The 72,089-nt window shown below is 29.0% G+C and overlaps 7 protein-coding genes and 1 non-coding gene across 10 annotated transcripts; 7 read left to right on the top strand and 1 right to left on the bottom strand.

Annotated features, from left to right (window-relative positions):
• Window positions 1-13,774: 13,774 nt before the first annotated feature.
• Window positions 13,775-16,415, top strand: LOC115711222 (ADP,ATP carrier protein 1, mitochondrial). The gene is made up of 4 exons (XM_030639551.2): window positions 13,775-14,021; window positions 14,739-15,241; window positions 15,331-15,702; window positions 15,815-16,415. Exons 2-4 carry the CDS (start codon window positions 14,750-14,752, stop codon window positions 16,109-16,111), a joined length of 1,161 nt encoding a protein of 386 aa, XP_030495411.1. The 5' UTR covers window positions 13,775-14,021; window positions 14,739-14,749; the 3' UTR covers window positions 16,112-16,415.
• Window positions 16,416-18,523: 2,108 nt separating this feature from the next.
• Window positions 18,524-21,309, top strand: LOC115711611 (ADP,ATP carrier protein 1, mitochondrial). Its single transcript, XM_030639982.2, has 4 exons — window positions 18,524-18,705; window positions 19,566-20,053; window positions 20,143-20,514; window positions 20,707-21,309. The coding sequence occupies exons 2-4, from the start codon at window positions 19,577-19,579 to the stop codon at window positions 21,001-21,003; spliced, it is 1,146 nt and encodes a 381-aa protein (XP_030495842.1). The 5' UTR covers window positions 18,524-18,705; window positions 19,566-19,576; the 3' UTR covers window positions 21,004-21,309.
• A 2,786-nt stretch (window positions 21,310-24,095) lies between these two features.
• LOC115708875 (E3 ubiquitin-protein ligase BIG BROTHER) lies at window positions 24,096-27,784 on the top strand. 3 transcript variants are annotated; one of them, XM_061112903.1, is made up of 9 exons: window positions 24,096-24,219; window positions 24,578-24,629; window positions 24,737-24,965; window positions 26,110-26,374; window positions 26,640-26,680; window positions 26,823-26,867; window positions 27,065-27,192; window positions 27,264-27,372; window positions 27,463-27,784. In XM_061112903.1, the coding sequence occupies exons 3-9, from the start codon at window positions 24,822-24,824 to the stop codon at window positions 27,508-27,510; spliced, it is 780 nt and encodes a 259-aa protein (XP_060968886.1). In that variant the 5' UTR covers window positions 24,096-24,219; window positions 24,578-24,629; window positions 24,737-24,821; the 3' UTR covers window positions 27,511-27,784. The 3 variants fall into 3 exon arrangements, with proteins under 3 accessions (XP_060968886.1, XP_060968887.1, XP_060968888.1); XM_061112904.1 differs by having other exon boundaries at window positions 24,103-24,219; window positions 24,836-24,965; XM_061112905.1 differs by having other exon boundaries at window positions 24,104-24,219; window positions 24,880-24,965.
• An 861-nt stretch (window positions 27,785-28,645) lies between these two features.
• On the top strand, window positions 28,646-32,994 carry LOC115711576 (uncharacterized). The gene is made up of 6 exons (XM_030639934.2): window positions 28,646-29,154; window positions 29,255-29,307; window positions 29,556-29,611; window positions 29,701-30,255; window positions 30,826-31,039; window positions 31,138-32,994. Exons 1-6 carry the CDS (start codon window positions 29,004-29,006, stop codon window positions 31,300-31,302), a joined length of 1,194 nt encoding a protein of 397 aa, XP_030495794.2. The 5' UTR covers window positions 28,646-29,003; the 3' UTR covers window positions 31,303-32,994.
• A 1,381-nt stretch (window positions 32,995-34,375) lies between these two features.
• Window positions 34,376-38,565, top strand: LOC115709744 (ATP synthase subunit O, mitochondrial). The gene is made up of 6 exons (XM_030637932.2): window positions 34,376-34,607; window positions 35,686-35,736; window positions 36,268-36,511; window positions 37,152-37,264; window positions 37,927-38,013; window positions 38,106-38,565. Exons 1-6 carry the CDS (start codon window positions 34,476-34,478, stop codon window positions 38,232-38,234), a joined length of 756 nt encoding a protein of 251 aa, XP_030493792.2. The 5' UTR covers window positions 34,376-34,475; the 3' UTR covers window positions 38,235-38,565.
• A 5,230-nt stretch (window positions 38,566-43,795) lies between these two features.
• On the top strand, window positions 43,796-49,143 carry LOC115709116 (transcription factor MYB83). Its single transcript, XM_030637150.2, has 2 exons — window positions 43,796-44,391; window positions 47,779-49,143. Exons 1-2 carry the CDS (start codon window positions 43,895-43,897, stop codon window positions 48,560-48,562), a joined length of 1,281 nt encoding a protein of 426 aa, XP_030493010.2. The 5' UTR covers window positions 43,796-43,894; the 3' UTR covers window positions 48,563-49,143.
• A 191-nt stretch (window positions 49,144-49,334) lies between these two features.
• Window positions 49,335-49,416, bottom strand: TRNAS-GCU (transfer RNA serine (anticodon GCU)). Its single transcript has one exon. It is a non-coding gene; the product is annotated as a tRNA-Ser (tRNA).
• A 6,611-nt stretch (window positions 49,417-56,027) lies between these two features.
• Window positions 56,028-58,453, top strand: LOC115708776 (uncharacterized). The gene is made up of 3 exons (XM_030636788.2): window positions 56,028-56,700; window positions 57,717-57,902; window positions 58,070-58,453. Exons 1-3 carry the CDS (start codon window positions 56,110-56,112, stop codon window positions 58,358-58,360), a joined length of 1,068 nt encoding a protein of 355 aa, XP_030492648.2. The 5' UTR covers window positions 56,028-56,109; the 3' UTR covers window positions 58,361-58,453.
• Window positions 58,454-72,089: the final 13,636 nt, after the last annotated feature.

The raw sequence follows: 72,089 nt of genomic DNA, 5'->3' as shown, positions 1-72,089 counted from the left end.
TAAAATAAAGAAACTGACGAGACTGCTTTTAGTGTAAAATAAACAATTGAAACATTGGGTTTTTTTAGTTAAAGAGAAAAAAAAAACTATTTTATAATTCAATTTTTTATATAACGGTGTATAATTAATATATATATATAGAGTTATTATGTACCAGTAGTGTCTAGCACCTTCTTGACATGTCGCGTTGCGATTGGTTAGCGATACTCCCTAAAAGCTATTATATTAAATTATATAGGACCTGATATTTAGTTAGATCAATAGCAATATTAACACATAGAAATGTGCTAAGCACTATTGGTACCCTACTTATCAAAAAAAAAAGCACCACTAGTACCTTCTAGCACTTCTCATATATAATATAGAGATATGATTTTGTCCTGTGATGTACTTTCACGGAATGTATTCCGTGGTACATTAGATGGGTCTCAGGGTACATTAAATGAGTGTCAAGGTACGTTTTTACTTTTTAACCCTAATTACCCCTAGATCAATCTCAGCCGTCAGATCAAATAACTTCCTCATCTGACGGCTGCCGTACATCACATATTACAATCCGTGAAAGTACAGTAACAGGACAAAATCATATCCCTATATATAGTGTACGATGGACTCTCCTAGAGATAACCAGCTTTTAGATTTATTCATTTTGATTTTAGGTGAAGAAAACAGTGTTTAAATTTTTCTTGGGAGGAGCTAACATTGACCGTTTGCCATGCATGCATGAGTTGAAAAAGTAGTGCACTTTTATTTTTGAATAATATATCTCAAATAAAACACTAATTATTAATTAATAATGTTTATTTACTTTTCGAAGGGTAATTAAGATTTTTATCCTTTTAACTATTAAAATTATTGAATTTAAAATTTTTCATTTATTTTTATTAACAAATACCTATATGAAAAAAGTTAAGGACATATAATTTGCTATTACTATTATAAAATTAGCTTTTCTTAATAGTTTATAACTATCATTTATATTATTTTCTAACGGTCTTTAAAATTCTTAGTAATGTGAGTATCATAGACAATCATCACGTTAGTAAAATTGAACAAAATATTAGACAAAAGTTATTGATCTAATAATCTTAATAGTTTAAAGGAAATTTTTAATGACTTAAAAAATTTAAAAAATACAATTTGATACATATTAAAATTTATGAGTAAAAACTATAATATTTAAAATTAGCCTAAAATATATAAATAATATTTTATATATTAAGTAATTATTTAGAGAGAGAGAGAGAGCATGTACATAGATATAGTATTTGCTTTGACCAAAATAATCAAAACATCGATATATGGTGGTGTTATATGATATAATATAAATTAATTATATAATATACTTAATTAATTAATTATTATTATTATTAATTAGTGTCTCCAAGAATGCACGAGTGTGTGTAGTTGAGTTTTTTTAGTTCCCAATGCATCTCTGTCTATGACTCATGTTGTTTCAAAGTTTTCCAAAACAATTATTATAAATATAAAATATTATAATAATATATAAACCAAATTCAAAATTTAAATTAATTACTATACTCTTTTTGTTTCTTTCCAAAACATATTTTGTTCTTTTTGTACCCTTATCATCAATTGATGTGATAAGAAGAAAAAATACATAATATTTAAATGGTAATTTGCGTCAAATTCTTTATACTTTTATATTTGTTATAGTTTAACTTTCTTACTCGAAAATTTATAGTTAAATTTTTTGAACTCGACAATCATTTTGTTGTGTAATTCTTCCATTTATTTTGGTCTATTAATTAAGTGTTAAAGTGGACTGTCACAGTGTATACATGTACACGTGGCAAAATTTTATTAGTCCAACTAATATTAATAATATAAATATTAAAAAAATAATTTAAAATATAAAAAATTAAATCAGAAAAAAAAAATAATAATTTTTTTTCACTTTTTTGCTGCCCATAAAACCAAACCCCCCACCACCCACCAACCCCCACCCCAAAACCCAGAACCACCCCGGCGAGATCCCAATCCCGACGAAACCACCACATTGACTCCTGGCTTTGTCAACCAGCCACCACATTAACACGTAAGAAGGTACTAACACCACTGGTGCCTTTTAGCATTTTTCCTTAAAATATATATTATCATTTACTATGTGTATGGTTAAAAGTTTCATGTGTAACTTAATTAAAAAATGAAAAAAAAAAAAAAAACTTATTTTTAAAAAAATAATGTCCCTTTCATTTGATCGATAATTGTGTTGTAACTTTTAGAGATTGTACATTATGTAATAAATGAAATTATAAATTTTATTAGTTTTTATATTTTTTTTTTTTTGCAAAAATATAATTTTTATTTTCAAAATAATTATTTTATAAGAATAGTAAACAAAAAGATAACCATTTACCATGAGGCATGGACCCACTACACTAATAAAAATATTGTCTTTTAAAAAATTAAATATAATATTTTTTAATTTGATAATTATAGACTAAAATAGTAGAAAAGCTTCCACAAAATTAAAAAAATCTAGTAATAATAGTGATTATAATATAAGTATAAATATTTTTTAATAATAAATAAGCCCTCACAAAATAAAAAATTTAAATCTGTCACTAGTTACCATAAGAGAATAATCAGATACTTTACGTTATTTTTTTTTAAATAAATTCTATAAAATAATTTTTTAAAAAACAATTATATTTTTACAATATTATACTTTAAAAACTATAAAAATTTAAAATTCCATACAATAAGATAAAAGAGAGTCGTGTGAATATTCGTGTTGCTAGCCACTTTATATGTACACTAAAACTATATGTCAAAGTTTAAAATTATTTGTTACAAAATTATAATTTTGTTTTAATTTACAAAAATTATAATTTATTACAATGAATAGAATTTTTCTATGTTTCAAAAAAAAAAAAAGAATATAATTTTTCTTTTTTATTGACTATAGATGTTAGTTCTATTTATCCATATTGTAACCAAATACTTATTACTTACAAAAAAATCTTTATTTATATATCATTAACTTATTTCATAGTTCTTCAATAATTTGCTATCCATAACAAATTAACTCCCATGATAATTTTATTTTTAGCATTGTAAACTATTAAAAAAAATTATCAAAATTTATAAGTGACCCTACAAAATTATAACGTACGTGATTATTATATATACATATAATTCTCCTAAATACTGAAACACTTTGGATTGTTTTAGTATATATACCCTTTATCTGTTTTGGTATTCAACCGAATTTTTTAATTTATTTTTTTCATATGAATATGTATGTTATAGTTATTTAAAATTATTTGTGAAAAAAATTCAAAAAAATTTCAGTAATTTTCAATGTTAAAAATAAGATTTATATATTTTATTACGCGTACATGATTATTTTTCTTACATACATGATAAGCAACGGTTAAAATTTTATTTTCATCATTATAAATTATTTAAAAAGTTTTACAAATTTATAAATAATTCTAAATATATAACTATAACGTACGCGATTATTAAACGAAACATAAAGAATTTACTATAAATTTACCCTTTATCTAAACAAGAACATCCATATATACTATATAGTGAGTCGGTAGAGAGATGATGATGAACATTATGAATTAATATATAAAGATATTATAGGTAGTGATGAGTAAATAAATAGTACAACAAACATGTGAGGTTGACAGGCAAAGAACCTGCATGAGATGTTAACAGCACCATGATTGAGACTCACTGTTCACTCTCATATATGTCGTCAATATTTATATATATATATATAGAAAATTAATATGTCGTTTTTTGCTTAATGGCATGAAAGAGACACTCTTATCTTCTCTTAATAATAACACTTTTCTTATATATATATATACATACATTATTTGCTTTAGCAGTATAGCTACCAGGCTCTGCATGCAATTCAATTCACTACCACTTTATCATCAAATTTACTACTTTTTTTCAAATTTTTAACCTCTGCTTTTCACTTGTTTCTATCATTTTTTTAGCAAGTAATATGTATGCATAATTAAAAATAATTTATTAATAAATTTATATATAAAGTAATTTGTGAATTTTTAATTGGTTTAAGTTATTTAAAAATATACTTATAAAAAAATAATATTTAATAATAAATACTTAGTATTATTATCATTAAATTTGTATTGTAAATTACTCGTGTGTATATATATATAAACAAGTGTCGTATGTTTCACTGTGTGAACATAGTAGATTGACAGAATATAATTAATGATCGGTTATATTTTATATACACACTATTCTCATATGACACAATCCTAAAATGTTAACTCTGTTCATCATTATTACATATATACATATAAGAGTATTTATGCACTTACATATATTCAATCTATATTAGTAGTTATAGACATAGTTTAAAAGTTTCACATGTAACGTTCCCGTTTTAAGTTTTTATTGGGTCTTTACACCCATAAAATAAATAGTTCTTATACACGAGTACGTCACTCTGGCTATTTCATAGACTGACGACTGACCCTACAAACCAACATGAATGTTTCTAGCGTGCTTTGTCCTCACTCGCACGCTTCTTGGGAAAACTTTTCAGGAGGTCACCCATCCTGAAATTGTCCCATGTCAAGCACGCTTAATCTTGTTTTTCGGTAGCCCATCACGAAAGAACTCCATGGTTAATCGTGCTTAACCTGGGAGTAATTTTAGGATGCAAGGTGACCTTCTGGGAAGTTTTCTCAGGAAGCGTGCGAGCGAGGACAAAGCACGTTGGAAATACTCGTGTTGGTTTGTAGGGTCAATCATTAGTCCATGAAGCAGCCAGAGTGATGTACTCGTGTATAAGAGCCATTATTCCGTGGGTATAAGGACCCAATAGAAGCTTGAAGCAGGAACGTTACATCACACTTCTCGTCACAAAGAAGATGTTTCAAATTCAAACTCCCCTTCCACGTGTCAAAAACAAAATATTCAATCTATGTATATTTTACTCGCATTTTATTAATATTATTTTGCTAATTATATATTTAATATAATTTAGATCTAATTAATTTAATCCATACTCAGTGTTTATTTTAAAATAATTACAATCAAATTTCTATAAAAGTGTGTAGATTAGTTTAGATCAATTATTTTTTCTCCATCTAATAATTTCAAAGTACTATAAACTAATTGTGATATTTTCTTACCATATAATTTATAATCTTAATTTTTGTAAAACAAGTTTAATATTTAATTGTATAAATAAAAAAAAAATTTAAAGTGTTACGGGCATTTAATTTGATATAAAAAAATTAACTTATTAGTTCGCAAGAGAAAAATTATACAAGCATTATATAAATAACAATTTATTGTGATTAAATATATTTTTAGTTACAAGATAAAAATTATTATTTATAATTAGTCATAACTTTTTATTTTTAATCATTAGAATTTTTTGTACAATAGTTTTGAGTTTTGAATGGTTATATATTTTTCTAGTTATTATATATATATAGTAACCACATGTACAACTATATGGGGTCCTAGCTATTAGTGCACTCTCTGTCTCAAAAAATAATAATAATAATTATTATTATTATAATTATACATGGTTATAATTATGTTGTAACTTTTCCATATATATAATTTGAAATTGGAAAGAGACTTGTCAAATAGTATTGGCCATATCAAGTTTATCATACTCCATACTTTCATATATTATAACTCTAAAATCAAACCCCTTATTGTGTGTTGTTTTGTGGTTCAATTCAACTATTGCAATTATTATTATTATTATTTGTCTTTTTTTTCTCTTCTGAATTTCATAATAATAAAAACACACCAAAACTATCAATTCCACCCCATTCTTCTGAAAACTGTCAGCCAGGCCCCTCTCTCTGCATGAAAATATTTCAACAAAAAAACAATAAATAAATAATCAATATTTTCTCTTTTGTTTTTGTCATATTCAATAATATTTTCTCTTTGCCCCCCAACCCTAGCTACCTATTAACACAAATAAACAAAAAAGTACTACATCTCCTCTCAATAATGCCATACCTATATATTTAGGTTAATTGATCATCATCTACTTACTAAATTGACTGAGAGGAATACTAATTACAACCTCTTATTAAAATTTTTTAGTCAATTTTCACGTTTGAAATCACATGCCGAAATATTTTTTTTCAAATTTTTTTTCATAACGGTATTCGTTATAGTTACAGTATCATTTCTGTAAATTTTTGAAAAATTCTAAATAGTTTAAAGTACCGAAAACAGAGTTCCTAATATTCCAATTTACTATGCGTGTTCAAAAAACTTCAAACATATTTTCGGCACTGTAAACTATTCGAAATTTTTCAAAAATATACAGGGAAGATGTTGTAAGCATAACGAACACCACGTAAAAAAAATTGAAAAAAAATATTCCGATATGTGTTTTCGGGCGTGAGGTTGACTAAGAAATTGTTACAGGAAATTGACGGTAACACTCCTCATTAACTAATACTATTAATTATATATGAATAAATTTAATCTTGTCCCCTTTAATTATGTATTTTTTTCTTAATTTTCTTTGAAAGTAGCTACTCCAATTTTAATCACTCAAATTTTTCATATATATTTTTTTTTTAATTAACATGATATTAGAGAATCTTATTTTTTATTTACTCTTACAATTATTATATCAATAATTAAGTTGATATTTTTATTAATTTTAATTTAGAGGCCAAATTTATTACATCAAACTTTGATTAAAATTAATGCATTAAACAAAAGTTGAATTCATGATAGGGGTCCTCCCTTCTAGGGAAATTGATAGTTTATAAATAATAATTAATTTTTTAATAAATTTATAAAGAGTCATATTATGGATATATATTTATATATATGGGACCATCACCATGCAATGTATATATATCTATGAGAACTCATAATGCAGATTTATTTGGTTGTCGGGCAAATCCACCATATTCATCATCATGTGCTAAAAAATTTAGTACTCAATTCTAACTTAAGATAGTAGTACATGCATGAGACAAAATATATGTATATATATACGTACCTATATAATTGTTTATTTTATGTATATATATAATATAGATTAGAGCATTGATATAGTACCAATTTGTCACTTTAAAAAAATTTACTTTTCGTTACAACAAAACTTGTGACTAAAAGTGAAAAAATTGTGACTAATTATAAATTATGATTTCTATGTTGTGACTAAAAAGTTCGTGGCTAAAAGTATTAGTCACAAAAATTACAATTAGTTGTGACTAAATGTATTTTTAGTCACAATATTTGTTGTGACTAAAACTAAATTAGTGACTACTTGTAACTAAATACTATGTTTTAGTCATAAGTAACATTTTGTTGTGACTAAAAGTCACATTTATTCATAACAAAATTATGCTGTGACTAAAAAATTGTCACTAAAAGTAGCAATTTTTTGTAGTGATTACCTTCTATAAGTGACGCCTTACAATTAATTTGCGATATTATTTAAAAACTATTTCTTAAGCTATATAAAATAATAGAGCTTGATACTTAATTATACCAATAGTAATAGTACTTACCTTGAAAGAGTATCTTGCTCCTTTCAACTCTTTAATCTCATTATACTATAGGAAGCATTGCTAAAATTATTTCCTATAAACGTTCTAAAACTCTTGGAAATTGTTGAAGAATTCACTACTACATAAATATACCTAATTTTGTTAGTCAACATATACTATATGTAATACCAACATTAAAATAGTATTTAATTTTTTGGGGATATTAATGGTGTGAGGATAATTATCTCATTTATTTGTATTGTTAGTGAGTAGAGACTATTGCTTAGAGTAGTTGAACCAATTTTCTAAAGAGAGTTAAAGTTGTATTAACTACGAAAGTAAAATATTATGGTATTTTCATAAGTACGTAATCGTTTAATTAAAGCCCGATATGAAAGTCCATTAGGTTTTCTTTATAATATATTTATTTGATTTAAATAATGGTATAAGTGGTATTAAATAATATTATTATTTAATTAATGTGAGAAAATTCGTAAATTTAGAGAAATTCGCAGGTTTAGAAACTGTTTTACTAAAACGATCATATCTCGAGTTTTATAACTCCGATTGAGGTGATTCCAGTGGCGTTGGAAAGATAATTCAAAGATCTATAAATTTTTTAGAAATAGCTATATCATAATTCGTAATTTTTCAAGCCCTAAAGTTACGAGATTGAGAGCCTACAATTTAAATTTAAAAGTTAGATATTTGTTTATTTAATAATTTATCATATTATTATTGTTATAATGTTAATATTATTATTATTCATAAAACTAAACCTAATAAGAGTAGATAGTATAGGTTTCCTTCCACCCTAAAATTATATCGTTCTATTCTTCCCACCCATCTAAGCAAGACTAACCCTAAAATTTTCAAGTCATCTTTCCATTACATCCTTAGCCAAATCTATACCACTCTTCACTCTCATCTATGATCACCATCATCTTATGCCTATCGATCCAAGTAGCTTGATGTATTTGAGGTAAGAAACTCTACATTTACTTATTTATTGATCACAATAGGAGAATTTTCGTAGGTCTCCTTTTCTTATTTTTCAGAATGAAACATGTCTCAGTAAAACTGTCATATCTATTTAAATACTCATCCGATTCTCGCAATCTTGGTGTCTATAGAAAGCTTATTGAATTTCCCATAATTCTTATGAAGAAAAGTTTTACTGAATCGAAATATATCTATATCAAAAATTAGAATTTCTACGCTGTTTGTTGTAAATCGTTTTTCATATTTTCTATATAAGTTGTCTCAGTAAAATCCAAATATCTCTTTGAATAATGATCCGATTCTAGCGATCTTGGTACCGTTAAAACTTTTATGTTGTATGTTGTATGATACAGTGATGTTACTGTTGAATATAGAGATACCCTATCCTATAACAATGGTAGGGCTGCATAGGCCCATGTTATTATATGGGAAAATTAGGCCCAGGATATTATAGGGTCAGGCTAAGCCCGGGTTATGTAAGTAATGACTATGATATGCCAATGTTATGATAATGACATTATTATTTATAGTATTGATATGATTATGTTATGAGTATGATACTGGAGTTATGATCTCTGTATATGTGTACGATGTGAACAAATAGTATAGACCTATATGATGAAGGTTTCCATATGTACAGTTATTTGGTTATAGTTTATAAAGAGCATGTATGATATTGCTAAAACTTAATAAATACATTAATGGTAGTATGTGTGATATTATATGGTATTGTTTGATAAGCATTTCCTTACTGAGCTTTTAGCTCACCCCCTTACTTTCCACCTACAGGTATTAGACAGGGAAGTATGTATAGTGAGCAGGGTCAGTTCTGGTACGTAACTGTGAGTGGCTATGGACGGGCAAACGATCTAGGACACCTGTGGTGCCTGTTTTATTTTTAAGCATTTGATAAATCTAAACACAATAGAAATGTATTTAAATTATTTTTTTTTCTTTTCTTTTCATCTTTTCAAATTATGCATGAAAATAGTATTTTTGTAAAATAAGGGAAAATATCGGAGCGTCACACTATAAATATTTTTATTTTTAGTCACAATAAAATTTGTGACTAAAAATAAATAAAAAAAAAATTGTGGCTAATTATAAATTATTATTCTCATGTTATGACTAAAAGTTCCGTGATTAAATGTATTAGTCATAAAAATTACAATTTATTGTGATTAAATATATTTTTAGTCACAATACTTGTTGTGACTAAAACTAAATTAGTGACAACTTATATCTAAATACTATATTTCAGTCACAAGCAAGTTTTTGTTATGACTAAAAGTAACATTTAGTCACAAAAAATTTATGTTGTGATTAAAATATTGTCACAACTGCGTCGACCACAATCTCATCATCGTCGTCGTCGTTGATACTCATAGCCCATAGCACTGCGTCGTTGTCGAGAGGGCAAGACTACCCTCTTTTGATCTCTCTCTCTCAGAAAACTCTCTCAACCGCTATCTCTCTCTTTGTTTTCATATTTTGTCTCAGTCAACCGTCGATGGTGGTGGCGCGGTGGTATCATGACTCGTCTGAGATCTTTCTCTCTATTATGGTTATTGCTGTCTCAAATTTGATTTTAGTATTGTTGTTGTAGTTAATAATTTTAAAGGCCTAGATAAAAAAATACCTTTTAAATATATATATATTTTTAATAATTTTCAAAAATACCACTTATCTTTTATAGTAAGGGCAAAAAAAAAAAAAATTTGCTAATCTTACTGAATTCTCTCTAGGGTTAAAGGAAATACTATGCTTTAGAATAAAAATGAGGCATTCCCATGTACTTTGTAACTTTTTATTAGAAGGACCAATTCCCCTGAAAAAAATCAAATAAAAATTGCCACAAGTACATAATATTAGAATGTATTCATTGCCTATGTATAGTATATAAATTTTTATTTTTTTTTTAAGGAAAAGATGTATCACATTAAATCAAATCTGTTTGTCACAGAAAGACTAATAAATTTATACCTTCATGTTGGAAGAAATATATTTACCAAATTTTCCTGCAATATATATATTTATCGAAATGAGTTACATGAAAAATTAAAGATAATTAATGAAAATTTTACACAAATTACTTAAAATCGCGGTTTTTTATATTTTTATTAAAAATTATTTTTAATACATATTTTTACTGATTTTTTTTTTATATATATTTATAGATATTTTAGTAACATTTTTACAAAAAAATAATTTTTTTTATATTGTAGTAACATAATATAATATAACAAGTAACAACAAGGTAAAAACAACTATTTGTATTTATGAAAAAAAAAATCATAAAAAAATTAAAAAACCTATAATTTCGTATTTTTGTAAACTTTTTATTATTTTTATGTATTTATAAAAACATCCAAATATTAATTAAGCATGGGTGTGAAATAAATGGCCCATACAACCCATTATCATGAGTCATGAAATTAATGGTATTATATGGCACATACTTTCTTTCTACTTTTATTAGTGGACAACAAACAATGAATATTTTTAAGAGATAATTTCAATATATTTATTTATATATATAAATACAGTTTTTACACAATTTTTAATATTTTTATAATTTTTTATATAAAATATAGTATTTTATGTATTTTTATGTTGTACTTTTATTAATTTTTTTGTTATTTATATATTATTTTTATGTTATTTTAATATTACTTTCTTGTTACTTTTATATGGCTTTCTTTTTTTTTTTTTGTATTTTTATAAAATACCGTAAACATATAAAATAAACTTTGAACGTAAAAAATTTACAAAAATTTATATTTTAGGTAATTATCCCTAATTTTAAGTCATCAACCACTCCCACCTTTTAAAAGAAGATAACATAAATGAAAAGTACCAAGTTTTAAAAATAGAGGAAATTGCACTCTATATCCTTTTTATATTGTCCTCTTTTATTTTTACCCTCTTTTTTAAAGTCTATCATTTTTACCTATTTTTTTTTAAACATTGTACCAATTTTACCTCTGTCACTTCAAGATACTCTCCATGTGACTCTCTTATGTCAGGGTATTTTGGGTACAATACATATAAAAAGAGGTATGTTTCAATTAAATATAAAATTAGAGGTAAATTTAATTAATTGATTAATAAAAGTGATATTTTTCAACTTATCCCTTAAAAGTATGGGCTAATACTGAAATGAGCCCAAATTTCTAAATTCATTGATGGGCCAGGCCTAGATTACAACCAACAAAAATATTAGATTTTGGACAAAAGTTTACAATTTTACTGTCACACGAGATTTTTTACAAAAGTACTGTCTTTTTTATAAAACAACCGCAAAATAACAAAACAGAAAACTAAAACAACAGTGGAATAACTTAAGAACAACCTTAGAACAACAGTGAAAATTTAATACAGTATACAATATAAAACTTAATATGCTATTTTTGAAAAACACACAATATTTTTTTTAAAAAAAAATTCCACCCCATAATTAAAAAGTAAAAAATTTAGAAAGTTAAGTGGTGTAAAAACCCCATAATTAATTTGTAATTTAAATAGCCCACAATTTGAAGTTTGATGGTGGTTATTTTGGAGTCCGTGGGCTATTTAAATTATCATGCATAATTTCCAATGGCTCTTAGATACCTATTAATAAATTGGGCCCATACTTAATACTTCTTAGGCCCAATAATGATATACTACAAATCTAAACTAATTATAAATATACCTTCAACCAACTTATTTACAATAATATCGGAAAGAAAATTAAAAATTTCAACATATAATGTAAATAATAGCTTCACAATTTATTTTTTTCATTTTCTAGGTAAGAAAAACTTTTTTGTTGTTTATAGTGGCGACAATGTACTAATTGCTTACTTATTCTTAAAAATATTCACTTTAACATAAAATGATTTTATATACTTTTTTTGTTATTAGTTTTGATTTGTTATTTTTAAAATCACGTGTTAATGATTAGGTTATAGGGTAAGTTACATCTTTTAAAATATGTGTTCAGGTACACCTCGTTCAGATTTTTTGTTTTTGTTTTTTTGAATAAAATCATAAGATATATTAATTAATAAATTCGTTCAAAACAATAGAACACATTTCAGAGGAACAGACTCCAACTGAAGCACACGACCTATAGAGAAACAAGAGTCTCTTGTCAAGCAATGAGCCAACATATTTGCAGACCGTTTTACAAAACACAAATTGTGAAGGCATAAAATACCGCCCTGAATCGCTTGGACACACACCAAACTATCTGTTTCCAACATGACTCTATCCCACAAATGAGTTGCAATCCAACTCAATGCTTCTTTAATGCCTATTATCTTAGTAATTTCGGGTTGAACACATCCAATATTCCCCTTCTTGAATGCTTCTACCATAACACCATGATAATTTTGAGCTACACAACCCATGCTGTCTGGTGGTCTCCTTTGCCCGTCGATGAAGGTCCAAGGTCTCGATGAAGGCTCAATTTTAGCATCACAGACTACCTCGAGTCACGACTAAGCAAGGACAGTTGCCGTCATGGGAAGTATGGGGTTGTTTTAAGCTAGGATTTTGGTAGGTGTGGTATGTGGAAGATGAAAGTGTTTGAGTGAGAAAAAGAGAAAAAGAAAGAGAAAATAAAATATTTATTTATAATTTATTTATTTTTATAATTTTAAATTATTTCTTACAATATTTTAATAATTAATATTATGTGGAATACTAAAAATTTGTCACGTGTACATTTGTGTCCACGTGGCTGTCTAAGAGATTTTTGAATGGAATAGTGAAGAGCAAAACGGAATGTGAGTTCAGTAGGTTTTATCGTCAAAATTTCAGTTTTGTGGTTAAGTGTTAAAACATGTAAAGTTCAAGTGGTTTCACTGTCAATATTCCTATTTTTCAATGGCACTACACGACACGACTTATATTTTTTGGCACGGCACGACACTACCCCTATTTTTTTTGGCCCAGCACGACATGACTTGTATTTTAAAAAGCACAAAAAATATAGGTTGGACTAACACTACATACATATTTATAGCTGTACTCCTTAATGTCATATTATTATTGGTACAATAAAGTATCGAATCCACAATCCACCTCTAGGTGATGCTAAACATAAGGGTTGCTAGTAACAAAAAAATTAGGATACTTACATAAAATACTAATTTTTGTAAATTTTTTATATTTTTATGTTCAAATTTTTTTTTATATATTTTTACGGTATTCTATAAAAACTCAAACAAATAACAACATAACCAAAACAAAATCCCTAATGCTCATTATTTTACTAGCAACCAATAAAAAAGCCCCCTCAAAAAAAAAAAAAAAAAAAAAGCCACAAATCTCTACAAAAAATAACATAATATAAAATGAAAAAGTGCCACGTCAGACCCTAATAGTGTCAGCAAAGTCAGCAAATAAAAAGCGAGTTTTGCTTCTTTCGAAGCTCGCCTCCGCCTCTCAAAATATCCCAAATTCTCTCTCTCTAACCTTCTTCTCTTCTCCGTTGGAGACCCCAAAACCCTCGGAGAATCTGAGGTATTCATCATAAATCTCTAATCTTTATGTTTAATCTATACTATATCTCTCACAATCGTTGAGAATTCTCACTTTGGATCTGTTTTTATTGTCCGAGTTTATATGATTTTTCTGTCAATTTTTGTGTTTTACTTTTAAAGGTTGGATTTTTAGTTATTTTATTCGAGATCTGGATTTGGGTTTTGCTTTTCTTTTAGTTTTACGGGTTGTGATGGCTTTGATGTGTTGAGATTTGACTTGGTAGATCGGTTGCGAAATTTGTTTAGTAAATTTAGTTTTGTCAGATCTGCTGTGTGAATGTGTTAACTATTATGTTTGGATTAGGTTTAGTTTATAAACTGTTGTTATTTTCATGTGTGTGTGGATGTGATGTGCACTTTTCTGGGCAAACTTTTTGTAATTGTAATCTAGCATAGATCTCTCATATTGATATAGGAAGAAGAACTCCCTAATTTTTGTGTCACTATATACTGATATGTAATCTTGTATATTGGTTGTTCTGAGTTAGAGTATGTCCTCAGATGGATTTTGTATGATTTTCTTAAGCTGTGCCTGTTATTTGTTTATAATTTGATCCTTATGCTTGGTTTTAGATGTAATCTTGTATGTGTTACTTCATTTGATAGATGTAGTTTAAAGTTGTAACCAGTATCTGGATGTTTTCGGTCTTTGTTATGAATCTCATCGGTGCCCTTGTTTATTTGGATATTGTTTTAGGGAAAAACACCATGGATAATAGGCATCAACATCCTACAGTCATGCAAAAGGTAGCTGGCCAATTCCTTAGCAATTCTAGCATTTCGCGGGATGCTAAGAGCTATGATGTTGGTTTCCAACGCCCTGCTGTGTATCAAAGGCCGGCTGCATATGGAAATTATCGTAATGCTGCATTGCAGTACCAGTGCAAAGCTACTACTGATCTGTCCATGGTTCCATCAGCTGCTTCCCCTATCTTTGTTCAAGCCCCGGCAGAGAAGGGACATTTTATGATTGATTTTCTTATGGGTGGAGTTTCTGCTGCTGTGTCCAAGACAGCTGCTGCCCCAATTGAGCGTGTTAAACTTCTGATTCAGAACCAGGACGAGATGATTAAATCTGGCCGTCTCTCGCAACCCTACAAGGGTATTGGTGAGTGCTTCAGCCGAACCATCAAGGAAGAGGGATTTGGTTCATTGTGGAGAGGGAACACAGCTAACGTTATTCGTTACTTCCCTACTCAGGTTTGTGTTTCTACTAATTTCCTTTTCCTATCTAATTGTGTATATATTCATAAATTCATGCTAAACATTATGCTCTTATCTTTTACCAGGCCCTGAACTTTGCCTTTAAGGATTACTTCAAGAGGCTTTTCAATTTCAAGAAAGACAGGGATGGTTATTGGAAGTGGTTTGCTGGAAACTTGGGATCTGGAGGAGCCGCTGGTGCTTCTTCCCTTCTTTTCGTCTACTCCCTGGACTATGCTCGTACTCGTCTTGCTAATGATGCCAAGGCTGCCAAGAAGGGAGGCGAAAGACAATTCAATGGTCTAGTTGATGTCTACAAGAAGACTTTGAAGACTGATGGTCTTGCTGGTCTCTACCGTGGATTCAACATTTCTTGTGTCGGTATCATTGTGTACCGTGGTCTTTACTTTGGATTGTACGACTCTCTGAAGCCAGTCCTCCTTACCGGAGACATGCAGGTATGTTTGAATAAAGTTTCAGATAATATTTATGTTTGATAGTGTTTTCATTTGATTGAGCTTTGAGTTTCATAACAATTGACATGATGTTTTGTGCTTTTGATGTTTACAGGATAGTTTCTTTGCTAGCTTTGCCCTCGGTTGGCTCATCACCAACGGTGCCGGTCTTGCTTCATACCCAATTGACACTGTTCGTAGAAGAATGATGATGACATCTGGTGAAGCCGTCAAGTACAAGAGCTCGTTCGATGCATTCACCCAAATCTTGAAGAACGAGGGTGCCAAGTCTCTGTTCAAGGGTGCTGGTGCTAACATCCTTCGTGCTATCGCTGGTGCTGGTGTGCTCTCTGGTTACGACAAATTGCAGCTGGTCGTGTTCGGAAAGAAGTACGGATCTGGCGGCGGCTAATTTTAGTTACACTCCCATTCGGTTTGAGGAGGTGAAGGGTAGATGGTGATGAAATCTTTTTCGAGTTCTGATAAACTTGTTTCGGCAAAATTTTCAGTCAATAATTACTTGGAGGGAAGGTGTACAACTCTCCCCCATCAAATTCAATAATTTTATTTTTGGATTAAAAATTTTATTAACTGCAGGTTAAGTTCTATTAGAGTGGTGGTGAAATGCCATTGACAGACAGTTTGGAGTTTTAATTATGAAATTTTTGGAATGTTTTTGATTATATTAGTTAATGTCTGAATTCATAATTCTATTACTTGAGATTGTCTTCTTTATGTTCAAAATTCCATTCTTAATAATCTGTCTAATGTCTATGCTGCAATAATATTTACCAAGATATTACTTGAAATCATAGATTGGAGTATGGTGATGACAACCTACATTATACTAGATTTTAGCTACTAATCTTCAAAGGATAGAACTAAGTTGTTAGAAATTCGAAAGCTCATTTAAGAAATTCAACTGGGATTTCTACTAAGGTATGGATTGAAAACTTGCTTTTAGCAAATTTCTCTGAGCATGAACTTGGACGATTTTATAACAAGCTAAAATGACACAAAGTATTCTTTTAAAGAAAGGGTAGGAGTGTTCGAAACACTCACATGACCCAATGCAAAGAACCAGCCACTAGAAGTAAAATTCATCTAATTGATGAGCTAAAGACGTGCACTAGTTCAAGATTATTACAAACCACCACTAGAGAAGCCTCTTGCCATTGTGAAGTCGAGACCTTAAGAAAGGCCTCCCCTCGGTCAGGAGCTCGAAACACGCTCCCAAGACTGGTGGTGGCAACCTCAAAGCCGAGAGGAAGAGAAGGATGATTGTTAAAAGAATCATTAAACTTATGCTACTTACAAAATTTGAACTTTAGATACTTACACCTTATTTACTTATAAAAAATTGAAGAATCTATTTCCCTAGAGCATGATTTAAACAAGTAAAAGTCTATTATTACTTAGTGAAAAAATGTTAAAGGGCATCAGTATCTAACACTACCACAAAATATCATATCTCTATTAATATAAAATTAAGAATTGAATTCCACGTGTTTTAGTTTAATATCCATTATAAACGTTTTTTAGTTTAATATCCATTATAAATATTATTAATTATATGCAAGATGATACCTCGTGGTTGTACTCAGTACCATTGTTGCATAATTACAATGTTTGAAGTGAATAAATATTTTATTACAAGTTTTGGCTTGGATAGATAGGGATAGTGCTGTAAATATGGACTGGACTTTTTGACACGGTATGAAATTGGCACGAGTACGATTAGACACGAAAAAAATACAAGCTTGGGTACAACACGATACGAAAAATATGTCCTTAAGCACGAGAAGCACGAAAATGCACGACACGTAAGCAAGAATAGACAAGCCTAAAAAGCACGACAAGCCCAAAAAACACGTCACGACATATTAAAAAATCTTTTAATTTATTAATATTAATAATAAGATATGAATTTATCAATTATAAATAAGTTAAAATAGTACTAAAACTTAAATATAATACTGAATATTATAATTTTATAATTAAAGTTATTAAAACATGAAAAACTAAGATTTTATATTAGTTTATTTATAGAGTGTGATATAAGAATTTGAGTATTTATTAGTAAATATTTAAATATGTTAATAATTTTTTTATATGATTATAAAAAAAATTATAATCATATTGAGTATTTATAAGTAAATATTCGAATTCAAATTCTAATAAATTTTTTACATGATTATCTGTAAAATATTGTTCAAAAGTTATTTAAATGTAACTAAAGCTTTGACACATACATATTATTCAGTAATTATTTAAAAAATATGAAAAAGTAAAATACGAATTTAAGCCCGAATGTGAAAATAGGCTGACCTATTTAAAAAATACAAGTTAGCACGAGCAAAGCACGACGAGAATCCAAGCACAACACGAAAATGTCGGGACGGACTGTGCCGGGCCAACCATTTAAAAATATTAGTACGACACGACACGACTCATATTTTTTAATAGTACGATATGACACGACCCGTTTTTTAAAAAATATAAATAAATATAGACTGAACCAACACAACACTCACGAACTACCCATATTAGATAGGGATGTGGGTAAAGTGAACACAAATTTGGTTTTACACCGTTCCCAAGAACATAAATCCTCCAACCAAACACTCTCCCTTAGTGATCTTTTTCCCTAGGATATTTTCTTCAAATATTGTCCCAAAATGGGCTTGAGTCTCTGAAATCAGATCCAAAGCCCATCAACATGGAACAAACCAAACTAAAAGCCCAAATGAAATAGATCTCAACGGTCCACAAAATTTCAATTTTAACCGCGCGATGGACTTGATTTAGTTCATTTGTACCGTAAAGCCGAGTATGATTTCACTATTAACCAATAGAAAATTGACACGTCATACCCTAATAGTGTCAGCAAAGTCAGCTATTTAAAAAGCGAGCTTTGCTTCTTTCAAAGATCGTCTCTGTAGCCTATTTTGTAGCCCTCTTCTCCTCTCAGCCGGAGACCCCCAAAAATCCCTCGATCAACAAGAGGTAACCAACTATCATAATAAATCTCTAATCTTTATGTTTAATCTCTAATACATGTGTTACAATCGTTGAGGTTTGTTACTTTGGATCTGTTTTTAAGATTTTTCTGCCAATTTTTGGGTTTTGCTTTCAAAGGTTTGATTTTTAGTTGTTATATGTATTCTAGATCTGGATCTGGATTTGGGTTTTGGTTTTCTTTTAGTTTTATGGGTTGTGATGGCTTTCTAGATCGGTTTGATATTTATTTAGTGATTTTAGTTTTGTTAGATCTGTGATCTGAATGAGTTAACTGTTATGGTTTGATTAGGTTTAGTTTATTATGTGTTGTTATTTTCATGTGTGTGTGTGGATCTGATGCGTATTCTTTAGGGCTTTATCTATGATGGGTTATCTGTTTTAGTAATGTTAGCACTGTTTTGGAATCGATTTGGATAAAGTTCATCATATTCTTTCTTTTAGGATCGATTTCTTATTGATGTAGTGGAATGTAAGCTTATATTTTGCTTGGTCTGAGCTGGAGTATGTTGTCAGATGGATTCAGTATGATTTTCTTAAGCTGTGCCTGCTATTTGTTAATAAATATTCATGCTTGTTTTTTGATTTAAGCTTGTGAAGTGATACTTCGTTTTATAGATGTAGTTGAAAGTTGTAGCAAATATCTACTTTAATTCCTGTATTATAGGAAATGAAATGGGGGATCTAAGAATCCACAGATTGATTGTGTTGTTCAAGTCTAACGTTGTTATCTAGTACATCGTTTTAAATGAAGTTTTACCATAACATAGTTTTAAAGCTGTATGTAATTAGATGTTTTCGGTCTTTGCTATGTATCTCATGCTTGTGTTTGTATGGTATTCTTTTAGGGAACGAAACCATGGATAATAGGCATCAACATCCTACAGTCATGCAAAAGGTAGCAGGGCAATTCCTTAGCAATTCTAGCATTTCTCGGGATGCTGGTTTCCAACGTCCTGCTGTGTATCAAAGGCCTGCTGCATATGGAAATTACCGTAATGCTGCATTGCAATACCAGTGCAGTGCTACTACTGATTTGTCCATGGTTCCATCAGCTGCATCGCCTATCTTTGTTCAAGCCCCAGCTGAGAAAGGACATTTTATGATTGATTTCCTTATGGGTGGAGTTTCTGCTGCTGTGTCCAAAACAGCTGCTGCCCCAATTGAGCGTGTCAAACTTCTGATTCAGAACCAGGATGAGATGATTAAAGCCGGTCGTCTTTCACAACCCTACAAGGGCATTGGTGAGTGCTTTGGCCGAACCATCAAGGATGAGGGATTTGGTTCGTTGTGGAGGGGCAACACAGCCAATGTTATTCGTTACTTCCCTACTCAGGTTTGTGTTTGTACTATTTTTACTTTGACATTGCATTGTGTATATTTCCATAAATTCATGCTAAACATTATGCTTGTATCATGTGCCAGGCCCTGAACTTTGCCTTCAAGGATTACTTCAAGAGGCTTTTCAATTTCAAGAAAGACAGGGATGGTTATTGGAAGTGGTTCGCTGGAAACTTGGGGTCTGGAGGTGCCGCTGGTGCTTCTTCCCTTCTTTTTGTCTATTCTTTGGACTATGCCCGTACTCGTTTGGCTAATGATTCAAAGGCTGCCAAGAAGGGAGGCGAAAGACAATTCAATGGTCTAGTTGATGTCTACAAGAAGACTTTGAAGAGTGATGGTATTGCTGGTCTCTACCGTGGATTCAACATCTCTTGTGTTGGTATCATTGTGTACCGTGGTCTTTACTTTGGATTGTACGATTCTTTGAAGCCAGTCCTCCTTACTGGAGACTTGCAGGTATTTCAACATTGCTCTTTTTGTTCATTATTAGTCTTTCAGCTAACATTTTTGATCCCTGTTAATGGCTTTAGACACTAAATCTGTTTGTCTCCATTTACACTAGCCAAAAGCTTTTCTATTTTGCTGGGCATTGAGTTCCTGTTCCATACCAATTGACATTATTGTATTTTGTGTTTTCGATGTTAACAGGATAGTTTCTTTGCTAGCTTTGCCCTTGGTTGGCTTATCACCAATGGTGCTGGTCTTGCTTCCTACCCAATTGACACTGTTCGTAGAAGAATGATGATGACATCTGGTGAAGCCGTCAAGTACAAGAGCTCCTTTGACGCTTTCACCCAAATCTTGAAGAACGAGGGTGCCAAGTCTCTGTTCAAGGGTGCTGGTGCTAACATCCTTCGTGCCATCGCTGGTGCTGGTGTGCTATCTGGTTACGACAAATTGCAGCTGGTTGTGTTCGGAAAGAAGTACGGATCTGGTGGCGGTTAATTTTTGAGTTACTGCTATTCAGTTTGAGGAGGTGGAGGATAGATGGTGATGAAATCTTTTGTTGAGTTCTGAGAAACTTGTTTCGGCAAAATTTTCAGTCAATAATTTACTTTTTGAGGGAAGTGTTGTTCCCATCAAACTCAATAATTTAAATTTTGGATCAAAATTGCTCAAAATTGCAGGTCAAGTTCTAGAGTGGTGGTCAAATTCCACTGACTGACACATTTTGGAGTTTCAATTATACAATTTTTTGTTGGATGTTTTTGATTATATTTACTATTTGTAATGAGTCTGATTTAAATTTTAGTACTTGAGATTTTATCTTTTATTATGTGCAACCTCCTTTCTAAACAATCCTGTCTTTGGTGCAACAATTTTAACATAGTGATTACATCAGTTGAATATTGAAAGAGACAAGGGTTGTGTGTTATTCTCTACTCTAAAAAACTTTCAATTTTGAGTCTAAACTAGTTTTTTCATCTTCTAAAGACAAGAAAAATGTTACAAAATTCCTCTCTATCGACTCACTCTTGACTTTTCATTTTTTCTCTTACCCTCTCCCTCAATCTCAACTGGTTGTGGGTTTCGGTCTTGTATGGTACCCTTCCCCTTTGTTGGATTGGGATGACCTTCGTTGCAAGTGGTCGATGGACTACATTGCATGGTTGGCCCTTGGGTTTGGAGGATGAGTTATGATGGTCTATGACGGTTGGTGGGTGGTGTGTAGGTGCGTTGTAGTCAGTGGTGTACTGCTCGAAAGAGGTCGTGGCTCGTGGGTACCTATTTGCTGTTGCTTACAATGATGGTGTGGTTATGGCGATCCAATGCCTTTTTTCCTCGAGGGGGTATTGGATCACTAGCCCTTGCAGGGTGGTGCACTCTCGTGTTGTACTGTCTCTTTTATGGGTGAATTCTGTATTTGGAAGATTATGATTTTTTTTCTGTATGTTTTTAGGATATGTTATTGTTTTTCTTATTAATATTTTCTTTTTGTTGTAATATTAGTGTTTTGTAACTTTAGCTTTAGATCATTTTGTGAGGTTTTTCTCTTTGTATCCTTTCATGTTGTGATTTGGTTTACTAGCTCGTCTTTATAATTGGCGTGAATTGTTATTGTTTAGTTATCTTCTTAAGTAATTTGTATGGTTTTATTTTCGCTTTATTTGTTGAACTTTATTCCTTTAATCCATTTGAATGATTAAAGAAAAACAAGAAAATTTATGTTTAATATGGTTCTTCTAAAGTACATAATTTACTTAAGAACTTAAAATACTTGGCAAGATTGTGATTAATGTCTTATCATCACAAAACAAAATGAATATCCAATTATGGTTAAGACTAAAGAGGAATCTCACTTTAAGAAGTTGACTCCAACAAATCTCTTTAGAATATTAACCTTCTTTTTCCATCTTCTAATTTGAAAATAACACACATAAAAAGAAAGAGAGAAAGAAAGAATTGTCTTGCTTGAGATGCAATATTCTTGACCCTTTTGTTAAAATTTTGACTAGCTTTTTTCTTTTTATTTGATAAATTTATAAACAACACAATACAAAAATGTCCCTTCTCTAGTCATGTATGTAGATATGATATGTTGCTTTATTATCAAATATAAATAATTAATTAAAAATATAAAAGATAAATTCCTTACTTGTAAACTAGGACACCTATGGTCCCATCCCTTCTTATAGGTTATTACTTGTGTTCTACCCCTAAATCTCTATTTAATCAATAATTAGTGGTCCCTATTATACATATTGTAATTAATAATAATATTGGTAATTTGGTTTATTTTTATTGAAAAATGTTCTTATTATACATTAACCATTTTGGGGTTTGAGTACACAAAAAGCTTTTATTAATTACAAACCAATTCTTTCAAAATCTACTTACCATTTACCAACATCCATTACAAATTTTCAACCAATATAACTACTATTATTATTATTATTATTATTATTATTATTATTATTATTATATTATAAAGTTGGGTTAAGCTTAAATTAATGGCTTTGTGTGTTTTTGTGTACAGTATTTACTACCACTACTACACTCCATCCACAACACAGTCAACTATGTTAGATGGTTAAATAGTATTTAATTGGACTAAAGTTTCAATCTTTACTATTTTACACTCTTTTTTTATAGGAAAAATACAATTTTTTTTAAATAATAATATTAAATATATAAAATAACAAACATGAAGAAAGAACCAATGTAATTTATTATAGTGATGAAATCTTGGTCTTCTTGGTTGGTTTGTTAGGTTTAGATTAGAAGAAGAAGATTATGAATATAATTATGAAGAGGGTAGCATTATACTTAAAAGTTAAAACTACATGTCGAAATATTTTTCTTTTATTTTTTTTTTCTTTTAGTGATATTAATTATAATTACATTTTTTTTTTATAATTTTAAATAGTAGAGTATTAAAAAAAATTAAAGTTTTTTGAACTAGTAAAATTAAAATATGAAAAACTTGTTGATACTATAAACTATTTATTATTAATTTTTTTTAAAATTTATAAATTTAATATTGTAACTATAACAAACATCATCATTGATACAAAATATTTCAATAAATATTTTTCAACACAAAAATTAAGTGGTTGAAATAAGTGGGTAACATTATTAATTTACTATTTTTTTCCTATCCCTTTGACAATCCCGATAACCACGTGTCATCTATAAAGATCTTATAGTTCAGCGCACTTTAATTAGATTATCGATAATTACCTTAACAATTTCCATCACACAGATGACACCACTTACAGAAAGCTAAACCTTTTAATCCCTTTTGAGAGGAACTATAAACAAAGAAAAATACTAATAAAAATAATTCCTACCACTACACTTCTCTCATATTTTTTTACTTTTTACTTGGACAAAAGATAAGGTTTCTGCTACTAATTGCGGCTACAAACAGTCTTTTTTTGATTTACCATTATGCTTTTTCAACTCTCAAACGACATCGTTTTCACTCTCTCTCTCTCTCATACCATTATATACATAGAAAAATGGAGGAGAGAGAAAGAGAGAAAAAAAAGGAAAACAGTCAAAATAAAAATTAAACCTTTTTTATATATACACTCTCACACACTCTCTCCCTCTCACTCTTCTCACATACAAATTACAACTATAGAGAGAGAAAGACAAGATTTTTCCCATTGATTCAGTCTCTCTCTCTCTCTCTCATCAAGCTTCATCAAAATTAATGTATGTTCTTTCTTTTAACTTTTTGAATTGAAATGTTTCATGGTTTGTGTTTATAAATATAATCTTATTATTTTTTTCATTTTTTTTTTCTGTCACTTTCTCACAGATTTTCCTTCCATAGAAAAAAAAAAAGGATGTGAGTAGAGAGATTGTGGTCATTTTTCTCCATCTTTTGTTTGGTTCCTTAGAAAAAAAAAGAAAGAAAGTTTTCATTTTTATTTTTCTTTCTTTTATGTTATTATAATTATCTTCTTAAAATGTAACTGAAGATTTAAACATACATTCTTCTTAAGCTTTAAAAATCAAAGCTTTAGCTTACATTCATATAAAATTCTGATTTTGGGTTATTATGGTGCAGAAATTACCCTTTTCATTGAGCTTTGGAATGAGACATTAGAAAACTCATAAAGGTTTGAAATTTATGAAATTGGTATATTCCTATAATGATAATCTTATACCCTTTAACCTAATAATAATAATAATAATTTGTGGGTTATTATGATTATTCTTATTGTAGTATCAAGCAGAGTGTGTTATGGGAATTGAGTGACAAGACATTATTCTTATTATTATTAATATTATTATTAATATTAATTATTGATATGAACGAGGATAGACAAATGGAAGTGCATTACATAGACACTGGCTTTCCTTACACAGCTACTGAAAGCTTCATGGATTTCTTTGAAGGCCTCACACATGTCCCTCCACTCACTTATCCTCATCCTCCCTCTGTCCATGATCAGGTATGTATATATTATATACACACATATATATAATGGGGTTTGGTTTGTGGTTATGTATGGTTGCTTGTCATGCTTTTGGGGGCAGTGTAATAGAGATTAAGTGAGGTGTTTTGATGGTGGTGGTATTAGTAATCAATGCTTTGGACATGGGTTGTTGTACTGACACATATTGATTTTTGTCTTTTGTAATTTAGTATGGTTTGTTTGTATAATATATTTAAATTGTTTGTTTCTCTTTTGTGACCAGTACTGTTTGGAATAGTTCTGTGTCTGTAGTACAACTAAATTTATTATCTTCCTTTTTTTCTTTAACTAATATTTAATGATTAAATACCTTGTACTAATTGTACCAAGAAAAGACCAACCTTTGTTAAAGTTTTGTTCTTTGTTTTTTGGTGAGGTTTTGATGTAGCTTGTTGTTAAATAAATGTGTATTTGTCCTTGTCATTAATCATTAGTTTGTTATGTAAAACAAGTTTGTGTCTTCTTTCATATGTAGAGATATTTGACTAAGAAATAGACCCTTAAGCTTTGTTGATCGAATTCATTGTCTTAGCATGGTGAGCACTCGTTTTAAATTATCTCGTGACCTCCCATTATCCAAATTTCTTGTCGGGTAAGTTCTGACCTGCACGAAAGGCGTAACGATCTAGGCACGGTCTTGGAGAGAGGCTCAGTGAAATAGACATGTCTGTGAAGATACAAACTACCTGCACTTGGACAAAAAGACCCTATGAAGCTTCACTGTTCCCTAGGATTGGCTTTGGACTTTTCCTGCGAAGCTTAGGTGGAAGGCGAAGAAGGCCTCCTTAGTGAGATACTACTCTGAAAGAGCTAGAATTCTATTTCGTATAGATTGAGATACCACTCAAATTACGCTGAACTAATTAAAATAAGATTTTAATTGGATTTGATCGGTTATTAGATGATATTGTCAAAATTCAATTAAAAACTGATCTAATCCTATCCTTAGTATGTCGGGAAGGTATATGTGTGAGTGAGTGGGGTGTAATAGTAATAGATAATGGAATTGCATTTTGATAATGGGATTTTGTTTTGGTGTGTAGTAGTGAAACTGAATAATGTTCATTTGATATATTATAATGAAAATGTTACACTTTGAATCTGCTGTGTGTTTATCCAGGAAAGTTTATACTGGTCAATGAACATGAATCCATACAAATTTGGATTCTCTGGGACAGAAACTACTACTTCTACTTCTTACTATGGTCATTATGAGGTAAATGATCATTTGCCAAGAATGGATATGAACAGGAGAGCTTGGGAATACCCTTCTATGATGACCACAGAGGAAATTCCAACCACAGATCACTCAGTACAACATTTCGAGGATGGATCGTCATCAGGAGATGCGGATGCAGCACCGGTTCATGCCACACTTGAAGAAAGTTAGTCTATCTATTCCTAAATGCTTCTCACTCACTATGCACTTCATGAACTTTATGTTCCAACAATGTACGAGATTTCGAGTCCTTTTCGAGCACCTACAATTCATTTAACTCGAGCATTGCTATTAGGCAACACTTATAAAGTGACATCCCTATCCCAATATTGAATTGCACCAGTAGCGATTACCTCACTTTCTCGTTATGTTTATTAATGCTAATTCAGAGTAAATTTGTAATAGTAAAATTATTGTTGTGCTTTTTGTAGATATCCCAAATCAACAGAACAGTAATACCAGCTCTTCCCAGGTATGAATCTCTTGGCTTCTGCACACCCACGTGGGATTTCTTGTCTGTCTTTTTGTTTAGTTGACACACATAATAAAAAGGAAAAATCTGTACAAGACAAGACCTATTTATAAGGCCTTTTTCTCTTCATGTCTTGTTGCAGACTGTGTGGCAAGATGGCATAGATCCTGACAACATGACCTACGAGGTATACTACATTTGTGTATAAAATTATAAATCCTATTCACAAACATAGTAAAGTTGTCAAACCATTACTGACAGTTCTATTGTCCTATCTATCTTTCTTTGTTACTATTCAAAAGTAATGCAATTTGAGCTAAAGTATCAATCTTTAAAGAAAGCTCTTTTAATGTTCATTGTTGTTATAATCATGCCTTTGTTTAGGAATTACTAGACTTGGGTGAAACAGTTGGTACTCAAAGTCGAGGACTTTCCGATGATCTGATCAACTTGCTTCCGACATCCAAGTATAAGTTTGGAAGTTTTTTCTCAAGAAAAAAATCCGGGGAAAGGTAAAATTGTAATTTGCTCGATTGTTTGTTTTCTGGTATCGATCGAAAAATTGATAATTTTTGGGGAACAGGTGTGTGATTTGCCAAATGAGGTACAAAAGAGGAGATAAGCTAATGAAATTACCATGCAAACATTTATATCATAGTGAATGCATTAGCAAATGGCTCAGCATTAACAAGGTTCAAACTTTATCTCAATCCTTTATAATCTTCACCATTTTACTTTATAAAATTCTCGAAAAATTCTTACTTTAGCTCGAATCTGTTTAGGTATGCCCGGTTTGTAACATGGAGGTATTTGGCGACGAGCTAAGTTGAGGGGCGAAAGCTTCAATTTATAACCGAAAAAGAGGAAGAAGAAAACTCAATTTTTCTTTTTAAAAGTTTTAGTCTTTTTTCTTTTTCTTAAATCTTTGTATACATGATACAGGGCTAGGTAATGAATTAAGGGTAGATAGTCTCTTGTCTTCTTTTTTCTTTTTCTTAGTACAATTGATGTTTAATTACAAATTCCTTTTCACTCTAACTTCTCTGTTGTTGATGATGATTATGAGCTTCATAATATGACCAAAAAATAGCAACTTTATGAGCATTCATATTTGACTTTTTTTTTTTAATTATATATAGCCAAATCTGAAATTTCATGATAAGTTGTGTCAAGTCATTTGTACGGATTCAATAGTTGATTTAATGATGAAATGGAGAAATCAAAGCTTTTTGTTTTTTTTTTTCTGAAAAAGAAATGATTTTTAATTAAGAAACCACCAAATCATAAGACCCCTAATTAGTAATTATCACTCATTTAGAGCCATGCAAAATCCAAAAGCAAAAATTGTCAAAATCATTAGTAAGGGGATAGTGAAAAAAAAGGCTTCATTGAATTCATTTGACTTTTTGAAGTACACAAACAAATAATCTATATAGTACACAATAGTTAAGGTGCTCCTTTTTTTAGAGAATCTTTCTCTCTCCTTGGATCCAATTAAAGAAGCTCCCACTTAAATTTAATAATAATAAAAAGAGACATGGTAAAGGGTATTGTGTGTAATATGATTAATGTAATTTAATATTAAATTTTATTTATTTTAATGTAATAAATATTATAAAGAATTAATAATCTAATTATATGTTGTGGTCTCATAGTAGTGTTAGAGACCTTGATGACCTATAGCAATACTCTAATAAAAAAGATAATCTTGTATTACACAGGAAATGTTTTAGTAGATACTCTTATTTTTTTCGGTATTTAAGAGAATTTTTAGTTTAATTTTTTTTATAATTATGTACGTTGTAGTTAAATAAAATTATTAATATAATTTTAATTTTTTTATATAATTATTAATAGTATCAAAAATAAAATTCAACAAAATATTTAGCTAGATCAATTAAAAGAGAGATCGAGTTAAAAAAAAAAGGTTCATTGAATTCATTTGACTTTTTGAAGTAGACAAATAAATCTCTATAATACATACAATAGTTAAGGTGCTCCTTTTTGTAGAGAACCTTTCTCTCTCCTTGGATTCACTTAAAGAAGTCCCCACTTAAATTTAATAATAATAAATAAATAATTAAAAAAACAAATAATAATAATAAAGAATTGTGGCATTTCCCAACGGTCAGAAAGAATTGGTAGTAATTAGTAAAGTAAATCAACGGCCACCTCTCACTCACTCTAGTAACCGTTACATCTTCATCTTCATCTTCATCATCATCTTCTTCTTCCTTCTTCCCTCCAAACCAAAACCCATAATCTCTCTCTCTCTCTTTCTCTCTTTCTAGCTCAATCTCTCACTCTCTTTCTCTCTCTGTAAATGGAACCAGCAAAGATTGACTGGAAAAACATTGAGTCAAAGTTTGTAGAAGATGTGTTATACGAGCACATTAACGCACCAAAATGGTTCGATTTCTTGTCCCCAAACGACCACCCTGTGGATGATGATGAGTCTTGGTTTTGCAGACCTGGTAACATTTCTCGAAAACCCAGCTCAATCTTTTCTTTACACAACTGGAAATCATTCCCAAAGTTTTGATTTTTAATTTCTCTTGAGTTACTTACTTACAGGTTGCAATCACCCAAAGACAGCTGAAGATTTTCTCAAATCTACTCCTTTTAAGGTTTGTTTTTTGCTTTGGCTTTTCTGGGTTATCTTTGTTTTCTTTTATCAAGAAGATCAAGATCTTATCTTATTATGGATTTTTTTCTCATTTGGGAAAAGTCCCATTTTGTGTTTTGAGTTTAATTTTGTGGGCTTAAGTTAATTTAGATCAATAGATTGGTTTTCTTTGTGAGTTGAATGAAATTCAACAAAGTCTATACTCCTTACTAGTCTGAAATTTTGGTTTAAATTGTTTCATTGCTGAAGCTTGCAAGCCCAGCTGGTGTTTCTCAAATATCTCTACTTGGTGATAGAAGTCAAAGGTACTTTAGAAGCATAATTGAATTGACCTTATTTCTCTTTCTTTTATAGTAACTATACCAACTTTCTAATTTGGGTTACTATTCAACAGAGAGGCCAAGTTGAAGAGAAGAGGTGTAGCTCATCAAGCTTGGATTACACCAATTGGTAACTCGAAATTCAATGATGACAGTGAAAATCATAATCCAAATTTTTCGACTCCTTTAAACAACAGCAATAACAACCATGCTAAGATCATCAAATCGGCTTTCAAATCAAGCACTGAAAAGAAAGAAGCTGTAGTAGAAGCTCCATTGCAGCAGAAGAACAATAATGAGGTGCTGCCACCGAGGCTGAAAAGCACACTTTCTGCGAGGAACTTGTTTGCAGGGCGGGATATTCTAAATCAGATTACTGAGTTTTGTAATGAGTTGAAGAGAATGGCAACAAGAACAAAGGAGAGAGAAGAGAGTGTGAAGGAAAATGTGGTGATGGATGGAAAGATTAAAGGTGAGGTGTTGGGTGAGTTGGATTGGAAAGGGAAGGAGAGGAAGCCATTGCTTGATGGAGTTAAAGAGAATCCTCAAGAGATGGAGAGATGCATTCTCAAAGAGAAGCCTCAAGAGATGGAGAGGGGCATTCTCAAGGAGAAGCCAAGAAGAAAAAAGTAAGTCCACCTTTCTATCTTTTGAGCTAAAAAAAATACTTACACCTAGTTAGTTTACTTCATATTATGCATGATTCGATACCTTCAAGCTTCTTCGCATTATCTAGTTATGTTTTACTTCATGCTGTAAAGCTAAGTGTATGCACAGTTGATTCATTAGCTCCTTTGTGCATAATGGAATTTTGGTTTAAGACTGTAACTAGACTAGATGAATGAGAGGAGTAACTCGAATGGTTTGGATGCGGTTTTCTCCCTTAAAGTCATATTGCAGGGTTAACCAGAAAACCTATTTTCAAATGAAATTAGTGTTCATTAGCTCCTTTGTGCTAAATGGAATTTCGGTTAAGACTGTAACTAGACTAAACGAATTAGAGGAGTAGCTCAAATGGTCTAGATCTGGTTTTCTCCCACAAAGTCTGAGGTTCTATTCTATATTGTAGGGTTAAGCATAGAGCCCAGTTTCGAAAACCCTGATTGTGGAACTCTAGACTGTAATGTAGTATAGATTAAATGTGTACTACTGAAAATAAAAGGCTTTAGACTAAAGTTTCATAACTGTATTTTGTGCAGAAGAAATGATGAGACAGAGAACACTCCTTTATCCAAGACTATGAACTTGGTCTTAGAGAATGTAAATCGCAAAGGCAACGATAATTTGTTGCAAATCCGAACAAATCCTCCATCTCCTCAATGCTTTTCCGCCACCAGGGGTGGAGGCGTCCTCGGAAAGAGTACTCCAACCACCACTCCGACCCCTTCAAAGCTTCCCAAATCCAAGCTCATGGTATGTGATCTTTTTCTTACTAATATCAAATTTTCATTGATATATATTGTCTATGGTTTAGCTGATTATTCTTTATTATCTGTTTCATAAACTTATAGGAGAGAGGAATCCTTCAAGAGCAGAATAAGCAATTATTAGTAGCAAAGGAAGAGTCCATAGAGAAAAACAAAAGAGCTTCTTCTATTGTTGATCCTAAAGAAGCAAAGACTTTGGATGTATTTTGGTTTCTGAAGCCTTGCACACTATCCACCTACAGTGCTTAGAAAATTACCTTACATGATCATATATCATCATTTTACAATTACAAAAATCCATTCCTTTATTTATTTCTTAATAATTTTATCTACCCCTTTACTTTTTTTTTTTTCATTCATTCATTCATTATTCTTCTTGTTGTTGATAAAAATTGTAACTAAAAATTCATTATCTATGAATAAAAATGTATTCTTTTTTATTTTGGTTCTTAATTCTTATCTCTCCATTCCAACTGTGAGTTTGGTTGTTGTTTTCAACCATAAGGGGTCACAAGTTGAACATTAATGCCAATTTCAACCATAAAAGTGATGAAGTCAGAAAAATTATCATAAAGAGTTGAACTTTTTGCTTATATAATCTGTATTGGCAATAAAAATCAAAACTTTACAGCTCAAAATTTGGTTCTACAAAATAAAGTCTGTTTTCTTTTGCTACTTTCTTCAGTCCTTTTTACAACAATTGACATTTATATAACTTAAAAATCATAACTTTACAGAGCAAGTTTTAGTTTGTAAAATCAAAACTGTAAATTCACAACAGATGATTTTTGAGTTATTCTATTTCTAAAGACCTTCATTGTGAAAACATCTGTACTTAACTACTACAATATCTATAGAGAGAGAGAGACTTATGTAATGATATCATCACCCTTTTGTCTCATCCTTTATATATCAATATCTCCATTTCAGATAAAGTTAAAATCAACTATCAACTGCATATCATAAATATCATTATTTTATTAGAAAAGAGAAGGATAGCTTAAGAAGCAACAAATAATACATATGAAAAAAAATCCAAATCTGGGAAAACTAAACCAGATAAATACACCAAAACAGCTAAGCTTTTACTAAGTTCAATGTTGGAGATTTTCATTCATCAAAGTACAAAAAAAATGCTAAAAATGTAACCTTCATAAGTAAAGTACATTAGTTCTTAATCTTTACTTTGTTTCAATTTCAAACATCTCATGATTTGATAAATAATAAAACACAGAAAAACAAACTAAAGTTTCCAACTTTACACAAACCAGATTATAAGTATTGCTCATTCATATGGGGGCAAATTTTACATTAACAAAATAAAAAGAAAGAAAAAAAAACAAACAGCTGCCGACACAAGAAGAAAACTCCATCATAGTCCACACACACCATTATTATTATTATTATCAATAATAACAAAATTAACCCAAAAAAAACTGAAACTTGAGTTGTATATACAAAAGGGTAATGATTTGAAATTGAAAATTCTGTTGTGTGTGTTTTTTCTACCTTGTTCTTCTTCTTGGTCCACAGAGAACCCAAGATAAGATCCATGACCATACACGGCGAGCTCTAGGGAAGAGTCTATCAGTGTAAGGTCTGGACTCTCTGAGAGCATCTTCCATGGTTTCAACGAAGAGGTTGAGGTTTCTTGGGGGAGGGATGTAGAGAGTCAAAGGGATTGCAGAGAAAGCTGCTGTGAAAAAGAACTGTAACATGGTTTTGTTCTTTGTTCAGAGATGAATTGAAGATTATGAGATCATGAGAGAGAGAGAGAAAGGAAAAGGGGGTTTTGTTTAGGAAGAGAAGAAGAGAAAGGAAAAGGGGTTCTCGAATGAACAAGAATCGAGAGAGAGAGAGAAATGGAAGGAAGGAATGAGGTTAGATGTGGGCATTACTGGTTGGTGGGTTTGCCTTGGGTTATGACCTTCAAATTAGCATAAATTGATCAAATTTAATGTGGATCCAATTATAATGAGAAATGCTAAAGGGTACAACTGGTGACTAGCACCGTTAGTATGGTCCAACTAAGTATTGGATTCATATAATTTAATATAATAATTTTTAGGGAGTATCGCTAACCAATTGTAACGTGACATGTCGAAAAGGTGCTAAATACCACTCGTGCCTTATAGCAATGCTCAATTATAATCGACCAGATTAGATTAGATGTTATTTTTAAGTACTCAATTTAGATCGAATGTTAAATATCCAATTTAGATTGGATTGAATGTTATTTAAAAATCCAATACATTTAATATCTAATCGAACTAATTAATATTTTGAGATAATTTAAAAAAATTGTACAAATATATAAGGTGTTTTAAGTAATTATTCATAATATTTTCATTTAGTTTGAATGAGTAATTAAATTTTATGTTCTTATACGCAGTGGCGGACTCAGGATTTAAGTTGGGGGTGACACTTTTTTTTTTATAAGTGAGGGGTGCGTTTTTTTTTTACATTGCATAACATGTTAAAAATTAATGCAAAATTATATTTTAGTATTAAATATAGTATAAAGTAAAAAAAAGTAAGAATAAAAATATTGAATTCAATAATTAAGACATTAAATATAAGTATTATTGGTAGATGTTCAAAAAGTAAAATAAAAATACTAAAATAAACATGTTTTCATTAATATTAGAACTCATGACCTCATGCTTTACCATTATACCTAAGCTTATTTTATGTTTATAAATATCACTTTTATTTATAAATACATATATATTTTTTTTCCGTTTTTTTTTTTTTCAGAGTGGGCGACTGCCCCACCTCGTCTCTATGTGAGTCTGCCCCTGCTTATACGTAAAAGAATATATGTATATATGAAAATTAGCATTAAAATTTTACTTCTTTTTTTCTTGGATTTGATGGATCCAATTCAATAAATACTAGATCTAAAATACTGGATAGATCCAATCTGATCTAATAAATACTAGATTTAAAATATTGAATAAATACGAATTAAACCAATAAATATACATGAAATACATAAAATTCAATGGATAAAAAATATAAGGTCCATTTTATATTAAAAAAAAATTATCGAAAATTAAACTCAACTCATATTTTTACCATTTTAAAAAATAGAACAGAAACCATAAAACGACACCATTATAGCGGTCTCCCTAGTGCCTATTCCTATATCACGGGACCTACCAATAAAACGACACAATTAATATCAAAACCGTAAAACGACAACAAGTTTTGTAAACGACAAGTCGTTTAATAAAATATAAGTTCTCAGGAAACGACAGCAATGTAAGGTCATCACATAAAAAACGACATGTCGTTTACTACATTCCCTTTCCCAGCTCTGTAAAGTCCAATATATAGTGCTCTCAATTCTCGTCGAGTTTTGTTTGGCTACGAAGAAACTCAAAGAGAAAAGAAAAAATTAGGGTTCTTGTTCTGACGTAATGGCGTTCGCAGGTCGTATGAGATCGACTATCCCACTCGCATCTAAGCTGGTCAGTTCAGAATCACTCGCCACTGCCAGTAGATCGAACCCTCAGAAAGCTCTACTTTCCCCTATTTTCACCGATTCTGAGGTTGGTTTAATTTGTGAGAATAATGTACAAATTAGGGTCAATGAAACATTTTCTATTGATGTGTTTGTTAATTTACTGCGATTTGGTTTATGATTTTCCTTTCAAGTTTTGTTTGTGAAACCAATTGTTGGAATGATTTGTGAAAAGGGATGTTTTTTAGGGGAAATGAAAAGAGTGGGAATTCATATTAGGGGCAAACTCTTTGAAATTGATTATCTATTGTGATGTATTCGACGAGACCGCTCTTCGATCAGAACCTTCGTACAGACCTGTTTCGAATATGGCTAATGGAACTATTGTTGAGATGGCAATGCTGTTAGATTCAAAAGCAGATACAGAACCAGAAAGCAATACTCTTCTTATGTGCTTTCACACATAAGTCTTGACTTTATTCCACTTTGTCTCTCTCAATTGAAACTCTTTTCATTCTAATAGATAATACCCGTAATCTCGGTTTTAATCTCAATGAAAATCTCCTTCTCATTCTGCCGTTTTTCTTTTTCCCTTAATGTGATTGTTTATCTCCATTCAGTGGTTTAATCTCATCTTTACAAGGCAACCCACGATGCAAGTCATAGCAGCTACATAACCCAAATGACACAGCTCTACTTTTATCATTAATCGATGAGCTCCTAAAATTACAATTCCATAGCAACCCAATTTGAGATTTGTTAAATTTATGAAATTCCATGCAATTATAGGGAAAATAAGCATAACAAAAACGTTCATATTTCCTCAAAGGCTCGGTTTTTCCACCACAAATGCAAGTGGGTTGTATTTAAAGATTATGCGAGTCTTAGATTTTTTAAGATTATGCAAGTCTTCTTATTTGCATAGATTGATATTGCAAAGAACTTAGATGTATTGAAATTCTAGTTTTATGTTATAAGGGAACCTCGGAACAGCGATTTCTGTTTTGGGTGTTAGAGAACTAATGTTGATGAACATAACATAAGTACGGATTAATGCTTACATAGTGTCGGTTGTTTAACTGTAACCATTGACATGTTTCTTATAAATGCACATTTTTATATGTAAGCAAAGTGTAAATATTGTATTGACAAACTTGTATTTGCAGATCTCCAGGAATTTCTCAACTGCTACTGAGAAGAAGGAAGTAAAGGTTAAGGTAACTGAACTGTTTTTCTTTCAATGCTACATGTTCAGGCAATTTCTAGTTACTTCAAAGCAAGAATCAGTTTATCATGTGATTATGTCCATATGAAGGAAACATGATATATCATCATTTGAAGTAATTATGCCTCCTCTCCCCTGTTCTTTCTGTACACGATAATTCTGAAACTATAGCAATGTTCTTTGTAACTGTGTACCATCATTTACTCATATTGTTGCACATTGTGCATGGTTCTTCTGGTCTGTTATGCTAATGTAAACCTTGACATGAGTCTCTGTTCTCAGTTCTTTGAAGTGCCTCTCTTTTCAATATTATAATCTCACATTTTCAAACTGAAAAATTATATTGTAAATTATCTTATTTGCACTATGTAATACCACTATAACAATATGTAGTAAAATGAGATATGCATATACATTTAAATACGTCTTACACTCTGCATAGAGGTTTTATGTTTTGACTACTTGCAGCTAGTTCAATTATATGAGCAAATCATACTAATTGGGCATTATTGTGGTGTTCCAGGTTCCATTGGCTTTGTTTGGTGGCTGTGGGAACTATGCCTCTGCTTTATATGTGGCAGCAGTAAAGACTAATGCCTTGGATAAGGTTGAGTCTGAGCTTAATGATATTGTTGAGGCTACAAAGCAAAGTCCTGTGTTTTCTCAATTCACCAAGGATCCATCAGTTCCTGCAAAGACTCGAGTGGGTGCAATTGATGACATTTGCATCCAAGCTAAATTTTCAGATGTTACAAAGAACTTCTTGGGTATAATCAGTTGCTTATAGTATTTATTTTATGTTCTTCTGTCTTTGAATCTTATTAGGTTGTGTTTGTATTATGTCCGTAGTTAGACTTTAGAGTTGCTTACTTTGTTTTAGTATCACTTCTGCTTATTAGGTTCTTTATATCTTTATCTATTTATCTTGCAGCCCTTTTTCTTCTATGGCTTGAGTTTTTTTAGTTAAAATCTTATTTGGTTTCTTTATAATTGTAATCAATGTTGCTTCACTGTATTTCTGATTTTGTTATCTCCAGCTGCTTAGTTTTTGCTTTTTTGTTGTATATATAAAATTACACCACTCTTGTGTACTAAACAGCATAAGTTCTCATTGAATGTGGGTGGACCAATGACATTGACAACTACCCTAGTCAAGACACTAAATTATTGGGGTTGGTCTACCTATCTGCAAAGCAGCCTTATCTCCCTCTTTGGAAGTTTTTTTGCTTTGTAGATATGGTTAATGAAATAGAAGTACCAAGTACCTTAACATGGTTCTTACTTTACCATTGCTGTTTCTTTTTATCTGCAATTTTTTTTCACTTTAAAAGTTAGATATTAGCTTTGGTGGCAGCAGATTTTAGTCTCAGATGCTGATTTTATTGTAATAATTTATTGTATTTTTAGTTACCGTAGCTGCAAATGGTAGGCTAAGATACATTGACAGCATAGCAAAGAAATTCGAAGAGTTGACTATGGCTCACCGAGGAGAAGTGAGAGCTATTGTGACAACTGTCATTGTAAGTTTTAATTCTTATGTAGTTTCTTTTAATTCCTTATTTCTTGCCATTTGGGCAAGAACAAAAATCATTATTTTGATTTAAGGTAATAAATTGTGTTAGTGTTGAAGCATAATTGGGTATGAATAGTTCTCGGCAGCCTACCATATTTCTTGTGGGGTTTGTCACAAGACTTGTGTTAAATTTACTGTGACTAATACCGTAAAGTTGGATGCAATTAGATCCATAGATGCATTCTTTTGAAAATTTTGATGTGAGATATTGGTCAATTTTGGAAGATATATTTATGGGGGATTTTTTTTTTGTTTGACCGTGTGGTGGCCTGATTTATTAAATTTGCAAATGGTAACCATGGGGGTGATCTGGTTTTGGACTTTGTGATTGCTTTGATGATACATAACTCTGGCAATGTTGAGTGTTAAATCGTTGTCTAGGGGTGGTTTATATATTGGGATAGCCTTTTTGAATTTTTGATGCAAGTCATGATCAACTTCTATGTGGTTTGCTCACAAGGTCTGAGATTCGAGTTCCTCCTTGGTATCTACTTAGTTTTCTGGTCCTCAAGTATTGTAGGGGTAGGCGGGGGTTTCCTAGTATAAGAAAGAAGATGAACACCTTTTATTACTTTCTTACTGATCTATATGTTACTGTCTTACTACTAGCCCATTCCACCTGAGGAGGAGAAAGAGTTGAAAGCTGCATTGCAAGATATCATTGGCCATGGGAAGAAGGTTATTCTTGAACAGAAGGTAAGTACTGTGTTGAGCTCAACTCACTTCACCTGTTTCAATTCACAGATTTTGTACAAACAGTTTTTGACTGTTTCTTTTTTACATGACAGATTGATACCAGTATTCTGGGTGGGCTCGTGGTAGAATTCGATAGGAAGGTGTTTGACATGTCTATTAAGACTAGGGCACGTCAAATGGAGAGGTTCTTGCGAGAACCGATAAACATCGGCAACCTCTAAATGGTCCGGTCTACCTACATGATGAAGGCCATTCCCTCCACTCATTTTGCATCTGTATCAGTTTCTCTTGAAGCTTGAAGAAAGAGAATATTTTTTATTTTCGGTTCTTTAACCGCTCCCCTCAAAAATTTGCAAATAAAAGCTTCAATTTCACATTTTCTTTGTCATTGTTTGATAAACTAATGCTGCTCTTACTTTTGAAAAGGCTCCTAAATTTTCAATCTTTTCGGATTGGTTTCTTAGATAATTAAATTATGTCTCACTAAACCTTAATACTCTTGTTTGAGAAGCAAATAAATACTTATTATGAATACCATTAAAGGGATCTAAAGTACAATTCTCATCTTTGATTATGTTTCTTTTCACCATATGAATATCTCTATTAACATTAAATCACTCTAGAAATTTCATTCAAAACTCCAATGTACAAAGAATCATAAATATCTACAATCCAATGATGAACAAAAAGCCAACCTTTTTTCACCTTCTTTGGCCTTTCTAGCATGATAATGCCTAAGAACTTTTTTCTTAGGGGGCTTCAAAGTTCAAACAAGACAAAGGTATTAACTTTATGAGAGTTTTTTCTTTGGTACTTAAAAAGCTTTACACCCCATGATTTATTCATCTTTTTTTTTTTCTATCATCAAATTTAACAGAAACTTTATTATTACAAACAAAAAGGAACATAGGTAGATAGAAGAAGGTGTATATAAGACAGAATCAAAATGAAGAGGTGAGTTGGTCTTTCTTGTCTTTATGACCAAGCACCCCCATATTGCTTCGTACATGCTCACAAGCATAACCATTGTACTTTCTTTCTTTCACTAGGGACAGCTGTACTTTTGTAGATATACATGAAAACAAAAACAAAAACAAAAACAAAAGAAACAAAAAAAACAACATTTGAGTAGCTTAAGAGTTTTCTAGTCACTTTTCCCATAAAACATGCAACAAACTACTACTCCTTGTTGGCTCACATTACATAAAAAAGAAACTCAAATATTTTGTAATGTATAACTGAAAATTGCCTTAAAGTTTTGATTTTTTCATGAAAATTGATTTGGGGGTATTAAGAAAATGACTGCTTTTATGTATGTATATAAAGTATAAAACAATGCTCAATATCCCATGTTACTATTCATAACAAGATTACTTTTTTATTTTTTTTGTCCTAGCATGGGGGCATGACTATGTAGGATTAGGTAAAGGAAAATGATATATCCTAAGAATATATACAACAAGAAATAATACAGGATAAGGTTTTTGTATACCTTAACCACTGATAGCTACAGTATATATATAATATAGACAGAAAAAATCTATAACACATCTAAAATGATATTTCAGTAGACCTTTTATCTCGACATTCATGATAGGTTTTGAGTATATTTTTTTTTAATAAATGTGTTATAGTTATTTATGGTTACTTATAAATTTTTAAATTTTTTGAAATAATTTATAATGCCGAAAATAAAATTAAAATTTTTTATATGCGTATAATTATTTTTTTTATACGCGTGTACTGTACTCTTGAGCTTAATTTTCGGCACTGTAAACTGTTTAAAAAATTTATAAATAATTATAACGTATATAATCTTAAAAAATTGGATTAAAATAAGAAGTGCCAATTAAGAGTCTTTAAAAGGTTATATATTCTTTAAATTTCAGGTCTTTTGTAGAAAAAAAAGGTTAATTAGCTAAAAAAAGAAATGATTATACAGATTACAGTTCCTTTCAATTCAAGGGTGAATAGTTTGATTAGTAATTAGAGTGTATTTGAATACAAACATATATACATATAAAGATTGCATTTTTATTTAAATAGTATTTTAATAAGGGTAATAGAGTATTAATACATTTACCTTTGTAAACATTTTAAGCAATTAAGAAGAATGATTGTGATGGTCCAAAATGATAGTGGATAAGACTAGGACACGTATATATAAATATATAAATACACATAAATAAATATATATAGTCTTTCATTACAAGTAGCTGAGTGTACAAGTAGTCTCTAGTCATTGACAGAGAGGAGCCATAATATATTGGGAAGAAGAACTAATCAAATGGGAATTTATTATGAAATTATTAATTAATTAATTAATTAATAAGCAAGCTGTCCATTTCAGCCTGCATTCTTTCATGTATATAGTTGTTTATATTTCAATATACCTGTCCATAAATTTACCATAAATTTATTTATCTATTTAGCAATTATAATATATGTAACACTTTAAATTTTTATTGGGGCTTCTTCCATAAATTAATAACTCTTATACACAGGTACGTTACATTTAGTTATTTTCTAGACTGACGACTGACCCTACAGACCAACACGAGTATTTTCAGCGTGTTTTGTCCTTACTCGCATGTTTTCTGGAAAAACATCCTAAGAGGCCACCAATTTTAAAATTATCCCAGGTTAAGCATGCTTAACGTGGAGTTCTTTCATGATAGGTTATCAGAAAACAAGATTCACCTTGTTGATATAGGTAAACCAATCAATCCATTTAAGCCTTCTTCAATTGTGTAGTCTATACAGTCTCAGAATCATCACACTTAACCTTCCCCAGGCGATATGAAATTGCACAACTTACCCGATATTTTTCCTTACGGATCACGAGACTATTGACTGTCACAATATAATCAATACTTAATGGGTATGTTTTTAACAACTACTAGGTTTTTTTTTTTATATAATTGTATACATAGTAGATGTTTAGGCACTACAAAAGTGATAATTTTTTAGTTACACCATAAATCCTTTGTAATGACTAAATGTGATAATAAAAAGTTACTTGTGATTAAAATATAGTATTTAGATATACAAGTTATCACCAATTTAGTTTTAGTCATAACAAATTATAATTTTTGTAACTAGTATATTTAGTCACGGACATTTTAGTCACAACATATCAATGATGATTTATAATTAGTCACAATTTTTTTTTTTGCTTGTAGTGAGGATATAGTGCAATTTTTGAGAAATTTAGTGTCGAAAATAAGGTTTGAAATTGAAACAGTCTAGTCTTTTTGTATGTATACGTATTTTGAAATATAATGTTTGAATTTTAATTTATACAATAAATTATTTTAAATTTCTTAAAAATTCGTAAAATTATCTTAAATAACTATAACATATAATTATTAAAACATAAAAAAAAATTTAAGAATAATTACATAAGCTACCATTTTTTGTTAAAAAAATTATATTTTTACGTTTATTTTTTTTTCTTTCATTTTTACGGTTTTCTATAGAAACAACACGAAAACAACAAAAAAACTACATAAAAATAACATCTAAATAACATCAAAAACATACAGATAACAAAAAATCAACAAGAAAATAACATAAAAAGATTGTATTTTCTGTAAATAAAATTAAAAAAATCATAAAAATATTTAAAATTCCGTGAAATTGTATTTTTGTAATTTTTTTTTATTGTTTTTGTGTATTTGTAAAATAATCTCAAAAAGTTATGGATACATAGATTTTTAAAGAACACATATAATTGAATAGTACCTATATAAATCTTGAAATATTAAAAATTAATTAACATGCTTTTGATATGGAATATGGTTTGTATTATGAGAAGGTAATGTGGTAAAGAAGCATGTTGGGATCGGTTGTTGTCTTAAATAATTGTTCCATGCAATAAAAGAATTAAACAACCCAAAGCATGCAAAACAAGACAATGAAAACACATACAAATATTTATATACCATCAAAAAAGTACTTTTATTCTAATTATATATATTTATATATTTTTATACAAATATATATACTTCCAATTCACGTGTACCTTAACTATATAATTAATTAATTAAGAATGGAAAGAATGCAAGGCATATAATATATATATGGGATGGTTATTAAGGTCTCTTCCTCTTCTTGTGTTTGACTCTTTCCCTAGATAGCTAGCTTTTTGTCCTTTTGTATACATATGAGAAATCTTAAAGGGTACAATGATGTTCATTGGGTTCTCTCCGATTCGATCCAATTAATTTTAATTATTCGAATTAATCTAAATGTTGGATTAGATCATTTCTATATGTATTTTATATATATCTATTGGATTAGTTTATATTTAACTAATATTTTAGACATAGTATTTTTCGAATAAGATCAGATCGAATTTGTCTAACATTTTAAATCTAGCATTATCCAATAAAAAAATAAAATTTGAATTCTATACATCTATTTATATATATATTAAGTATAGTAACATAAAATTTAATTACTTATTCAAACTAAAAGAAAATAATTAGTTCGATTGAATAACATCAAATGTAGTGAATTTTCGAACACCTCATCCAATCCGATTATAATTGAATAGTCAATATTTAGTAGTTAGTTATAGTTGGATTGTAGCAATTTATACACACCTCTAAAATACATTTCCTCATTTCATTGTTGGTACAATTTGATGTTAAGTAAATTTAATAACTATATATTAAAAAACCATCTACTAATAACTCATAAGATGTTATTTTATAATGGTGTTGGAAACTACTAATAAATAGAGTTTGCCATTGAACTACGATTATTGTAGAGTTTTGTCCTCTGAATTTTTCTTCTGTTGCAAAAATTCTCCCTAAACTATAAAAACTTTGCAAATGTAACCTCCTACAGTTGCATTTTGGTCATTTATTTAAATAATTTGTTGATATAGCACTAATATAACGTTAATCTAACTTAATTCAAGAGTTGAGATAAAAAATAAATACATAATTAGTCATCTAATGATAAATTATGAGAGTATGTATTGCATTCTTAAAGCTATTGTTTATATGTTTAATGCCAATAGACTGAATTTTAAGTAGCTTAAAGTTATTAAATAAGCCATTACATTACAATTATACCTGTAACTAGAGATGCATATTTTTTCTATGGGAATGGGCCTCCGCGGGGACATAAATGGGGAAAGAGCAGGGACGAGGAGGACACCCCTTGCCCCGACAGAGACCTGCTTAATATTTTTATTATTTTTTATTAATATTTTATAATATGCGTTTATATTTTTTTTAGTATATTAGTATCATTTTTATAATGTTTTAAGTTGTGTTATGTATAATAATTATTATATTGAATAATAAATAATATGTAATATATTAAATTTTATGTAATACAATATTTTTATATATGTAAATTTTTAAAATAAAATTTATTTTTACATTAGAGAATTCTCATTCCGTTCCTGATGGGGAATAAGCGAGCGATGGAATGTGGATGGAGAATAAAATACTTAACAGAAATGGGGACGGAAGGAGCACTCCTCGCTAATTCTCCATCCCGTGTACATCCCTACCTGTAACTTATAACCACTTAAGCAAATTGTTATAAAAAATGAGAAGAATAAAATTAGAGGAGGATATATTTGTAACAATTTGCATAATTCGAGGAGAATTTTCGCAACTAATAAAAACTCAAGGGACAAAAGTCAATAAATTATCATAGTTCAAGGGACAAAAATCTTATATATTCTAATTTTTTTTATATATATATATATATATATTAAGGCATATATAGATATATATATATAGATGCAATATTTTTCTTGACTGAGAAGGTAATTATCATCTTTCTATTTGAGACAGCTACACTTTTGCTTCCACTTCACATAATATTAATCTTTCTCTCTCTCTCTCTCTCTTGATCAATGGAGGTCCCCCTCCAATCCGTTTCCCACTCCAACTCATATCACACAACCAACAACACAATCTCTCTTATATTTTCATACATACATACATTTCATATATATATATACACACTACTATTCTCTAGTGTTACCATATATATTCCTCTCCTATATATATATATTATTATGATCATGAAGAATTATAACAACAACAATCCTGATCAAGTTGATCATTATAATACAAACATGTTATTAAATAATAATAATAATAAGATGAAGAATATGAAGTTGAGAAAAGGGTTATGGTCACCAGAAGAAGATGAGAAATTGATGAGATACATGTTGAGGAATGGCCAAGGATGTTGGAGTGACATTGCTAGAAATGCTGGTCTTCAAAGATGTGGAAAGAGTTGTAGATTGCGTTGGATCAATTACTTGAGGCCCGATCTTAAACGTGGCGCTTTTTCGTCTCATGAACAAGATCTCATTCTTCATCTTCATTCCATTCTTGGTAACAGGTAATAATCTATAATGCCAAATGTTTTTAGTGAAATTAATTACATATTTTATGTAAAAACGAAAAACAGTATAAGGTAACTGGTTAATCTTAAGATCAAGTAGCTATTCTTTGCTTTGTTTGTTTGAATATGCATTATTTCCTTAATTTTAGTTTGATTTTGAGTGGTTTTTAATCATTATTAATTAGAAGCTAAATTATATTTATATAAGTTTATGGTACAAAATTATATTACATATGTTACATGTAATGGGAAGTGTTAATATTGAAAATTAATTAACACTTTATGAGTTTTTATACCATTTTGTGTATAATATTTTAAAAGAATAATTATTTTATGAGAAAAATTAAAAAGGAGTTAAAAAAAATAAAAAATGGTAACAAATTATCCTAAATTGTTTTTCCATCTTTTTTATTTTTCTCACAAATTAAAAAATATATATTTTGTTAAATTTTTCCAAAAAAAAACATAAAAGTGAAAATTTCTCATGTTTAAATCACATATATGTATGATAGCATTATATATATTGATATATATGCAAACTATTTTTTTTTTTACATAATATATCGATCATATTTTTTTTTTTATGCGGTGAACAGAATCACACATGAATATCGATCATATTTGTTGTTTGATTGAGAGAAAATATAGGAAGAGAGGCCTGCAGATTACAAAGACATAAATGAAATTAATCAATCATAATGGCCAATAAATTAAAGTTATGTTTATTGTTAATAATTAATATTGACTAATTTCTTTGGTTGACTATTCTACTATATCATCTTTTATGCTTATTAATGGCGTACCGTTGTAGTAATTGCTCATTATTTGTTAATGTTATGCATTTATGTGTGTGCTGTGTCTATATAAATTTAGAGAATTACTAAAAAAAAATATAATTGGTATTTAGTAATATTTTTGGTATAATTAAATATCGAATTATTTCATATAACTTAAACAATTAATTTTTAAAAAATATTACTAACTAATTATAAGACGTCACTTATAAAAGTGCTAAACACCACTAATACTCAATAATAATGCTCGTAAATTTATATGTTTATATATTATGTATACAATACATACATATCTATGTTAATTACTAGTATAATATAAGCTTGTGTTTGAATATTGCTATTGAACATCAGTTGTATCTAACACTTTTCGTAAGTGACTTATGATTAGTTACCGATATTCTTTAAAAGTTATTTTCTTAAGTTATAGTTACTTAATTACACCAATAATAGTAAAACACTAAAGAAGATACTAGACGCCAATAGTACTTCAAGTGATCATAGAGAGAGTATATGGGTGCATGTGTGGGTAGTCTTGGAATATACAATTCTAAATAAAATATATATATATATATATATATATATATTATATGGACAGAGATTGGTCCATCAGCTGAAAAACAAAATAATAAATTTTTTTTTTTTGCAAAAAAGTGATAAAAAAAGTTGAATTCGACTTAAATATTTTACATATAAACATATATTTTATAGTGTAAAAAAGAGGTATTTTTTGATATGTTTTTAATTAAGTAGCTAAATTAAGCATAGAAATTTAAATTTCTCTTTTATTATTCGCTATCGGACCAAGATCTAATGGTTTAATATTTTTAAAATTAATATTTATAGTTAAATTTGTTTATTACCCATTAATAGGTAATACCCATTAAGAAGTATCCAATGTTTTAAGTTTGTAAGTGGCATAATCCCAATGTTTATTTTTAGCGGCATAAGTACCCAATGTTTGTAAAACTGTAACTTTTTTTTCTAATTTCGTCCGTACAAATCCTGTTATTTTCTTAAACATGCCACATATAAGGTTTAGATTCTTGATCATTGGGTCTAGACTGAAACATGTAGTATTAGTTACTTCCAAATATTCTTTTAATAAATTTAAAACGGAGTCTATACTGACAAAACTAAAGAAGAATTACAGTTTTACAAACATTTGGTACTTATGCCGCTAAAAATAAACATTGGGTTTATGCCGCTTAAAAACCTAAAACTTTAGGTACTTATGCCGCTATTTACCCTAAATTATAACGCGGACAATATAAGGGCTGACCCTAGATTTTAGTGGGTCATATAAAAATGGGCCAAAATTTAAAAAAAATGTGGTATTTTCAAAACCAACAAAATAAATGTGTATTTTTAAAAAGAAAAAAAAATGGACCATAGACTAGATAAGCCTTAAGTACAAGCCTAACCCACTTATATCGAGAGTTGGGCCTTTAGTTAATATAGTCACATTATGTAATTTGAATTGAGTAGAATTCAGAATAATTATGTACTTGTTCAACTATATAATTACACCACTCTCCAATTCTCAAGAATTGGGTATAATTATAACGTGTAATTGTAAAATATTGTTAGTTTTAGACAATTAATATTTTTAAACTATGTAATTACTACATGAAAATAAAACTCAATATACAATTACATCCAAACACACATTGTATTTTAAAATAAATTATAATTACTATTTTATTAGTAAGGTTAATTAGGATTTTTATTCCCTCAACTTTAACATGTATTAAATTATGCTCCTTGAACTTTTAAGGTTATTAAAAATCACTACAAGAAATATCACTTTTACTAGCACATTTTTGTGCTGGCAAAAGTTGGTATTGCGCTGGTAAAATAGAATTTACTTGTGATGTGTTGGCAAAAGGGAGTTGGCAAATCAATGTTGGTATTAGAACTTTTGCCAGCATAAAATGAAAAGCGCTGGCAAAAAAGACTTTTCCCAACGCTTAAATGCGCTGGTAAAAGTTAGATTTTAGCCACTGCAAATGTACGCTGGTAAAACTTTGACCTCTTTACCAGCACAGTTTGCGAAATGCGCTGGTAAAAATTACTTTTACCAGCGCAGTAGCGAATTGTGCTGGTAAAAGTGACATTTCTTGTAGTGAATCTCCCGTGAACTATTGAGATTGTTGACTTTAAGGACTTCTAATCTTAGTAAGAAAAGTCTAATATGGATGAAAATTCAAGGGACTTGATTTGATATATGTCAAAGTTTGAGCAACATGATTTGGTAGATATTAAAGTCTATGGAGCATGATTTAGTACACGAAAAATCACAGACTTAGTAAAATTGAATGAAATTGGAAAAATATTTTTAAATCTAACAATCTCAATAGTTCAAGGAAAATTTTTAACGGAAAAAAAAAATTTAAAGACATAATATGGTACCTAATTAGCCTATTAGTAATTATATATACTACTAAATAAGGATAAAGTTAATTACTTTCCAAATTCCATCCTAAGTTTTGAAATTATAATTTAAAATTTAAATATTTCACATATGATTAATTAATTCCTTAATTAATTTTTGTTTATTTATTTATTATTACTTTTTTGTTTGTTTTTTTAGATGGTCACAAATAGCTGCTCGTTTACCAGGAAGAACAGACAATGAAATAAAGAATTTTTGGAATTCAACACTCAAAAAAAAGTTGAATAAATTGGGAGTCAACAACAACAACAACACTACTTCCACAACAACAACAACAACAACAACATCCTCATCTTCCCCAAACGACAGCAATTCATCAGATCAAGATATTATTAATACTCAAACATTAATAAACACAAACAACAACATTGTGATGCAACAACAACAGGTTCCCATGCACTTGGACTACTCATCTTCCCCATCATCATCTAATTTCTACATGCATCACCATCATCACACTCCTAATCTTGATCATGATCATGATTTATTATTAGTCAATAATGATAATAATGCAATAATACCCAATTGCTTATTTGGCTATAATAATAATAATAGCCATGATCATGATCATGATCATGATATTATTAATAGTACTACTCTTGGAGATTATGGAGTTTTGGACTATGATGATCATGATCATAATAAGTACTTATTTGATGTTCCTAATGACCTAATTCATCATCACAATATGGGGGCTTCATTGGTTACTACTAGTAATAATAGTAGTAGCAGTAATAGTACTTGTTTTAATATGGGAGACAATTTTAAAGGAGAAGGTACTATGATCTTGGGTGGAGGGCAAAATGGTAATATTAACAACAATAATATTATTAATGGAGAAAACTTCAAAATGGGAGAATGGGATTTTGAGGGTTTGATCCAAGATATTTCTTCCTTCCCTTTCCTTGATTTCCAAGTCTAAAATTGCATTTTGGAAATTGGACCCCCCCCCAATATTAAAAAACCTACCTTTCTTCTTTTCTTTTGTCAAAAATACCATTTTTTTTTCCAATAATACCCTTTTTGGAATTTTGATTCATTATTCCTATTCAAACAAAAACATTAAAAAAAAAAACCCTTTTTCTTCTTTTCCCATTTTCTTTGAAATTGTCTTCTTTTAAAGTTGTCCATATAGATAATTTAGAATATCACCAAGTGAAAGAGAGAAAAAGAGAGAGCTTTTGTTGTATGTTTTCAGGCAAAATTTGGACAATGTTTGAGAAAGAGAGAATTGTGATTATATATATATGTATAGAAGTTGTTGTATACTAGAGATATACATATAGAGAGAAAATAAAGGATTTATTAATAAATATTTGTTGGTGATCAATGATCATGCATATTGTTTTTATGTGTAAAAAAAGAATAATAATATCACTAGGAAAGAAGTTGTTATTACAAGTAGTGGTCGAAGATGTAATATATGCAATTCATATATTTTTTTATATTATTGTAAAGATTAATTACTTTAATAAGAAGCAAAAATAAGTTCATTTTCTTTGATCTCTTGTCTAATAAATACAGAATTGTAGTTTTGACTGGCTATAAAACTCAAGTGTTGTCCACTTTCAATAGGGATAGTTTAAAAAACAAGCAACTTGTTAGTTATATCACTCAAATATTTAACTATATATATTTATTTATTTATTCAAATAAAAAATTGGTTAATAAAAATAAAATAAATAAAAAATAAACGTCGCCTGAGAGATTCGAACTCTCGCGGGGAAACCCCATGTACTTAGCAGGCACACGCCTTAACCACTCGGCCAAAGCGACTTTTTGTTAGGATGTCTAATCATTTAATATATACTTATTGTATTAAGAGAAAGCCCATGAATAAGCCCAAGCCCAAGCCCAGTTTCAGACCCAGCCCAGTTATGATCTGTACTGTCTCTAGATATCCTACAATTTTTATAATGTTGGATGAAGTGATCTTTATAATTTAAAACACTAGCAAATTATAAATTTTATATACTTTCCTTAATAAAATATGGTTTTGTTTTTTAAAAGAGTTAATTTATGAGAAAAAATTAGAAAAATATGGGAAAATCAAGTACCTTTAGGGTAACTAGTTACCTTATACTATTTTCTCCTTTTTTTTTTAAAAAAAAACTTTTTTCTAAATTTTCCCCTTAAATATATTTTTTTTTTTTGAAAAAAACTATTTTTACAACTCATACCTTAAAATCCATAAAAGTCAAAATTTCCATATATTATTTCATTCTATATGCATGTATTTAGAAAATTTATCTATAACTAAAAAGGTTGACATTTTTATTCTTGTAAGTTGTTATATTTGATTCAATTATGTATATATAAATTAAAAATATTGAACTATATTTCAATAAAGAAAACATTTAATTACGTATATTTTAAGGTAGAATATTGAGTGTTATCTAGTATTATTAAGGAGAATTTTTAAAATATAATTTTTTAAGTTTTATTTACAATTTTTCGACTTAAAGTTTTTATTTATAAAAATATTGTTTCTAAATTTTTAAAATTATAAAAATACACCTTGTTAAAAAAAAAAAGTAAGAAAACAACGAGAAATCAATCTTACGATACCTATAAATAAATTATAAAATAACTAAAATCAACCAAAAGAACAACCTCATGACAACTATAATATAACTATTAAACAACCGAAAAAATAGTTTATTATTTTTGCTGAAAGAGTAAAAATATATTTTTTTCCGTATTAATGTATTTTGTAATTTTTCTTTTTAATTTTTTAGTGTAAATTTTTTTATTTTTAGTATTAAGAATAATGGGTAGGATATCCGGAAAAAATACTCATTTTTTTAGTCCTTTTGCATAATAATAATTTCATTTCATTTCCATAATTCTTTAAGAAATGACTTCCTAGATATTCATTCCAATCTAAAATTATTATTACAAAATTACTATTAGAAACGAAAAAAATAAGTTATTTTGCAAAATAAGAAAATAATTTATGTTCACCAATTATTTACAAGAATAATGATATGTATACCCAAATACTATATATATACATTACAAAGTGATGAAATACTATTTTTTTGAAATAATAGATTGGATTTTGTTCCCCACCATTGTAGAACTTTTTTTGTTACGAAAATTCACTCAAATTATACAAATAATTCCATGTATCATTTCTAATATAATTATTGGAGACGTTTGGTTGGGAGGAATGAAAATATAAAAATAGGAATGAGAATGGGAATGAGAATAGGAATAGAATGGAATAAAATTTAAAATGCATAAAAAAAATTGATAAAAAATTAATTAAATTTTTTTTCTTGTTACATTAGAATGGTCATTCTTTCCTTTTAAAATGGAATAGCCATTCCACTAAAATGGTGGAAAGAGCATTCCATTGGAATGCCATTCCAATATTTTAAAATGCAACCAAACAAAGGAATTGAATGAAAATTATTTCATTTCCATTCCATTCCATTTCATTACCTCCAACCAAACGCCACCTAAATGAAATAGTATTGGCCCATTTCTAGCAAAAGGACTTGCAATAAGGATGTGCTTAATTAATTTAATTAACAAAAGGTTGATCATCTGATCACAAGACTAATTAATTAATTAATTGGTTAACATGTGATGAAAAAAATCAGATCATCATAAAATAAATAAATGATGAGATCTATAGTGTAGTGAGCAACAAAGGGAATATTTTTGTGATGATTATATATGTTTGGGTATTTATATAAGTGCAATTCATAATGTCTAGGTATATAAAAGCAAAAGTCAAATTATTATATATATGTGTACTATATTCATTATTCATCCCATTATCATAACTATATTCACTACTATTACCTTTACAATTCATAATCATCATGAGTACACAAATATATAGATCATGTATAAATACATTGCCCATCCTTGTAATTCAATCCATTGTTTTCCCTTCAAAAGAAAGCAAAATATTAATTAATTATAATAATTTCATTCCATTTATTTACAATAATTTAGTGCTAAATGCTAATATATACCTATTATTAGTTTTTTTTATCTTTCTTTTATGACACTTCTTCTTTTCTCCCATTATAAGTATTAATTGTATAATTAAAGACATTCCATTATGTATCCACAAATCTTAACACTTAACATTATTGAGTATCAAGGCCAACCTTTTAATTTTTTGAATTGTATTTAAAGATATCCCTAATAATTATAATTTTATAAATGTAGTTATAGAATTATTTATTTTTTAAACATTAAAAATGAAAAAAGCAAGGAGAGAAAGGCTCTTGAACCTCACAACTTGATCAAGAAGCTCTTATTAATTATGTTAGTTTCTAAATCTTAATTAATTAATTGAGTGAAAATTCAATTAATCAATAAATGAATTAATTAGTATATTAAGACCATCTTCAACGAATTACATACTAAATTTGGCTAAGAAAATGAATATTTAATGTTATATTTGACTTGAATTTTGTAATTGTATTTCAACGCATTATAGGGTATTTTTCTTAATAGGAAAGTGTAAAAAAATTAACAAAAATATTAATTTTTTTCATTGAAATTATATAAAAATCTTATTAAATATACAGCTAAAATATAAAAAGGTTATTTTACATTAAAATAGTAAATAAAAAAAATAATATTTATTATGGTGTAAAATTATTTTTAGTTCTTTGTACTAAATTTAATAAAACTTTTAACTTATGTGATAAATTTATTAGACCACATTATGTATTATTATTGGAGTTATTTATAAGCATAAGCTAGCTAAAAAATAATATACATTATATTTATAACACTTCACTGAAAATCTTCTAATTGAACAATTAAATTAAATAATAAGATTTATATCATTTAATTTAGTCAACTAATAGTAATATAGAGATACCACCAAGCTAGGCTTAAGTCAAATTTCTTTTTACAAAGTTTTGTTAATTAATTAGAAAAAAAAGTATAGAGAGTACACATGTGATGTTGAGATCATAGTGTTGATGATGTGGGTCATATATATATAATATAATATTTATATATATATATTAATATTATTGATGAGATCTTATATTGTGTTTTATGGGGAAACAAATGGAATTATTAGACAAAGCGTGCTTACTTTTGTTATGATGTTAAACAAAGAGACATTCGGTGTAAAGCAAAAAATTAAGGACTAAACAAAAAAGAAAGCTTTTCCCATAATTCTAGGAATATTACATTTGGATCTAATTATCTACCTATCTATAGCTTGTATATATAGTATTTTATATAAATATATTTATATATACATTAATAGTATAAATACTATAAAAAATCTTATTTTTAGTTACAACATAATTTGTGATTAAAAGTGAAAAAATTGTGACTAATTATAAATCATCATTTTTATGTTGTGACTAAAAAATCTGTAGTTAAAGAGATTAGTCACAAAAATTACAATTTATTATAACTAAATGTATTTTTAATCACAATATTACTTGTTGTAACTAAAACTAAAATAGTGACAACTTGTATTTAAATACTATATTTTAGTCACCAATAACATTTTGCTGTGACTAAAAGTTACATTTAGTCACCAAAAAACTATATTGTGACTAAAATGTTGTCACAAAAGATAACAGTTTTTTATAATAAAAGAGTAATTTACGACATAAATACTTAAGTTTAACTTTCAGTTATAAATAAATATTTAAGTTTAATTTTTAGCGGTAATATATAATACATAAGTTATATAATTCTAGAATTTCTGTAGGTACCTGACTGTTAAGTGTTAAGTAAATCATCACGTGACAATTTTTAATTGATCCAAGTTATTAAATTTTTTATTTATTTTTTAAAAAATTAGTTTAAATATACTAATAAGAAAATAACACGTTGATAATGACTTGACATTTAACGGTCAGTTACCTACAGAGTTCCAAAAATATAACTTAGGTATTATTACCGCCAAAAATTAAACTTATGTATTTATTTACAACCGGAAGTGAAACTTAACTATTTATGCCACAAATTACTCTAAAAGGAATGTAGTATGTTTAGAGCAATCCCAACAGTTTCTCTACTTTATCTTTAAAATATATCACTAAAATTATACTTTCTCTATTTTATAGTAGACTTTTACTTTACATCATATACCAATTTCTTTAAAATATACATCACCAAAACCTCATTTTTTTAAAAAATTTTTATTATATTTTACTCATTTCAAATATATAATATTATTATACTCATATATCCCCATATAAAAAAAAAAATTATTAAAACCCAAAATAATTAATAAAATATATTTATAAAGCAATGAATAATATTCTATAAATATAGAGCATAAATAATAAATTTTAAAAAACTTTAAAATGAAAGAGTTCAGAGCACTTACTGTAACGTGTTTTTAGTATGATTCTTTAAATTTTTTAAAATTTTTCTATTTTAGAAAAACTATTGTGAGTGCTCTTAGATTATCTCCAACCAGTCTATAAAATGCTAAAAAAAAAATACGATTTTACAATATATATAATTAATACAACCTGCATACCCAAATAAATGAGATCATCTACGGTAATACACTAAATTTAGGGGGCACTATACATAGCATGCATATGAACTCCTTGGTATATTCATACATAACATATTTATTTTTATTACATGTTTTGAAATCTATATATATAGAATATATGCACAATAAAAGATTCTTATTAATATATATTATTGGATTTTTTTGATCAAAATTGATGAACAAATATGTATATAAAGAGATATGATTTTGTCTTGTTATTGTGCTTTTACGGATTGTAATCTGTGATGGACGACAGCAGTCAGATGAGAGAGTTATTTGATCTGACGGCTGAGATTGATCTAGGGGTAATTAGAGTTAAAAAGTAAAAACGTACCCCTGAGACTAATCTAATATACCACAGAATACATTCCGTAAAAGTACATCACCGAACAAAATCATATCCCTATATATATACCGTATGAACATGTTTATATATATTGATCATGTAGCTCGTCTAAAAACATAATGTTGAAATCATGGTCACCTATATATGTATATATATATAATACAATTTTGTGGATAATGTACTTATATATATACACACGCATACACATCATATGAATAATAATCATCATATATCTTATTTTAATCTTTACTACAAAGAAAAGAAGTACTACGTGTGTATATCTCAAGAAAAATTATATACAACCATCGATATATATATTATAGTTATAGTATTTATTATTATTTTAAATAATTTACAAATGCTAAATAAAATTTAATCATTTATCAATTTGTACACATGCATAATTTTTTTTACGCAATTAACTATTTTGAATTCTATTCTTGCGGTATCATAATTCTTTTGAATATTGTTTCAAAACAGACAAAATACCTATAATTTATAGATCGTCATATTGTCACTTCGAACTTTTCAGCTCGTTATAAATGAATTTTAAACTATTTATAATATTGTAAATTAATCCTAATGTCAAGTATAATGATCACATGTAATAAATAAAATAATGACACGACGGCTTACCCAATTACCACATCACCACGTAACATTAAAAAAAAATGCATTTTTTTTTAAAAAATATTAATCTAATAATAAATTAATAATGATTAGAAAAATTACGTAAAATTAAATTAAACAATTTTTTTTCAAATTAATTAAACATGTGGTGTTGACATGATACTGATGTGACAACTGGCTAATTAGTTATATTATCATTTTGTTTACCACGTGTGACGAAATTTGTCAGAAAAACTAATTTAAAGCACTATGAATAGTTCAAGGATGATTTTTAATAAATTGAAAGTTCAGGGGCACAATAAAACATAAATCATAATTCGAGACAAAAATTTCTAAATAGCCTAAAAATTAATTTTGTTTAATTTTTTTGTTTGCAAATGTAATCGAATGTTTAGTAAAAACAAAAATGACATACCAATTATTATCATAGCTATAAGTGATATTTAGTACAATATTTGATCTTATATACTATATATTTTCACCTTATATAATGTATATCGGCTCAATAATTATATATACCTATAAATTAATTTACAATAATATATAGAGCATTGCTATTAGGTACCAGTGGTGCCTAGCACCTTCTTGACATGTCGTATTGCGACTGGCTAGTGATACTTCCTAAAAGCTACTATATTAAATTATATGGGACTCGATACTTAGTTGGACAATAGCGATATTGACACATAGGAGAGTACTAAACATCACTGGTGCCCTTAACATTTCATTATATGTATATATAATGCTATTGGCCATAACCTAAAAGAGAAGTCATAAATAATATATATTCCCAACCCCACTCTCCACAAAACAAAACCAAATAATGACACTATACTCTTTTATTTTTTATTTTTTTTATTTACATATATAGCTTTATTATTCATATATAAACCCTCCAAAGTCCTATTTCTTTCTCTTCATAATAAAATCAAATTCTCACTCTTCTCTTCTTTCTTAATATTTCTCTCATTGTTGGGTTGTATGCATGGAGAGAATGGACGGTCATGATCATCATCACCATCATGATCAAGATCATGATCATGATCATGAAGAAGTAGTAGTAGGGTTTCATCACTCCACTACTACAATATCGTCCTATCCATGCGCATACTACGTCCAAAGCCCTTCCACCGTCTCCCACGCTAACAGCGCAACAGACGGCCTCCTTCGCAACAACACAACCCTAAGTAGCACCGCTGATCAGGACTACTTTTCCTCATCCAACGGTCACCACAAAAAAATTTCTTATGATGCTCGCAGCCATGAAACTGCTGCGAGCATCGATCATCACCATCAGAAGTATAGTAATAGTGTTGATGAGAATCGTCGTCTCATCATCAGTAATACTACTCTTAATGGTGATCATCATTGTGGGAGTGAAGATGAAGACGATGATTACGAATATTATTATGGTGAGAAAAGAGGGTGGTGGAAGAAGTATTGTTCTTATAGGGATTCAGATTCAAGTTGTTGGATTTGTATTCAGATAAGTTGGAGATTTTTGGTTAGTTTGTGTGTTGCTTTGCTTGTTTTCTATATTGCTTCAAGACCACCTCCACCTAAGCTTTCTATTCAGGTACTTATTACACACACAACCTCATAATTATATGTATACATAACATTTCTATATATACATATAATAATTACTGATGATTATAGTCTTACACTAAAAGAAAAAGCTTATTATGACAACATAATACTTTATTCAAAAGTGGTTACTATTGTAATGTATAATAATATCCATCACTATAATAAGGACCATTTTAACTAGAGAAATGTTAAATTGTGGTGCTTAATACCCTCCTATATATGTGTCAGTATTGTTATTGGTCCAACTAAGTATCGGATCCCACATAGTTTAATATAATAGATTTTAGGGAATATCGCTAGCCAATCACAACGTGACAATTCGAGAAAGTGCTAGGCACCACTGGTGCCTAATAGCAATGCTCTTTTAACTATGTGGAGTTGCAGGATTAGTTCGATAACTTTATTATTATTATTTTAATGTATCATGAGATTGCTCCAAAGTTATCACATAAGTGACTAAAGTGACAAAATAAACTGCATAATGAGAACAGTTCATGAATAACTTTTAGTATGTAATAACATGGACCAAATTATAATAAATATATAACTTAATTAAGATATCCTCTTTAAATGTCTTATTTTGTGTCTATAATCAAATGGTACATATAAACAAGCTTCTTTCAAAAAGTTTTGAAATCACTATAAATAAGTTATATAATATGCCAAAATTAATGTTGAGTTTTGTAATTTTGTTAGTAACTAATATTAAACTCTTATATATATACTTCACAAATAAATAAATAATTATTCAACCATGCTAATTTTTTTATATATAAAAAAAGAGGTTTTTTTTTTGTATTTTTATGGAATTCTACACAGAAAATAACAACTTACGGAGCAAACCTAAATCGTAATCAAAATCCGTATAGCAACCCACATAGAAATTACTGAAAAACCACTGGAGCAATCCAACCCGTTAACTTTAAAAAACAATTAAAAAATAGTATTGAGTAATTCTCTTCTAAAAATTTATGCAAATTATTATTATTATTATTTGTGCAGATAGGAAGAGTTGGAGTGTTTGGGCTTGGTGAAGGAGTGGATAGCTCAGGAGTTACAACTAAGATCCTCACTTGCAATTGTTCCCTAAATCTCATCATAGACAACAAGTCTAGACTCTTTGGCCTCCATATTCATCCTCCAATGATCGACATGTCGTTCGAGCGCCTCACGTTCGCGTTAGCTCATGTAATAATTAATTAATTAAGCTCATTCGAAAACACAAATTTTGTTACATACATTTTTTTAAAAAAAATAATATTTACGATCCTATAATCATCTAATCAGTCTGATTATTGATCGAACAGTTCTTTCAGAAAACGAAACCCTAACCCTAATTTATAATTATTAAACAGGGCCCAAAGATGTATGCGGAGACTGGTTGGACAAGTTTTCCATTGTACATTGGAACAAAGAACAAGCCATTGTATGGGGCTGGAAGAGACATGGAAGACATGTTGGAGTCTAGCCATGGCATGCCATTGTTGATTAGAATGAAGCTTAGTTCTTCCTTTAAAGTCATTCCAAGGCTTATTCACCCAAAATACCATCACCAGGCCCATTGTTTGTTAATACTTCGGAGGCCCAATGAGAAGGCCCACCGAACCCACTTGTACAATTCTACTTGTACCGTTAATACATTATAATTTTGTAAAATACCATTTTCTTTATAATTCTCTACAAAAATTAATAACATATATTTGTAGAGAATTATAAAAATAAATAACTATTTTACAAAATATTTACATTAAGAAAAAAATTATATTCTTACTCTTGTGGGTACTATATTGTGACAGTCAGTAGTCCCGTGATCCGTAAGGGGAAACACCGGGTAAGCTGTGCAATCCCACACCGCCTGGGGAAGGTCAAGTGGGATGATTCTGAGACTGTGTAGGTATGAGACTACATAGTTGGAGAGAGCTTAAATGGATTGATTGGTACTACCTAAGTCAACAAGGTGCATCTTGTTTTTCGGTAGCCCATCACGAAAGAACTCCACAGTTAAGCGTGCTTGACTTGGGAGCAATTTCAGGATGGGTGACCTCCTGGGAAGTTTTCCCAGGAAGCGTGCGAGTGAGGACAAAGCACGCTGGAAACACTCGTGTTGGTCTGTAGGGTCAGTCATCGATCCAGGAAGCAGCCAGAGTGACGTACTCGTGTATAAGAGCCATTCATTCCGTGGGTGTAAGGGCCCAATGGAGGCTTGAAGCGGGGACGTTACAAATGGTATCAGAGCCTTGACCCAGCCGGAAGTGTGGTCGACGGGGACGTCGGACCCCGTAAGGGGGGGTGATTGTGACAGTCAGTAGTCCCGTGATCCGTAAGGGGAAACACCGGGTAAGCTGTGCAATCCCACACCGCCTGGGGAAGGTCAAGTGGGATGATTCTGAGACTGTGTAGGTATGAGACTACATAGTTGGAGAGAGCTTAAATGGATTGATTGGTACTACCTAAGTCAACAAGGTGCATCTTGTTTTTCGGTAGCCCATCACGAAAGAACTCCACAGTTAAGCGTGCTTGACTTGGGAGCAATTTCAGGATGGGTGACCTCCTGGGAAGTTTTCCCAGGAAGCGTGCGAGTGAGGACAAAGCACGCTGGAAACACTCGTGTTGGTCTGTAGGGTCAGTCATCGATCCAGGAAGCAGCCAGAGTGACGTACTCGTGTATAAGAGCCATTCATTCCGTGGGTGTAAGGGCCCAATGGAGGCTTGAAGCGGGGACGTTACATATATATAAGGATAAGAAAAAAGAGTTTTGCCAATACAATATGATGTTTAAAATTATATATACATTTGTTATTATTGTATGTCTTTGTCTTGGTATTTATTATATATGAGAAGAAATTAACGTATAAAGTTAAATGAGCTTTTCTTTTTTGAGTAAGGATTGTTGGGGAATTTTTATTTTTATGATTTTTAAAGTATGAGTTTAAAAAATGACATTTTTTTTAAAGAAAAATTATGGAAATTCTTTATAAAAACTAAAAAGGTTAAAAAAAAAATGAATAACCTTACTTAATTTTTTCATATTTTTCAATGGATTTTTTTTACTCAAGGATCTACAATTAGGTTGATTCTATATATGTAGAATATATATTGGTGTCGTTTATCCTCAAAGTAAACTTAGTAAAAGTTGTTCATTCTATATATGAATGTCGTTTGGAGACATTTATGTCGTTTCAATATAATGAAGGTTTTCTTTTATTCGGTGAGGATAATTGTGGGGATAAGTTTTTTTTTTTTTTTGAAAGCAATTGTGGGGATAAGTTGAGGGAGACAATTTTTTTTGTATCCGTTAATCAAAAATACTTTTATATTATATTTCATTAAAATGTACGTTGTCAATATACATTCACTCTCCATCACTACAAAAGATCTTACTTGTAACTAAAAGTAAAATAATTGTGACTAATTATAAATCACTATTCTTATGTTGTGACTAAAATGTCTGTGATTAGTCTAAAAGTATTAGTTACAAAAATTATAAATTGTTGTGACTAACAATACTTGTTGTGACTAAAACTAAATTAGTGACAACTTGTGTCTAAATACTATGTTTTAGTTACAAGTAACTTTTTGTTGTGACTACTTTTTTGTTGTGACAAGTTACATTTAGTCACAAAAAAATTATGTTGTGACTAAAAAATTATCACTAAAATTATAACAAATAAAGTAAAGTGGGTATACAATATAATTTCTTCATAATTATGGGGAATAATTACATAAGGCACAATTTTTTGTAAAATAATTACACTTTTACGTTCAAAGAATGTTTTTTTTTATATTTTTACGGTTTTTCAAAAAATAACACGAAAACAACATAAAATCAACAAGAAAACTACATAAAAGTAACATGAAAATAACAACAAAAAATAACATACAGATAACAAAAAATCAATAACAAATTAACAAGATTACAACATAAAAAAAATCGTATTTTCTGCAAATAAAATCAAAAAATCGTAAAAATGTTTAAAATTCCGTAAAACCGTATTTTTATAATTTTTTTGTTGTTTTTATGTTTTTGTGAAATAATCACTAAGGTGTCAACCAGGCCCAATCATGGGCATAGGTAAGCTAGGGCCCATAAAGTTTTGGGACCATTTTTTTTCTCCTTATAACTATATATATATTTTTATTAATTTTAAAAAACACCACATTTTTTTTTTTAAAAAAAAATAAGTCTAAAAATAATATTTTTTCTAAAGTCTATTAAATTTTAAGACCGACCGTGGTGTTAACTATTTCTTAATATTGCTCTTTAGACAGTGAGAATAATATCTTTATATATTAAAAGTGCCTATCTAACGGCATTTCTTGGTTTAACATTCTTGGTTTAACAGAATATACTTAAAAATAAAAGAATATTCTGTTAAATTTAACGATTAGGTTTTATCTCCCGTTAAAAAAATAAACTCAATAATTAAACCCAAAAAAAATTAAACAATCTTTTAAATAAACAATCTTTTAAATATTAATAATCTCTTTTTAAATTAATAAAATCATCTTAGCCACATATCTTTCTAACAAACCTATCGGAGAATATTAATAATTTTTTTATTTATTTTTTAAAAAAGAAAAATATAGATAAAATATCTAGAAAAGATAATATAAAAGAAGATTGATTGTGTTGGCTTAGAGATTTTTGGGCTTGGGCTTAAAAAAATAATTAAAAAAAAAGATGAAATGAAATTTGTAATTAGTATTTACCTTATATGTTTGTGCTTATTTTTAGTTTTATTTTTAATTTTACCACCAAGAGGAGAAGGTTGAAAAATATTAGAATATAAAAATATTATTGGTGCTTATTAGTAATTTGCAAAGAATGTGAAAGTCTATAAATATATAGTTGTGTATCTATTATTAGATATGAAATGAGATAATAGAACTTTTTTCAATTAGAAGATTAATGTACATTTTACTATTAATAACATACATTATTATAACACAACTATATTTTACTTACTAAATATACTGACACATATTTTATTTTTATAAAACAAATCGTTCAAATAATTATACTATTTTAATTATTAATTAAAATAAAAAACTAAAATATTAAATAAAACTAACACTACGTGGCTTGGCACGTAACAATCACCTAGTATACTATTATATGTATAGCACTCTATTTTATATATAAAAATAAAATTTTATTTATGTATCTTTTAATAACAATAACTATTTTTATTTATAAAATTAATAAATATAAATTATTTATTTTAATTATATAAAAGGCAGAAAAAAAAATATGTTGATCATAATAATTTGAAAAAAAATCCATTAGAATTTATTTATTTATTTATTTATTTTGAATAATACATTAGAATTTTTAATAATATAGGAGCTGGGTGCTTTTTTAAAAAAAAAAAAAAATATATTAATAATTAGGCGTGTGGAGTTTCCACTTTGCCTTATATATATAGCTTTGTACAAGTTCCTAATCATAATAATTATTAATCAATTAATTCATGACCTAATTACTTACCTGATTTGGATTTGTAATTAATTAATTTCCACTTAACTAAATTAATATATATGAAAATCGCCTTGATTAATAAACCACCCTATGACACTAGCTAGCTATATATATACCCCATACATATTTATAATATATATTTTTTTTTTGTATATATGTATGCATGCATGGCACACAATATTAATTTTGAATGCTTATTTTTTAATTTTATTAATTTATATTATAATGATTTGTATATACTCTTTTTAGTAATTGGATTGTGTATGAGAGCTATACTTAATTATTATTAGTTTTTTTTACAAGATACCTTGTGGTGCTAACAGATTTAAATTAATTAAGGGGAAACAATTGATTATAATAATAAGAAAATTAATTAATTAATTAACATAATATGATCATTATAATTGAATCAACATAACATATTATAAGCTCTCAAAAAGCACTTTTCAAAAGGGAATTTATATATTGTAATTAATTTTCGTAGGTGTTGTTCTTCTTATAATTTCTTTTATGTATATTCCAATATATCCTTCTATATATTATAATTGCATAATAATATAACATTTTAATTGTGCGGTTGTCCTTTAATTTCGAGAGTCTTACGGCTGGTTTGGTAGGCTATAATTGTATTGTATTATATTGTCTTAGATTGTGTTGTATTGTATTGTATTAGTATTATTTAATATAATACAATGTTTGGTATTGACTTGTATTAATTGATTGTGTAAAGTTATAATATATTTTCAATACACTCGATCCCAACACCAACTACGGGTCTGAGTCCAGGTCTGGTTCTGTGTCCGGGTCCAAGGTCCGGGTGTGGTTCTGGGTCTGGGTTCGGGTCCTGGGTCTGGTTCTGTGTCCGGGTCTGGGTTAGCGTCTAGGTCCAGGTCCCGGCTCTAGTTCTGTGTCCAGGTCCCGGGTCCGGGTTCGTGTTCGGGTTTGGGTCCAAGTCCGAGTCCGGGTCCGGGTACGGGGTCTGGGTCTGGGTACGGGTTTCGGGTCTGAGTTCCGGGTCTGGGTCCCGAGTCCAGGTCCGGGTCCGGGTCCCGGGTCAGAATCCGGGTCCGGGTCGGAGATTGATGTTGACTCCAAATCCTTTGTAAATATTATAATACAAGTTACTACGGACCATTTATTATGTATTAAATAATACAACATACATTGTATTAAAAAATTTGGTCGTAATAATTAATACAATATATTATTTTATCCAAACATAATGTTATTTATTATTTATTAATACAATACGACTCTTATACGGAGTACCAAACGAGCCATTAATGCTTAATTTTATATATATAAAGTGGACCATTTTTCATGATTAATTATCGATCGATAAATATGGCATTAATTATTTTTCTAATAATATATATGTAGTGTTGTCATTTTCACTAACATATATATCTCTATGCTCACCACTCTCAATTACTTTTAATTAATTTATGTTATGGACAAAAATGGTTGGAACTTGGCATGCATGCATTGTAATTAAAATCATATTCTCTACTCGAGAGGGATAAAATTTGAGTTCTTTACAAGTACTTAATTAATGAAGACTCGAACTAAATAGCTAGGATAATTATAATTATGTAGGTATGAGACTACATTAAATGGAATATTGATGACTATTACCTCTCTATATCAACAAAGTATACTTTGTTTCTGGTAATTTATCCTTTAAGAACTCCAAAATTAAGCATTTTCCCAAAAAACGTGGCAGTGAAGACAATACCTAATAAAAATTTGAAACGAGGATGTTACATTAATTAAGTGATTATTACAAGAAGTTTAGCCATTAATTAATGTTAATTAGCCAATTAATGAATCGTGCAGTTCAATGGTAAATTGTGTTAAGTAGTATTCTAAAGAGTTTTTGGCAGCTAAATCCTTTTAATTGTTGTTTCACTTGCATTTAACTTTCTAAGTTCAAATTTTGGTGGTAAAACCCTTTAAATTACTGAATTAGTAACAAATTTAAGGTGTCATCTAATTAAACTGTCACTATGGACTGGTTATGTATACACTCTTGTACACATGATACGTTTATAATTGTACAAAAATATGTTTAAAATTAGATAAAATTATAAAAATGAAAAATAAAATATTAAAAAAATAAAAATAAATATTTTAAATATTTTAAATTTTGAAATAATTTATATTTATTAAATAATAATATTAGATGTATCAATATAAATATGACACATGTATAAAAGTACACATAAACCGTCTATATTGACATTTAACTATGAAAAATGGATGGCACCTTAAATTTACTAACAGTTTAGTAGTTTAGAGAATTTTATCGTCAAAATTTGAACTTAAAAAATTAAGTGCAAGTGGAGTGATAGTTGAGAGGATTTTATCGTAAAAAACTCTATCCTAAATAAAAGTCTTTGTTGGTTTTTGTAGATGTCGCGGTTAGGAGTGTGATTGCTTATATATGGATTGGTTGCCGTGAGGGACGCAAAGTAATCTAATAAATATGTTAGAATAATGTTTAACTGCGAAGTTTTGTGTCTCTTCCCCTCTTATAAGGCGGAGGTTTTTGCTCTGCAGTACACGGTGGCTCGATCGTTGTCGATTAGGGCATGGACAAGCGCTACATTCTTCACTAACTGTCTCAAATTCTTCAGTCTACAGTGCAAGCTAATGATCTCAGATTAGAAATGCTCTCCTATTTTTCTTCATCTTTTCAAATTATTAGATGTTAATTCTCTTTATGATCCGTAGAATGTAATTGGTACCTTTCCTTTCTACCTTTTTTTTTTTGTTAATGAATTGCTTATTTAGAAAAAAAAATTCTTAGGAGGTTGATTTTGCAAATTGATTTAATAGACATATTTTTCTTTGTACATGACAATGATAAGAGAAATATTGCTAATAGGCTAGGCTCTGGGCTAAGGTGTTTTAGGGCCCACCCAACCTAGGGCTAAAACTTTTATATATTATACTATTATAAAAATTTTACTTTTAATCACAACAAAATTTATAATTATAAGTAAAAAAGTTATGACTAATTATAAATCATTATTTCTATGTTGTGACTAAAAACTTCGTAACTAACAGTATTAGTCACAGAAATCACAATTTGCTGTGACTAAATATATTTTTAGTTACAACAAGTGTTAAAACTAAATTAGTGAAACTTATATTTAAATAATATGTTTTAGTCATAAGTAATTTTTTGTTATGACTAAAAGTCACATTTAATCACCAAAAAAATGTATTGTGACTAAAAAATTGTCACTAAAAGTATATATATATATATTTTGTAATGTATATTTTTGGATTGAAAAAAAACAGTATTTTTATAAAAATTTTGTGAGAAAATGTCCAATAATACTAACATTTTACTTTAGATATATAACACACAATATCCAATAATCAATATTAATTATTACTCAAGGCCCGCTAATATGATTGCTAATATAATTATAGAAATAAATTATTAACTATTCATAATACCTAATAACAATGATCTCTCTTTGTAATGTGAGAATGCATATTTAAAACATATAATATTCATATAATTAATTTTTATAATTAAGTGATTGATTTAGGTGCCGTTTGGTAACACTTTTGTTTTTTAATTTTTTAATCACAAAATGAAAGTAAAATTTTTGTTTTTAAAAAATTTATTTTTGAAAAACAAAAATGCGTTCTGTAACTACTTTTATTTTTTAATTTTAAAAACAGAAAATAAAAGTGTGTTCTGTAAAGTTTATTTTTATTTTTATTTTTTGATTTTATTAAAGTCGGGTCTAGGTCCGGGGTCGGATTCGGGTTTAAGTCAAAAGCCGGGTTCAGCGCCAGGGCCGTGAGGAGGGGATTTGGGTCCGGGTCTGGTCGTAATCCAAAAGATTGATTAAGAAAAAAAAAAACTGTTTAAAAAAATATTGAAAGTGATTTTTGTTGTTTTTAAAATTTTGATTTCTAATTATAAAATTGAAAAGTAAAAACAGTTTTATAGAACATGTTTTTGAAAAATATTTTCACTTTTCTACTTTTAAAAACAGAAAACTGATTAAAAAAGTATTACCAAACGCCACATTAATTAATATATATTGTAGACTATATGTTATATATATAGAAAGATGGACGAACAATATCTTTTATTGACTCTACTTTTCATCTAAGCGAATCTGGTTATCCATGTTTATCTTAATTATAATTGTCCAATTAATTAGTTACAATTCATTAATTTACAAAACATTATATTATTATAATAATTAAAATGGAGATTATTAACTAGCTAGGAAATTAAGGTGATCACTTATTTATTTATTAATTATACCACTCATGAACACTGATCAATTAATTAACAAGTAGATTAAGTGCATTGCCACTTTATATTATGTTACTATTATTCAAATATATATTTTTGTATATATATAAATATATAAGCATTTTGCCAACTTGTCATAGTGGAAGAGAAAAAGAAACTATAAATATAGATATAATTAACATTTCAGTGGAGAAATCAAGCTGGTGTGGCAACTCATGAGGTGATGATCAAGTATTTAATTAATTAATTATTAATTTAATAAACAAAGTTTAATTAAAAAGACTGCATATGATAAGGTCACTAATCAAGCTAGCTAGTATGCACTTATCATATCATATTATAATTAGATATAAATAAACATATTAATATAATCATAATTAAATAATAATCACATTTTTTTACGACGGTGTACAGTGTTATAAAATCACAATAGCTTCAGGGATGACATGTAAACATTACTAATTTATATATATGCGCATATATAATTGATATATGAAAAATGTTAAAAGGTATGTAATAATGTGATCCCCGCTTTAAGTTTTAATTGGACTCTTACACCCATAGAATGATGGCTCTTATACACGAGTACTACGTCACTTTGACTGCTTCATGGAATGATGACTGACCCTATATAAACTAATACGAGTATTTCTAAAGTGCTTTGTCCTCACTCGCACACTTCTTGGGAAAACATTCCAAGATGTCACCTATCTTGAAATTACCCCAAGTCAATGCTTAACCGTGAATTGTACAGCTCCCAGTACTTTCCCCTATGGATTACATGACTACTGACTGTTACAATCACCCCCCCTTACAGGGTCCGACATCCTCGCCGACCACACTTTCGATTGGGTCAAGGCTCTGATACCATTTTATAACTTCCCCACTGTCAAGCCTCCATTGGACCCTTACACCCACAGAATGATGATTCTTATACATGAATACGTCACTTTGGCTGCTTCATGGAATGATGGCTGACCTTACAAACCAACACGAGTGTTTCTAGCGTGCTTTGTCCTCACTCGCACACTTCTTGGAAAAACTTTCTAAGAGGTCACCCATCCTAAAATTACCACAAGTCAAGATGCACCTTGTTGATATAGGTAGTTCCAATCAATCTATTTAAGCCCTCTTCAAGTATGTAGTCCCATACCTATACAGTCTCGGAATCATCATACATGACCTTCCCCAAGTGATGTGGTGGGATTGTACAGCTCCCAATCTTTTCCCTTATGGATCACGGGACCACTAGGCACCTGTAGTGCCTAGCGACCTCCTATGTGTCAATACCGTTATTGGTCCAAATAAGTATCAGGTTCCATATACAGGACCGACCCTACGCTAAGGTGGGCTAGGCTTGCGCCTAGAGCCCACTCCTATTAAGGGCCCAAATGTAAAAAAAAAAACTTTTAATAAATATATATATATTTAATAATTTTTAAAAATATTATTTATTGTTATAAAAAGGACCCAAAATAATTGATTTTTTTAGGACCCAAATTAATTCAGGGTTGGCCATGCCCATATAGTTTAATATAATAAGTTTTAGGGAGTATCTTTAGCCAATCATAAGACGACATATTTAGAGATGCTAGACACCACTAATATCCAATAACAATATCCTTAATATATATATATATATATATATATTATGTATATTGTAAATAATCTGAATGACCTAAAAAGCTCCATTATATGAAACCATATATATATAATTCAACATTTTTCATGATTGGAACCCTAAGTTGATGACTTTTGGCCGTACAAGCATATTAGTCCACGAATTAGATACATATATATTATAAAAGTGAGAAAAGTGATTTATATATATATATATATGTGTAGTGAAGAGAGTGGGGTATTTGATTTATATATATATATATATGTAATTATTTAGGGTTTTGATATAAATATATATATATGTATTGTATGTAGTCGAGAGGGGTAGCATTTGTGGTTTCCACGCGAAAGTGGAATTTATCTTCTTAGTTTAATTAACCCATGCGTGACTACATCGTGCCTTCCACACGAAATTCATATTCTAATATTCCACATTTAATTATATTCTAAATATTATTTTCCACTTTATTTTTAAAAGTTATTAATTGGACCTTTTATTTTATTTAATGACAAAATAAATTATATATTTTTTAAAATTATACAAATAAAATCATGAACTGATTTTTTGTCAAAATAAAACTTAATAATAATCTGATCTATAGAGATGTTGTGATAAAATTAATTATATTTTTTTTATCTGTTCGTATTAGAAATTATCTTAATGTTAGTTAAATTAAAAAAAAATAAAAATATTAAAAATTGAGCTCAGGATATCCTCTTTTTACTATTTTGAAAATTATAAATTCATTTTGTCATTTAATAAAATAGAACTGGATCCAATTAGTAACTTTTGCAAAATATAAAATCGTCATAATCACTACAAGAAATATGACTTTTACTAGTTCGCTACTGTGCTGGTAAAAGTAATTTTTACTAGCGCATTTTGCAAACTACACTGGCAAAGAGGTCAAAGTTTTACCAGCGTACATTTGCAATGGCTAAAATCTAACTTTTACCAGCACATTTACGCGCTGAAAAAAGTCATTTTTGTCAGCGCTTTTCATTTTATGCTGGCAAAAGTTCTAATACCAACATTGATTTGCTAACCCCTTTTTGCCAATACACCACAAGTAAATTTTATTTTACCAGCGCAATACCAACTTTTGCGAGTACAAAAATATAATAGTAAGAGTGACATTTCTTATATAATTTTAATCTAAATTAAATGATATAGAGATTAGAGACAATTATATTTTGGGGTTTAGAGATTTGGAAAAGTTATAATCAAATTTGTTTGAACTTACTATGATTGTACTACCTACTATGTTGGGGTATCAACTCAAGTCTCACATATTAGAATAATTATAATTAAATTTGTATGAACTTATGATAGAATAAACAAAGTTGTCTAAAATTATAAGATATTTTAAGAAGGTGTCCAAAAATAATAAAATTATTAGGGTTTAAATTTAAAACGAATAATATCATATTAATGTAGGAGTTAAAATAAAGTAACAACTAAACAAAATCGAAGAATAGAGAAAAACAAGCACTAGTGTAAGTAATCATGTTTGAACTATGTTTTGGCATAGTTGATTGCATGAGCACACATGTATAAGAAAAATAAGTTACATAGTAAATTATTTTTAATTTTTTAAAAATAAGTAGATTAATGTATACTATATTAAATATAACTACAATATATATATAAACATTCACATAATAAAAATTTTGAATTATAATTTATGTAAAGTATTAAAACTAGACAATGTGTTTAGGGATATGAAGAAAAGTGGTGCCCTAATATTGAATTTTTCTAAAATCTTCTAAAATCTCTAATATTGCATCAACGTCCTCTCACCATTCTTTTCAGTCCCAAAAATAATAATAAACCACTTCTAGAAGCTTATATGGATATATTGGTGCAAAAAAATAGTAAGCTAGCTAACTAAGAGGACCTATATCAAAAACACCACCCCACTTTTTTGCCCTAGCTAATTATTAACCATTTTCTATAAATATACATATTCCATATATGGCTAATAATTAATTTCATCATCATATTTTTTTATTGAAACTATTTTTTTTATTAAGTAAAGTAACTAAATATACATTTATATATATATATATTTTGGACCAAAAAATGAAGAAAATTATCTAACTATAATAACTACATAACATTATTATTACAATGTTACTATTAGACATTAATGATGTTAAACAGCTTTTATAGACAGCGAGTGATGACCTATATATGATTGGTTCGATATTTTCTAAAAACTATCTTTTAAGTTATGTGGGACATAATTTTATACACCAATAACAGTATGACACTGAAAAAAATATTAAACACTAATTGTATCTTTTAGCATAATTTTTCTTATTATTATGATCTTATATTACCTAGAGAGTATATATTATTATCATATGGATATATTAATTATATTTTATATTAGGGGTGTTCATTGGATCACATCCAATGTTTTTAGGCCTATCCAGATCCGATCCAATCATATATTGGATGTTAGATTTTACCGTCCGATCCGATCCAATTAATTTCGTCATCCAATCGATCCAACATCCATTGGATGTTGGATTGGATCGGTTCTATCCATTGGATGTATTTCATAGATATTTATTTATTTAATTTGGATTTATCTAATATTTTAGACCTAGTATTTTTTGGATCGGATCGGATCCATCCAATATTTTAGATCCAGTATGTATTGGATTAGACTGGATCCATCCAATCCAAGAAAAAAAAAAGTAAAACTTTAATATTAATTTTCATATATACATATAGATTTGATGTATAACAATATAAAATCTAATTACTCATCCAAACTAAATGAAAATACTAATTAATTCGATTGGATGTTGGATGTATTGGATTTTTAGACACCCCATCCACCATCCAATCCGATCTAATTGGATATTTAAAAATAACATCCAATCCGATCCGATCGCAATTGGATATCCAATATTTGGCTGTCGGTTGTAATTGGATCGATCGGTTCTCATTGGATTGGATTAATTTATGCACACCCCTATTTTATATAGAAAGAACTTAATTATTATTGTAAATATATATACCTAAGATGGTTCTTACATACTCTTGATATTGCAAGAGTTTGGTGTACCTCAGTTTGTATAAGGCTTTTAATTATCTCAATTCTATTAAAAAGAATAAAAAGATATTTTTTAATGGAAGAACATTCATTGATTTTTAATTAGTATAGAGTTCATATATATAATTAATTAATGCTCACTAATTATATATAAAGACAATGTAAATTATACTATTAAAAGAAACAAATTATATATTATATTATGCACATATAGAAAATTTTAATAAGGGTTTTGGCCCTAACAATAGGAATATTTCTGTTTTTGGTACTTGAAAAAAATTATAACTAGTTATAATATATTGTCATATATATATATAAAAAAATTATAATATTTTAAATATATGTATATACCGAAAACAAAAATAAAACTTGCTCCAAAATTTCCAAAAAACGTATTAATTAATTATCATTGGTAATAATTTATAATTAGATAATTAAAAGGGTTTAATTGATGATGATAGTAGTTTAATTAGTATAATTATTTATTAAATTGGATGATGATGAAAATTGTGGTACTTGCAATTAATCCAGGCAAGAAGGATATTGGGAATCCTACGAAGCACCCATATAAGAAAAAAGTTTGATAGGTATATACACATTATTACTACACACACCAACCAATATATATAAGTGTTTCTTTGTTTCTTTCTTAATTATTATCACAACAACAAAACTATATACATATATTTTAAAATATTATTTGGTAACCCTACATGCATTTGCAGCTTTGTGGAATATCCACCCATGCCACCAATTATATATTTATATATAAAAATAATATGGAATATATACTTCTATACATATATATAATGCAAGAGGGATTTACTTATATATTTTTTATTTGTTTCGGTATATAAAAAAATATTTTAATTTAAATATGATCGTTTACGTTGTAGTCATTTAAAATATCTTGTAAAAAG

This window comes from Cannabis sativa, chromosome 3 (assembly GCF_029168945.1).
Source record: "Cannabis sativa cultivar Pink pepper isolate KNU-18-1 chromosome 3, ASM2916894v1, whole genome shotgun sequence".
Taxonomy (NCBI): Eukaryota; Viridiplantae; Streptophyta; class Magnoliopsida; order Rosales; family Cannabaceae; genus Cannabis; species Cannabis sativa.
This window is presented reverse-complemented; position numbering and strand designations above follow the sequence as displayed.

What these genes read in the sequence shown, in the direction of transcription:
- LOC115709116 (XM_030637150.2), top strand. Translation starts at nt 43,895, where the DNA reads ATGGAGGTCCCCCTCCAATCCGTTTCCCACTCCAACTCATATCACACA. An exon ending in CATTCCATTCTTGGTAACAG is followed by an intron (nt 44,392 to 47,778) that starts GTAATAATCTAT and finishes TTGTTTTTTTAG; the next exon opens with ATGGTCACAAATAGCTGCTC.
- LOC115711576 (XM_030639934.2), top strand. Translation starts at nt 29,004, where the DNA reads ATGGAACCAGCAAAGATTGACTGGAAAAACATTGAGTCAAAGTTTGTA. An exon ending in TCAAATCTACTCCTTTTAAG is followed by an intron (nt 29,308 to 29,555) that starts GTTTGTTTTTTG and finishes TCATTGCTGAAG; the next exon opens with CTTGCAAGCCCAGCTGGTGT. An exon ending in TTCCCAAATCCAAGCTCATG is followed by an intron (nt 31,040 to 31,137) that starts GTATGTGATCTT and finishes ATAAACTTATAG; the next exon opens with GAGAGAGGAATCCTTCAAGA.
- LOC115711611 (XM_030639982.2), top strand. Translation starts at nt 19,577, where the DNA reads ATGGATAATAGGCATCAACATCCTACAGTCATGCAAAAGGTAGCAGGG. An exon ending in TTCGTTACTTCCCTACTCAG is followed by an intron (nt 20,054 to 20,142) that starts GTTTGTGTTTGT and finishes ATCATGTGCCAG; the next exon opens with GCCCTGAACTTTGCCTTCAA. An exon ending in TCCTTACTGGAGACTTGCAG is followed by an intron (nt 20,515 to 20,706) that starts GTATTTCAACAT and finishes CGATGTTAACAG; the next exon opens with GATAGTTTCTTTGCTAGCTT.
- LOC115708776 (XM_030636788.2), top strand. Translation starts at nt 56,110, where the DNA reads ATGGAGAGAATGGACGGTCATGATCATCATCACCATCATGATCAAGAT. An exon ending in CACCTAAGCTTTCTATTCAG is followed by an intron (nt 56,701 to 57,716) that starts GTACTTATTACA and finishes TTATTTGTGCAG; the next exon opens with ATAGGAAGAGTTGGAGTGTT. An exon ending in TCACGTTCGCGTTAGCTCAT is followed by an intron (nt 57,903 to 58,069) that starts GTAATAATTAAT and finishes ATTATTAAACAG; the next exon opens with GGCCCAAAGATGTATGCGGA.
- LOC115708875 (XM_061112903.1), top strand. Translation starts at nt 24,822, where the DNA reads ATGAACGAGGATAGACAAATGGAAGTGCATTACATAGACACTGGCTTT. An exon ending in TCATGCCACACTTGAAGAAA is followed by an intron (nt 26,375 to 26,639) that starts GTTAGTCTATCT and finishes TGCTTTTTGTAG; the next exon opens with ATATCCCAAATCAACAGAAC. An exon ending in AATGGCTCAGCATTAACAAG is followed by an intron (nt 27,373 to 27,462) that starts GTTCAAACTTTA and finishes GAATCTGTTTAG; the next exon opens with GTATGCCCGGTTTGTAACAT.
- LOC115709744 (XM_030637932.2), top strand. Translation starts at nt 34,476, where the DNA reads ATGGCGTTCGCAGGTCGTATGAGATCGACTATCCCACTCGCATCTAAG. An exon ending in CTATTGTGACAACTGTCATT is followed by an intron (nt 37,265 to 37,926) that starts GTAAGTTTTAAT and finishes TCTTACTACTAG; the next exon opens with CCCATTCCACCTGAGGAGGA. An exon ending in AGGTTATTCTTGAACAGAAG is followed by an intron (nt 38,014 to 38,105) that starts GTAAGTACTGTG and finishes TTTACATGACAG; the next exon opens with ATTGATACCAGTATTCTGGG.
- LOC115711222 (XM_030639551.2), top strand. Translation starts at nt 14,750, where the DNA reads ATGGATAATAGGCATCAACATCCTACAGTCATGCAAAAGGTAGCTGGC. An exon ending in TTCGTTACTTCCCTACTCAG is followed by an intron (nt 15,242 to 15,330) that starts GTTTGTGTTTCT and finishes ATCTTTTACCAG; the next exon opens with GCCCTGAACTTTGCCTTTAA. An exon ending in TCCTTACCGGAGACATGCAG is followed by an intron (nt 15,703 to 15,814) that starts GTATGTTTGAAT and finishes TGATGTTTACAG; the next exon opens with GATAGTTTCTTTGCTAGCTT.